This window comes from Planococcus citri, chromosome 3 (genome assembly GCF_950023065.1).
Source record: "Planococcus citri chromosome 3, ihPlaCitr1.1, whole genome shotgun sequence".
Taxonomy (NCBI): Eukaryota; Metazoa; Arthropoda; class Insecta; order Hemiptera; family Pseudococcidae; genus Planococcus; species Planococcus citri.
Genome location: NC_088679.1, coordinates 46,722,857 through 46,794,945, shown reverse-complemented (window position 1 = coordinate 46,794,945; position 72,089 = coordinate 46,722,857). Strand labels below are relative to the sequence as shown.

The window sequence follows — 72,089 nt, the reverse complement described above, 5'->3', positions numbered from 1 at the left end:
ACCAAAGATGATATCGCAGTAAAAAAAAAACGTTTACGATACTATGTATTAAAATCCATCGATACTTAATGAATATTAGTCTATGTGAGCTGGCTGTACAGCAAATTCCCACCAGATTATGGGTTAGCATTGGGTTCTTTGAATCCGCAGATCGGCAGATGAAAAATTTGCGAAAGATAAAACATTTGCTAATTGAATCTTGGTCATTCTACAGTACATACGAATATGCCAACTTGACAAAAATACATGATTTTCGATTTTATTTATTTTTATTTTGCACATTTCTTTTTTTTAACAAAATCTAAAAGTTTAGCAATAGAGTCAAAAAAAAGAAACACTTTCAATTGGCCCCTAAATCCCTTCAGGTGGAATAAGGTAGGTGGTATAGGGTAGGTGGTCTTCACTCATTTTATCAAAAATTGAAAATCAAAATGAGGGTCAATCGATATTAAGGCAAAAGTTGTGTAATTTTTCAAAAAATCAGTCGTTCTGGAGAAATGGGGATGACCTAGGGAGTTGAAATATTTCATGATGAGCACCAATTTATCACGCGCATGCCAATATTAAAAGTTTATAATTTCAGCTCATAAATTTTATTAAGTAGGTATGTACTAGGTATAGGTACACATAATAGCCCAACAAGTATTATGTTTCCTATTTAATTGGACATGAGCTTTATTGCCTTTACTAAGTAGGTACTTTCAACAAATAATCGCCAGATGGCGCTAGTAACTAAACTGAGAACTAAACGAAATAGTAAAATGCATCAAGCTTTAGGTACCTATATTGTATAATTATTTACTTAATAAAGTTATGTTCATGCGTATAAATAAAATCGAATTGAACTTATTGAGGTAGGTAAAGGTATGCAATACCAGACTTTTTTGATAGTTAAGTACAAAGTCATACCTATAGATTCTTACATTTATTTTCGAGTACCTAACCTAACGCAATGCAATTATATCCATTGCAACGACTCATCATAATCTTCGCTAATAATGACTGAATTCGATAGTGAAGGTTTTTTTTGCTACGTTTCTTAAATTGATCTTACAGTAAAAGATAGAAATGAGAGTGAAACGATAACGGTAGAAAAATCATACTTTTTGGACATGTTATTTGTACCGCTAATGGATCACATAATAAAGTACTACATACGAATACCGGCGCGTGATTGTATGCTTTCATACATCACCGCCTAAATTTATAACAACCATAACACCATGGAACTTCAAGTACCCATAAACATGTTGACATGCGTACTAAATTAAATAATCATATTCGATGATTCTCCCACGTGGTTGTCTTTGTTAAGCAGTTTACTATGAATGGAGTGATAAATAGTAAAATGTTATTAGCATTCTGAGCCTGATTTCAAGTCTGCGTTACGATCTAAATTTTATAGAGTGTTAGATTGAAGTTCGAGTTATAGATTAATACCTACTTGTGTAGGTAAGTTGGAATTTTGAATCGGGCTTTTAATTGGTTTGATTTTCGGACAGGCTCGAGATTCTTTTAATGGGTGTTTTGAAAGACGCATCTCATATGAAAAAATATTTTCATCACACGTGTGCTAAAAAAGAGTTGGGTATTACAGTTTAGGGAGTCAAGTTCAGTGTCAATGCACAATGAAAAAAAGCTTGGAACCCTTTACATATATGTACAACCAGACATCAAAGGTGAAGAATTGTCTCAATTCTTAATATGTAGTTGTGATGTAATACTTATACATATATTTTATAAGGCCTACATTCTTATTGTTATTACTCAAGGTGAAAATGCTGAAAAAATTCAATTTATAGTTGATCACGAATTTTTAAAAGTGGGATCTCAATAAGCTATCCGAGCGTCCCAAGGTCAAAATTTAGTAAGAATGAGGATATGGGTGATTTTGGAAATGTAGGTAAATCGTAAATTAGCCAGTTTTGTTGTTTGGAAGTAGGTATACTGACAAGGGAGGTACGTCGAGTGCCTATACCTATATATATATACGTCCCAACTCGCACAATTTTTTTGGACCATAAAAAGCTATAAGCTAGGTCAAAAAAGCTAGTGCAAAAATGAGGGGGCTAGTGTCTATTAAGACATGATCCAATTTTGACAAAAATTAGTTAGGCACATCACTGGATAGAGCATTACCAGCCGCATCGACTGGTGTAAACAGAATTTTAAAAAAATAATTTCTTCAGTGTGAGACGGGCCTTCAAAAAATAGGGTCTGGTGGCAAAAATGACATGTTCCATATTTCAAGCAGGCTGTTCGTAGTGATTGAGGTTGCCTTGTGTAAAAGTGACCTCCCTTCACGTTTTCACTTTTTCAGATGATAACCGATTGTTTTAAATCGCGTTTCATTTTTTAGAAAAAAAAAAAAAAAAAAATAATTTTTTCAAAATTTTTTCGCTGGAAATGGGAAGGGGGAATGATTCCTTTTGACCCCCCCCCTTGGCTACACATCCAATTTTCAACGTCATCAGACCATAAAATGAGGGGAAAAAATTTTCTGGTGGCTAAACCAACATGTTCCAAATTAAAAGTGGTCCCATTTGCCCCCTGGGGGTGGAATTTCAAATTTTTTTTCATGAACCTTCATTAAATACCTAGATCTACAATACTAGCCAAAAAAAACCGGAATTTTGGGATATGTTTTTTGGGAATCAGTTTTTTGCGTTTCCTGAAAAAAGATGGTTTGGGATCATGTCGTAATAGACACTAGCCTCCTCAAATATACGTAATACATCACAAGACAAAACTCCAGGATTTCAGCCAAAAATGAGAAAAAAATCAAAATTTACCAAATTGATCCTTGAAACCTGAAATTTGAGGTGTACAATTTTCGACTCTCGCTAAAACGATTGGAAACGGGTTCGAACACTTTTTAGCGGTTCTGGAGCCTCCAGTAGATTTTTGAAACCTGAACTGAAATATCCTCTAAATTTTATCAAATGAAGTTGGAAAGCAAAAATTCACTGTGCATCCGAATTTAAACGCACTAGCTGTTATTGTAATAAGTAGGTACCACCATCTTGACGATTTGTACACAAATTTTCATGAATATTTTCAGCCGATTCAAAATTCACAATTTTCTTCAGCGAATTGTTTACCTATTTATTTATTTTTTTGTTTTTCATCGTGAAAAGCTGAAAATTTATTTTTTTTACGAATTTTCAAATTCTTAAATCTGTTTGTGTACATGGCCTGTTTTGAGGTATACTTACTAAAAATAGCCTCTCGTAAATTTTTTGAATTTCTTAGTTTCAAAAAAAAAAGTTTTAAAATACTATGGATTTAAGCAGACGGAAAAGAATTTTGAAAGTTTGTGTGACACTTTTTGCAAAACTGGAAACTTGAAAAATTCACTGGAAGCCCCAGAACAACTCCAAATCACCTACTATCGGGCAAATAAGGAGGACAAAAATGTTGTGAACCGATTTTCAGCTTTCCACTTCAACTTAATCAAATTCTATTCTGTTATGAGCCAAGTTAGAATTTTCAACAATTTTCCAAAAATTTAAAAATGAAATTCAAACGTCTAAAATATGCCCCGAAGTTGTATTTTTAAGGATGCTCTTTCGGTTTTTCTTCATACGGTCGCTCCAATGATGAATCACAGAATCATAATGATTAATGTCTCGTCGTTGGTGGTTAAATTGATGAACTTGTTCTATTAGTAGGTAGCTAAAGTGATTGTAGTCACCGTATCAATTCATTTTTTTTTTACACTTTACTTTTTCACCTCTTCGTCTGCCTTCCCGTTTACATAGATTAATTTTCGAGTAATTTCTTTGCCATTTAATTTTACATTTTTAATTCAATGTGGTTTTTTTTGGTACTCTTAAAATCAAGATCTTTTGATTTGATCAAGCAAAACTGATGAAATTTGTATGCGATTCATTCAAAGAATGGGCCCTCTTTGACTTTGGAGGGGAGGGGTATTCGAAAAAAAAAGTTGTGGAAGGTCTTGAAACACTGTGGAAAATATCCAACATAACCACCACTTTTCCAATGGGGTTTCAAATTTACAAACTTAGAAATTGAAAACCAAAAAACATTTTTTCAACAATTTTTATTGTGATATATAGGTACCTATTTGATTATCATTATATCCGCTCGGAAGAATGAAAACCATTCTTGAATTTTTTTCTCCTCTCCAGGAGTTTTGCATGACTTACAAAAATGATGCGATTTTGGACCTAATAATGACCCTTAAACTGATGAGACCTAAGAAGAACAATTCCATTCTTCGAACGCTTCTAGAAGGTCACGTAATTCCAAACTTGTGTAAAAAAGCAGTTTTCATACTTTCAACTTTCAAGTGGATAATACCTAATACGTAAGATTTTTTTAAATAAAAAATTTCAGTGTACTCGAATCTTAAAATTTGAGACCCCATTAGAAAAGTGATTGTACAAGTTGAAAACCCAACATTTTCCCCACAGTCTTTTGAGGTCCCCCATAGTTTTTTTTTTTCAAGTTCCTCTTCCAATTTTCCAAAAAAAAGTATAAGTCAAAGACGGCCCACCCTATTCCACTCTTTAAACCCTCCTTGTACTTACATATGATGTCCAGGCACTTACCCATAGCATAAGCCTAATCTAGTTCACACTATAAATCTCTTAAAACTGAAAGTACTTCTGTAAAATATTCCCAGCTCGCTCACTTACACTTGTAATTTGCATTTCGCAAAATCCCAAATAGGTACATGCAATGTCTCGTGTAAAATCGGAAACACTTCCTCCATTTTGCAAAATTAGAGCAACGAAAATACTCAAACATTAACATACAATTGTATTGGAACGCATCACTCCTAGACGGCCGGAAAGTAAGTGAAACGTTGAAACCGTTCATAAGTAATTAAAAGTTAAATAGTGTCGAATGTCGATCGCAAATACACTACCTATCTTTTTTTTTCATCAATGTGCTCTATAGGCTTATTCATTAATCGAATGGTTTGTGGTTTAAATGCTTGCCAGTTGCCACCGGTGTTTCTTATCATTTCCTTCCCCGATTTGTACAATCCAGTTCAATGCTACACTTCACACCACGCACGCTCCTCGACGATGCGTTCGTGAATTCAATCTGTTTACGACTCTTTCCAGATGTTGACTTGTACTGGAAAAAAGTGATATCATTTTCCTTTCAGCAGTTCGCATTGTGATTAACAACTAGTTTTCTAACCTTGATTTTTGATTTGTGTGCGATGTTTACTCGATTTTATTTAAATGTTGAATTCGTATTGAAGTGTTATTTGTTAATTTTATTATGGTGATATGTTGATCGATCAGTGATTCGAAGATATTTTGCAGTTGGTTGCATTTATCCACTTGTTACGATGAAGATCTGAAATGATGCAAATTGTCCAAAATCCTGTCATCATGAATCGTCCAAGTTCCAAAAACGCAGTCGAGCAAATACGCAATTGTAAAAATTGGGATACTGATCCCATATTTATGCTAGGTACGTTATCATTATTATTACCTATGATTTTTATAGCTTTTTAACATTATTTTTTGGATATTGGAGATGGTCAAGTTTTCGCGATTTCTGGCATGATGTAGGAATCGCCCTTAAAATATTTTCCACCCTGAAATAAGAAATGATAGGTGAAAGATGAGATACATTTACCTATGTACTTTGTATTTCTAATCAATTCCATCTAATGAAAGCAGGAAGCTTAGAAATTATTACATTTTGTGAATCATTTTTTGTTAAAACTGCACAGACAAATGAGTAATTTCAATATTTTAGATATTTTTTTTCGCCCATAAATTCCCTTCTTTATTTATCATCAAATCAAATAGAGAACTAAGCATTTACAACGAAACGTACCTACCTATAATACATATGTATTGTTTATTCCGAAGTAGGTTCCGGATGCCTACCCATTTTGAACATACCTTCGTAACCCAAACAAAACCATTGATTTTAAGCCGCTCCAAAAAAGCAACATTACTATAAAATTCGTTTCGAAAATATTTATTAAGATAGTTCACGGATCATGGAAAACTTGATTTTACAAAAGTTGATACACGAGTACCTTACCTACCAAAGACTTACCTTCTAGATGACATTTTTATCGTTCAAACTCTGCTCTCTAAAGGTTTTTAAACAGAGTATTGAAGCGTTTCGTTGGATGTTTATCTGATTTTTATGTGTTTTTTTTATATCTGTACATCTATCTCTCTTGCTAGATAACTGGTAATCACCTAGAACATTTAAACTCGCTTCCTGTACTGTTTGATTATCAATATAATGGAACTTGAACGAGGGAAAATTTGTCACCTAGTGCGCTTGGACAATACGGAATACGACGAAATACATAATTACCTATTTTGAATTTTGAATCCGTTTGAAGCCGTATTTTTTCTACGCCATTTTACTGTTACACCTTATTCTAAAATGTTATCAGAATCGCGGATATTGTATATTTCAATAGGTGCGCTAATAAGCATGAATAAACGTGTTGGAGTGTACCACTTTTGCGCCACTTTCTTTTGCGAAATTTCGTAGGAGAATTTTAAAATGTTTCGTATTAACAAAACGAAGTGCTTATATTATTCAAGTGCATACTTAGCTGGAGATGTAAACAAAATGACGAATGGGTTTTGAGTAATTTTCGCTACGTGTGGGCACCTTTTTTTAAAAACCGAATACAATGTGGGTATAACTACCAGCTGAGATGTGGATGGTGGATGGGGCTGAAAAAGAAAACCTAAAGAGCGTACCTAAATGAAAAGTGGTTTGTAAAAAATAAAGAAGAAAATCCCACAAAAAACTATAAGTTGGTATCCGATGTTTTTAATGTTCAGCAGCTGCCATGTCAGATATGGGCATGATTTTGAAAAAAGAATGTGTTGTAGCAATTTTATCAGTTTTTGAAATGCAGACAGACTACGTTTGACTCATTTGAGGTTCGAAACTTTTCACTAGTGACGTCATCACTACACCGACATTACATCAAGTCCAAATCCTCACGTGGGATCCTGGATTTGAAATTCTTTCAAGATCTTAAAAGTACTACGTGACCAGAAAATTAAGAAATCAGCTATTAGATGACCTAATTAAATCCGATCATGAAGCTCAAATACAAATTCGAAATTTATGAAATGAAAACGTGTGAACTGACTTGAAAAAGTTAATTTCATATTAAGACTTTTTCCATTGTTTCAAAATTTCAATTTTTTTTTCATGGCGTTTAAATACTTTTCCCCGATGTTCGAACTGTTGCTACTTCAAAAATATATAAAAAATGGGGCCAAAGTCTCCGCTTTGAGGAAAATTTTAAATCATGAATATGTTTTTTGCTTCATGTCAAGATTTAAGGTACCTAATTGTAATTTTTTTCAAGTTTTTCTGACAAGATCTCGAGAAATCATCTGAATTTTTTCCAAGTTCTTAAAAGCCAGACATAAGGTTGAAAACTCTTACATTTGAAAGTTTTTACGTCTGGTACAATTTTAAGAATTTCTCGTAAGATCCCAAATTTTTTATAAGTTCCTAGAAGTTGGACAAAATTTAAGAAGTTTCAAATGGGATTTTTCATGATATAACATCAAAAATTGATGAGAGTTTTTCCAAGTTTTTTTAATTTTCAAAAAAGTCCACCGATTTTCTTCCCAAGTTTTCAAAAACTTGCGACATAATGTCGGGAAGTGATCTTACTTAATTGATTTTAAAAATTATTATAATATTACGCGTATGTATGTATTAACTTGGTAGCAATCGTTGAACCATCAACGAATTATAAAATCAAAATTCATTCATTCAGAAAACAATAATCGTGTCACAGATGAAATCCGTATAAGCAAATAGGGTTTGGAATTTTATGTTGTTGAACATGGAATGTTGAATGTTTGCTATGTGTATATGGTTTTTAAAAATAGTTACCCTAGTACCAAATTGAAAACCGATTGAACGAGGACAGGGGCTTATAAATGTAATAAAACAACCTGGTGAATGAAAAAGAAGACAAATATTTTATCACATAAGATTTAAAAATTACCCACTCAAATGAGAATATTTTTTTCCAAGTACCTATACTTGTATTTCATGAATTTTACATTTTAGGTTTCATTTTGTAGCTTGAAAGTCCCACTTTCATAACTATAAAACCCTGGCGCGGAAGTGACTTTAGGAGACTTTAACTGCTCTTTTTTCTATCGCGAGGTTAGTGGAGATCGACTATTCTACCTATACTTAATTACTTACTTACAAGTAAGTAATAAAAATATTGATTAGTAGGTAAACCTATTTTTTTTAACGGAATCATTCGCGTAACTTTTTATTTTATTTTTGCTAATTTTGAAAATGGATTAATCAGCTTTCTCTATCTCAGAATCCTAAAGAAAACTGATCATCGTTTTAAAAAAATTATTGAATAGAAACTTTTTATCGATCAATTTACATGTGAAGCATGTGTTTCCAAAATGCACTAAGTCCAAAAAAATATTGATAAGAAATTCATGGTACTTACCTAGTACAATTTGGAAACGTAGAAATGGCCCAAATTGGCTGATTTTTTGATATGGTGTAGCCAAGACCCTTGGGCACAACGTATCAAAAAATCAGCCATTTTGGGCCGCAACTTTATGTTAGATGGCCTTGCAACCTCAGAATCTTTGAAAATGGACTTGGTGCGTTTTGGAAATACATGCTTCAATTGTGAATCGTGAAAACCATCGGTCAAATATCAAGATCTTTATGATATTGACACCAAGAAAAGGCAATATGTAATTTGTCGAATCTAAATCATGAAGTGAAAAATTGGTACGAAAGGAAGAAAAAAACAAAATTCAGATTTTTCTCTACCCTTCCCGCAACCCTCACAAGGTTCAACTCCAACCTACTTCGATAACATTGCGATCTTCAGGTGCATGAATATTGAATATGCAGTTCTGAAAAAAGTTCACATGTAGTACCTACTACCTACTCGTACATACTTGAAGTGGAGACTTTGTTTCAAAACATTTAAACTGTCAAAATTTCCAAAATTCAAGATCTTAGAAATTTTCCAAGTTTTCCACGTACCTAAGTGAAAATTATTGTGTGCATTGTAATTTCTCATCAAAAAAAAAATCAAAAAATCCCATCAGGTACCTACCTAAAACATTGTTAGCGGTCCTGTACGATTGTTTTCTTATTTTTTCTGCGTTTTACACCCCACTTTCAGTATTGTGAGTACCTAATTAACATAATATTTCTGAACGTCCAAACCAAAAAAATTATATTGTTATTGAAAAAATTAATCAACTGTGGTGGAAAATATGAACGATAATGGACCAAATAATAATAATCATAATGTACGTAGGTACCTACCCCAATTTATCAGTAGAATATGCGCTCTTGTCGGAACTTAGGAAATGCAAAATTGATCTTTAAGCTGAAAAATTGAGTTGTAGGTTTAACTATGATTTTACGAGTTGATCTGCTTGTTTGACTTTCCAAGCATTGAAAAATATTACTAAGCCTTACTCAGATTGATTAGAAAAGCTAAGATTTTCAAAATGATCTTGAATTTTTTTAAAATTTTAAGCACGTAAATGGACAGAAAATACTTTTGAGTGTTAATTAGAACGCAGTTCTCAGGTTTTTAAATATAATAAATCATAACGCTGTGTAAATAGAAATACCTATCTACACAAAGGTCTATAAGTACACCTACTTCGTATCAAATTATCATTCTCTCTACATACCTGTCATTAGCATTTATTTAGCAGCTATTTTTCATTTTTTTCTTATAACACTCGATTCACAATATGCCAAGTGTGAGGTCGTTCATTACTTACTGTGGGAATCCATTGTTTTAATATTTCGCGATAGCGACGAAAACGCGACGCAACGTCATAAGACTAGGTATAGGCATTAGATAAAGCGGGTAATTGTAATTTGGATGACTTTAAATTCGGAAAATGTAAGCTGTTTCGTTCTATTTGCTACCAAGTAGCCAGTTGATTGGTTACACTTTCTTAGAGTGGATCGCAGATCTATTTAATGCAATTATAAAGTTTAATTAGTACCAAGTGAATATGTCGGATATATATGAGTATTAGTCACACCATGAGTGCTCTTTTCCGATTTAATGTATTTTACCTGTTCTACTCGACGTACTTCATTTGCCATTCGAAATGGTAGCTTAATGCGCTAATATGGATCTTGAGCCACGATACATACAGTATACCTTACGCACACGAAACCAGCCATGATCGATTTTTAAATGTTGCATACTCTTATAGTTTCACGTATAGGTAGGCAAAAGTGAAACACTATAGGTATAGCTTCAGCGCAAAGAAAGCGAAAGAGACCAGTTGAAAATAAAACCTAGAGTAGAATGTGCGAAAGTAAATAATAATGGGTAGGTTTAGGTAGGTAAGTAACTTTTTCATTTTGCGTGAGACCTATAGGTCTGTGTTGTAGGTGAGAAGTGAGAATGAATGAATGAATATTTGATAAAATTGTTCGAATCTGCGGTTAAAAATATTGCGCCGATTTCCAGTAAAATGAATTCTGAAATTTGTGACTGAAAGAACGTGACAATTACTAATTATTAAAGATGATTGTTGTGGTTTAAGTTTGTATATAATACTTTCATATTCTGTTGTCTTTGTTGTATCGAGAAAAGATGCTCAAATCGTCATTGAATTGTTGCAAAACTTTGTATGAGAGGTACCTCCTACCTATTCTTAATTTCGGATCTTTCATTGGATTATAAAAGCAATTTTTTTCCTTTTTGCAAAATTAGGTAAGGCAAAGAGGCTTGGCAAAGGAAACATATTGCAACAAAAGAAACAGAACAATTATCCAACGGTCTTCGTATCACATTTGAAACACCAAAATCCAGTAATTAAACTTGCCCTTTAATGTAAAAATTGAAAATAAAATAACCATCGTCAGTGGTCATCTTCAACGAATTTATTTATACATGTAGGTATGTACTTACCTACTTACGAGAGGAAATTTTTTGAAACTCAATTACGGATTCAGTCTTTTTTAATCAATCAACGTGAATTACCGCTTTAATGTACGAGATGTTTTATCATTATGATATAATTATTTTTGGATGTTGCTTCTCACTCATATCTTTTACTAAACAGATTCGAATTTTTGTGTGGTTCCAATTCTCATATTTTCCATCCCAAAGTTGGATTTTATACCTTCTACTACTACGTATGATTCAATTGTAATGAAGTTAATTATCTGAAAAAAAAATTCCACTTGGTACCTACTTGATTTGAACAAGCATCAAAAACAGGCCTCAATCAGCGGAGTTATTATACTTACGGTTCTAATGGATCATCTAAAATGAAAGAATGAATCCGGTATGAGATCTTTCGACCCTAAAATTACAACTTGACTGAAATCAAAACTCATTAAGACATTACATTACCTATTACATGACTAGCGCCTTTATTTCCTTTCAAGTTTCTTTTCTTGTAATCACCCGATTAGCGCTGATGGCAAATTATTTTGCCATTGCCAAAAAGTGTACTAATGGCAAAAAAATGGTTAGCGTATGGCAAAGCTCCAGCCAATGAGCGTGCAGCATTACAGCTTTGCCATTATGGCAAAAGGTTGGTCTTTGACATTGAATGGCAAAATAATGGCAGTTTTTTGGCATTATTATTTTTACCATTTGGTGGCAGTTTTTTGGCGATTATATTTCAGAACTTAATTTTCAAAAATTAAAATGAGGGGGTTGGAAGGTGCAATTCTGATTTTTGATTTGCAATCTGGCATATATACACTTTGAAGTATTTTTTCAGCTCAACTCTTCCTACGAAAAATCCCTGAACTATTTACCTACCTAACGGGGATTCGAACCTGGGTCTCTGTGATTCCTAACCAGATGCCCTAACCACTACACTATGCCTACACTATTATGGTATGTGCGTTAAAAGAATATATTTGTTTGTCATCGCGTTGTAATGTTTTAAATTTTCATTATGGTACTACTGGGTGAACTAAGTGATATGCCCTGCCCTCAAATTTTTGAAATTTTGATGAAACATTGTTGGGTACCTTTAAAAACAATGTCGGACCCAAAAAAATTTCCCTCGCCCCATCCCCTTGTCCACAATGGCAAAAAAATGATTTTTTTAAAGAAAAAATCATTCTTTCAACAAGTTTTTATCAAAGAATTTTGAATTCATTGGGAAGGGAAGAGATTGCCCAAAAATTGAATTTTTTTGTGAAAATGCTTCACTATGGCGTATTTATTCCATGCAACCTTTCCGATCAAGACGTAAATAGCGCTACAATGAAGCATTTTTCACAAAAAATTCAATTTTTGGGCAACCTCCTTCCTCAATGTGGCCCTTAGGAAAATCAACTGCAAATCTAACTTCATATTCGTATTCAGCGGGTTCGATTCATGTGATAACCATACCCATATTGTTAATCTACTTTCGCCCAAAATTGGGGGAGGGGCCAGAGGGGGTGTCTATTGGCTCAAATTGAGGTATTCAAGAAGTTGTTTGATATTCTTCTACTTTTAGAGGCCTTCACGCAAAATTTCAAAGCTACATCACATCACTGGCAGTACATTTCGCTTTTTTTGAAGGTGTCATGACACACAAAACACATTTTTGAGTGTTTTTCAAGTTCTTAAAAATTACCCACTTGGAGAAAAAATTTGAAAAAAATTTCAATTTCAAATTTACATGTAGGTAGTACCTAGACCTACTCATGCACGTATATTCTTGGAAGAAAAAAATTTTGTGTGCTTGAATTAAGTTTGGAGATGTGGCGGTTTAAAATTTTTTTTGTCAATATCTCTCCCCTGCGAGGTCAAAAATTGTTGAAAAAATTCCTGTGGCTAGACTCATGTCTTCTCTGGATATTTTAGGTGAATTCAAAATTTTTTGTTCAAAACTCATTCAAGTATATGATTTTTTTTCTGAAAAAATCGTTTTTTTTTGCCACGGTTTTGTCAATGTTGGCAAATTTTTGTCAAAACTAGCATAAACAGAGTGTCATCTGTTCTGCAACGATTTTCAAAAGTGCCATTGTTGGCAATTTTGTCATGTTTTCCATTTTAATCCAAGTTTTACCACTCTTCTGCCAATAATGTCAAAATATTGGCAAAAGCTAGGCAAAAGTATTGGCAAAATTATTCCATTTTCATTTTGCCAACCATTTGCCAAAAAAGTGACAAATGGCAATTTTAGAATTGCCATTGCGCTAATCGGGCATCTCCGAATAGGTACACCCACAAATCGATTAGATACTAATCATAAGTTGAACAACGACGCGTTCATCGAGTTTATCATCATTATCACACTCGAATCAAAGGCTAGACAAACTATCGGAGCGCAACTGTACCTATACCTTACCTACCTCACCTACACCTAGTCACCTATAGGTACTAGGGACCACAATAAAAATTCTTTGACAAAATTAACAACACCAGAAGTGTCTCGAATGAAAGCAAATGTTACCGAAAAAAAATCCTAAAGGTTAAGGTATTCATGACGTCGCAATTAACCTGAATTAAAATATTAAAATCGTGCTCGTGCACAAAGTCTTTATAAACAAAACGAAATGGTTTTCGAAATCATCGCACCGTGCCGCGTGAAACGAGAATGTACCTACTAGGAATAATTTACTTTTTTCACACATTTTTTTTTTTCACTCGACAGATACTTAGAATGAACTCAACCTCCGGGTCCGTTTTGCTTTATTGGTTTTATTTGATTAGGTGAAATGGAAACCTCGAAGTAATTATCGGTCGAGTTGCCAATGCGATCGTTATTTAATTAGAAATGCGACTAAAAGCAACCTTTTCCTATGACGTCATTTAAAAAGTGACTGACAACTTCATCTGTGCCAAAAATGTCAACAGGAATATGGTAATGGATTATGCAGTTAAAAATTTACCAAGTGATCATTCAGTTAGGTATGGACATCCGTAATCTTCAAATTAAAAAATAGGTACCTAAGTATATACATATAAATGTGAGGTAGGTAGTTAATCTTAACTGCACCTCTATCAACAAAGATTAGTCTGTTACAAGCATAACCTACCCACGTGGTGATTACGCAGAAGCCCCTTTTCATGAAGTTTTTCTATGCTTCATAAGCATAAACATGATAAACAATGTCAGACTTTTGTCATTTAAATGAACCTATCAGAATTTTACCCCAAAAATGACCATCTAGTGTATGTATTTCTAAACTAAGAAATTCTCTGAGAGATTTCAGATTTCCACGAAACCAAGCTGGAATATTGAAATCGGGAGCTTAAGTTCATTTTTAGACTTTTTGGGAATTTTTGAAACAATAAAAAAAATTAGTTGCACTAAAGAGAATTTTCAAGTTTTTCATAGTTTTGTTGTTTACTCTATTTTAATCTTCTTGGCTTAAAAACAACCACTTATGGGCCATTCTGGAGCTTCGAGCTGGTTTTTAAATAAGATATTTAAGATTCTGCGTTGACCTAGCCTAAAATCTAATCAATCGCTATCAAAATCCAAGACCACCATTAGGGTTCTACTCAGTGGTTAAAAATTTGCAAATAATTGTTTTTGGGTAAATTAGTGTTTTGAAAAAATTTGCTTCTCAAAAATTAATCATTAATTAGGTACCTAGTTATGCCAAAACATTGAAAATTGAAACTGGGGGAATACTGAATATTTTGGAACATGGTGGTACCAGTTTTTTAAAATCATTTTTAACAATTTCAAAAACTAGAAAAAAGTTTGATGAGATTTTGGCTATTTTTCTCGATTTAAAAAAAAATAGATAGGCGATTGTGATAGAAAAAATTGGTGCTACTGTCCTCAAAATATTGCCTTAGTTTCAAAAATGATATCTTTTGATGTTATGGCAAAAAAAAAAATGCATCTCATCCACAGCAACAATTTTTTCGAAGTGACTTTTAACGCATAAAAAGGACTTCGCTGGGTTTGGTTAAAATCTTTCTACTTTTTTTGTGATGCACCCCAATTAGTTTTTCAAAACTCACAATTTTAAAAAAATTGTGGAAATTAATTTGTAGCTACGCATTTTGCGAATCGTCTTTTTACTCATACTTTATAAGTTTTTTGAAATTATGAAGTCCTTGTTTGGTAAGTATGAGAAAGCCAATAACGGTATTTCCGCATCGAGAAAACGAGTTTCGAAAATACTCATTCTTATTGTTGAAAAAGACGATTCGTGCGTTGGAAATGCCTACGTACAATGGGTAGAATTTGACGCCATTTCAATTATTTAAAAAAAGTCAACTTAGAAAATGCTTTTTTGGTTACTCATATGTATTTGAAAGAGCCTCGAAGCGAAGGAAAATCACCCCTTCGATATCCGGGAACAATCGAAGAGGGTGAAATTAAAAAATATTCCACGAAATAAAACATACCTACGTAAACTGAGAAGTGTCAAAGTCAAACATGGTACTTCTATGATTGAATTTGTGTAATTTTTTGCTCGATCATCGTGAAAATTAATCGAAACCCTATTTAATACCTCGGTACGCTTATCAGAGGCAATTTCACATTTGTATAGAGATGATTTTCTTTAATTTCATCTTCGTCGGGGAAAAGTCTGTCCAGCTAATTTTATTAAGCTTAATTTTCCAATTTTTTTTTTGAGCCAGTCATGATGCAAGCTAGAGAGAACTAAGGTAAATTAAATTAATCGGGTATGCATCAGTTTATAAACTCGTTTTTTGGAAACTGAATATAATTAACTAAGTACATTACGTTTAGGCCTCATAATAAGTAACTGATAAAAGAGTACCTAGTTACCTAGCAAAGATACAGTCGTGTAGTTTCGTATTTAGTAATTTCGCTCATTTCACGTAGTTAAACAAGCGTGTAATACCCGTCGTAATAATGTTACATCCAAGTGGCAAATAGTAAAAACTTATCGTGTTCAAATCGGTTCTTCTAAAGGTTGAGTATCATTGTTTTTGGCAGAACGCATGTATACCTACCTACCTTTACCTGTCTATGTACCTATGTATATACTACATATAACATCAAGAGACGAATAACATTGATGGATAAAAATCTCTGCGTGTGCGATAAATATACGTATCACTCTTTATCCGGCGGCGAAAGTGTCCACTTTTGTCATTCGCTCCTAATGCATTATATGTACTATTATAGGCGTTGAAAGTTGAGATAATCTTTTTTTCTTCAAATCGCAGGGAGCACCAGCATACACTTTGTTACGGCTATTATGAATGGGTGGGTGCTCTATTATACGACCTGCTTCATGTACCAAATTGCATTACCGATCAATGGAAGAATCATACAAGTGTATTCTGTTTTAATTTGAATATTACCTCTTTGTTGTAAGGAAACGTCTCGAATACGCGGATGAATTTTATTTGTGTTTTCTTCCTACCTTACGGTGATTCTATTTTTTTCCTTCTTCTTAGCAAGTAAAGTAGGTATATCTAAAGACTATGATTTATAAGTTTCATGGCCGAGTGGTCATTCTTTCTTGGGTGGCCAACGTTAGCATTAGCAACCTGTGATTTGGTGTGATAATTTTTATATACCTAGTCGAGAAGACTATAACGAGACGATTAGGTGATATTTTCCATTTCTTGACTTACCTACCGACAATCTAATATGTACGATTTCTGAAATATACTGTCTGAAAGAAGGTGTAATCAAATTCGTTAATGGTAGAAAATTTAAAATTATCCCGAGGAAATTCTTCCCGAAGTAGTTAATGGTAGAAAATTTAAAATTATTCCGAGGAAATTCTTCCCGAAGTAAAATTATTTTTCCAAAAAATTTATATGAAAAAAAACGACTGGGGAAGCGATGTTGTTGGCAACCCAACCCTTGAAGGATGGTGAGGAGGGAGTGAAGAAATGGGTACTGAATTATGTTTATGGCGTTTTTGAAAATTTATTGATCTCAAAATAAATACCCACTGAACTAAATATGTAGATACCTATACTGAGCTCTCCAGAAGAGATGGATTTTGACACCTATAGGTAGGTATGTATGCGTGTTACAATTTTTTTTTGTTTCAGAATTTTAAAACACCTTGCCCCTTAAAAAAGTCGTATTTTCAATTTTGAGGTCAAATATGTAGTTTCCTGAAAGAGAATCGACGTCGGGAAAATTTTGGATTTTAGCACACATGTTGCCTTTTTCATACCTAATTTTAGGCTCCAATCTCATTTCATCTCCTCTCCTCTGAGAGCTAATTTTAATTTTGAGGCCAAACCAATTTCAGAATCAGGATCACCTTTTTTGAGAACATCAATGAAATATTTTTTCACTTTTGTTATCTTATTGAAGGCTCTTGAATGGCTCAGGGCTCAGAAGTGGTTGTATTCGATGTGGAAAGGGTTTTTAGGGCCTGAAGAAGGGGCTCAAATTCAAGAATTGGAAGAAAAGTTCTAGGAAGTAATGAAGTGTGTGGGAGCTAATTCCACCAGTCTTATATTTTGCGGTACCTAAAACGTTTTTCACCGAAAAAGTACACATTTTTTAACAACTCTGTGAATTTTTTGAAAAAAATGTTTGTTTGGTTTTGGGTGGCTTAATTTTGAAGTACTCGTTCCACCAAAATAATGAAGATTGTAGGCGGGCTATATATGTTTATTTCAACAATTTTCTCATTTTCATAAAAGAATTGAAAAAAAGGACCATAACTAATTGAACTCTCCGAACGCAAGGTGAAAATATTATTAAAGATCGGAGTACAAAAAAGACAAGCAAATGAAATATTTTTGAAATAGTCGATTATGTTCCCATCAGAGGTGTTTCAAGAGAGAAACACCGAAGAGTAGAATTCAAAAACATCAACAGATATATTCGAACCTATTCGAACTAGTGACTTTAATTTAGTGGGAATCAACACATCATATTACCTTTCACCAATTTTTCGATTTTTTTCAAAATTGGGAAGGCTGTATAGAAGGAGCTTTGAGGGGTTGTCTGGCAAAAAATAAGTGAATATTTGAACTCAGCGTCTGTAAAAACATCAAAATGACGCGTAACACACCATTTTCATTTTTTTGATGGTTATTGTAACCATATTCAAGGGCACTAGTCGGGGCTCAAAAGAGTCGAATAAAAAAAATACGCCAATATCCAAACTAAACGCCTTCCTTCAAATCAATAACGATTGATATGTATGTTACTTAATTTCTGAAATTTTGTTGAATTTTGATCAAAATTGGTGCCCTTTTGTGCTTTAAAAGATGTTAAGATTCCATATCGAGAATTATATTATTGCAAACAAAATAAATGTCATGTCTGCTGTAATTTTTCCAAATTTTTAGAACGCAGCTAGTCTTCAATTTTTGTACCAATAGTGAAAAGTTGAGCTTTCAAACTTTAATGCTGGGTTTTTAAATAGGTACCTAGGTACTTCCCTATCCATTCTCTTTAAGAATACATAAACAAATGTCTTCCCAGGTCAACCAGTCTTGAGATACGTGTCAGCTTTCAAAATTCGACACTGATAGTAGTTATTTTAGTGGACTAACGAAGGAGCTGCGTAAAAAAATTGAGCGAAATCGGAGGCGGAGGCCCAAATTTCATTTTTTGTTCCTCAATTTAAAAATTGGTCTATTTTGTCTCGAAATCCATTCGATGTTCAAGTGCTGAACAAAACTTAATTGCAGCTTGCTTTATTTGATAAATGTTGTGGTTGGTTACAATAATTTTGTTACCTAAGTAAGTATATGTACCTATATATAAGCATTTTTTGGAAATGGACCTCCCCCTCCCCCTTTAGGTGGGTAGCCGTATCATACTTGACGAAAGCATTTCAAACGAAAGTACGAGTACATAAGTACCAGTAAAAGAGATTTCATAAATTCATACCGGCATAAAACACGATTTTTTAAATACGATAAAAATTATGCAAAGAGCAGACGCGTCGTTGCGTAGGTCAATGACGTACCTATAGTTAGCGACACGGTCAATAATCGTTGCTTAAGAGAAAGACCAAAAATAAAGAGATTCAAAAAACATTTGACTTTTACTCGGCTGTGAAATGGATTAGGTCTAGGATAAGATAAGTGGCACGTAGACGAGAACGTTTAGACGAAAATTAACGCTGTATGGGATTCAAAAGAGCGTGTGAACTTCGAACCACTGGTTATTTTTCAATCTATACGGATAGTTATGTGAAATAACAAAGCGTATAAGTACAAAAACTGTTTTTTTCGGTTTTATAAAAGTTTTTACGATGATAAACGTTGTATTACGAACGTGAAGGAACTCGTTTCATCAAACCACATGCTGCAGAGCGTGGTTCGTCTATATCAATTCGATTATGTCGATTATTGTAATTGTCGAAAGAAAGTAATTCGAAATTTAGATGAAGCGTGAACATTGCTACTCCTGTTCTTTCGATTCGAGTGCCAAGTGCATACGAAATAACTTCAACAATAGGCGTACAACGAAATGTGTACAAATAAATGAATCGGTTCCCTCGCGTACATTGGTGACATTTTTATTGGCAAAATCGAAAGTTAAACTATCTTGCGAATTTATTAAAGTGTACCGCAAAATATATCTATACGTGCATCCTGTGTGATTAAGTACCCACGGATGGCTTATGCTATACCTACACGGATCATGCACCATGCACACCTGTATAATAATCTCCCACAAGCGAACCAACTCTTCAGACAAGCTCATTCTCGTGTTACTCTCAGCTTCTCGCTGCAGCATCGAACATAGGTACTCTCTGACCTTACAGACTGTTGTCTCGAGAAAAAAAGCGTTTGTTTTTAAACTTAAACTTTATAAGAGGTTATTATTCAAATCGGATGTTTGCGCTAACGCTCGTGTGTTTGTAGAATTCCCAAGTGCTGGTTAGTGGTTACTCTACATAAGGTGCACTGTTTTTTAGCTGACCCACGAATAGGTTTGTCATAAATGGCGTCTACTGTACAATGATTATAGTATTTATTCTGTCCTCGTTGTCCTAGTTGGGGCAAGTTATTCTTAAAACCAACGAAATGCGATAAAATGACTTGTACAATCCAATTCAATGATGCATTTCACTGGACCGGTGACGGTGATTTTGTGTCTAAAGGTGCTCAGTGCTCGGTATAACATGCTTAATCTTTTGTTTGCGCAAAAATATCTAGGAATGAAAATCAGGCCATCATCCGACAAAAATGGAATCTAAATTCAAAATTTAATAAAAAACATCTGAAATTCGGTGAGTTCTATTTTTTTGCAGACTCAAAAGATCTGCTTTTCCTTCAAGCATGAAAAATTCTTCGTTGAACTTTACCCAGATAATTCGGACAGAAACTGAAACTAGCGTTAATATGCGATCATTGGGGCTGCTAATTCATCATGCAGATTCTGACAAAAGAACCTTTCAGTCACTCAATCATCAATTTCGCGTTTTTTTTTTTACCAGAGGCTGGAGACCCCAAAGCAGCTTACAAAAAAACAATTCAGCTGCAAATTGAAGAATTGAGGGTTCTGCTCATCTACTGGGGTTCATAATATTGTACACCTACTCTAAAAATAACACAAAAACTAATAAGGCTTTAATACGAAATGCCAAAAAAAGAGATTATGGGTTTGAGAATTTTTCATTTCAATTTTTTTCTGATTATCATCGCGTTTGTGAGGCTTACTTTCGATGAAAATGAGCAGAGATGCATTTTTTGAAAATTCAAGACTCTCAAAATGCATTTGATTTTTACCATTACAATGTCCTACGGAAAAAAAAACAATAAATTAATTTTTGTATAGTGGTGGAAAATCCTGCTACTAATGAAAATCAAGTTTGTTCAGTTATAAAATTATTTCACTCTATAATTATTTGTTATTTACTGCATATTGTGTATTTCCCAGTACTGCAATGAGCATGCTTGAAGTTCCTGTAACTTGCGAATGTCGTTGACCAATCAACTTGTTGTGTAACTTGTTTTACATACTTGGTGATTTGAAGGCAGACTTTTTATAGAAACTGGAAAATATGTATCATTGTAACATCAAATAAAATAAAACAAGTGGGTATTTTATTAGAAATTTTCGTGGATTTCTGTTACATTATAGTAGTGAAGTAAAGCAATAAATTCCTACATGAAGGGTACCAAAATCCATTTTTTCCAATTTTGAAATTTTACTTTTTAACCATCTTCTTTCCTGTTCATTTATACACCGTATGATGTTTTATGGTTATCATGCTGTATAATTGTTAGGAAGTTTTTTTTTGTTTGTAATACCTAATAAAAAGCTGCCAGCGAGTACTTGCCTCTAAAAAGCAGCTGAGGGAAAATTTTGATTATTGGAGCTTCAGATTTGAGAGAAGAGGTGTTAAAATTAAGATGAAAAAGTGTTGGATTTTTCTAAAAAACATTTCAATCATTATTTTCTAACGCATCAGTGCGTTACAGTATTTTTTAATCATAATTGCCAATTTCCAAAAACCGAAAAAATTGATGAATTTTGACCATTTTTCTCGATTTTTTGAACCTTAAAATAAGCGATTTCCAAATTTTCAACTTTTCTAAAAGTGGTCTTGGATTTTTATGGCCATTGGCCATGGGATTAGGTCGAAAAGTAACTTTTGGGACTAGGCCATTTTTTTCAAAATAGGCTGGGGAGGGGTTAGAGCGAGAAAACCTCGATTTTTTCGAATATGATGATGAAGATCTCTGCCGAATTCGGAGAAAATCCTCCGACATTTTTTTTCCGAACCATCCCTAAGAGAGGTGTTTTTCAAGAACAAAATTGTTGGAATTTTCTAGCCTTTTGAATTCTTGAAATAAGTTCAACTCATTTTATCAGACTGCTTGCAAAGGTAATTTTTCAAGAGAAGGTGCATTGCATAACCCAACGAGGGCGTTGGCTAGTGATTGGAATCACAAAACGATGCCAAAGGGGAAAATAATTTGTACTCGTCTATTTCATCATCGAATTTCAGTTCTTATTCTTAAAAATGGATTTTAATAAAGAAGAGAACAACTTTAATTTAACCCTTCTGTTTTTCTTGAAAACTTTGTTAAATTGATTAGATTGGGTTCAGTTTTTGAATTAAGATTCAAGTACAAGTATTGCTCTGTATTCATTTTTGGAATACATAATTTACAATCTGAATTTAATGATGAAAAGACCATTCTCAATTTAATTTTTCAGTCCCAAGTTTCAAGAAGGTATTGCCAGATAGTTTTACTCCTTCATAAACATGTAATAAAACAATACAGCTTGCCTGTAAATAATGTTGCCTAACGATTTAGTTGATGGGCATTAGAGGATCTTTCGAATGAAGCGGTGGTGTTGGTTGCATAATCAATGATGTTTCATTATAGATGTCGATTTTTACCAGTTTTAAGAAGTACCTACCTATCTGATTTTTATGTTTTTTGTTTCATTCCGGTCTCTTTTACCCGGGTCAATTTGAAAAGCGGTAATTTGGTGCTGTACATTAAATTAAGACCACCAGTGTGTATTTTACGTTGGAAGATATTATCCATTTTTCAACTGCATATCACACCTCTCATGATCTGTAAACTTAAAATGTAGTTATCAGGTTAAAAATCTCGTTTTTTTTAAACTGAAAGTACGAGTTTTCTAAGTGTTTCCACATTGTCATGAGTACCAAATGTTTTAGCTTCCCCTGTTTTCACTTGATCCAGCACTTGGCGGTTTAAATAGGTAACTGTATTTTTTGAGCATTTATATAGGTGCTCGCTCATCAGAGTACACTTACTTAACAATCTGGGATAAGATTACCTGCAGTGTTTTTCAAAATCATATCAAGGAAAAATTGGTCTAAATTTCAGTTCTCAGAGCATATGGATACATACATAGGTAGTATGACGAGATGTATTTGATTTTTTTCCCAATAAATATCAAAAAAAAAAAAAAAGTCAACGAACCAATACGTCTGCATCAAATCGTGTTTACTTTTATTATTATGAGCTTAAAGTCAACAATGTAGTACATTGCATTACCTTTAACAGCAACTTCACATCCAGTAGGTAATGAATGTCTGTGTATTGTAAAATAATAATCGCAAGCTTTTAGTGCAAAACCCAAGTGTTGTGCTCGTACTGCGTCATCAAAGCAGCGTAAAAACACAAGTACGCATAGAGCGCGAGCGCGTTACTAAAACAGAGCCCGAACCGGTTCGATGTTACCATGTCCCCTACTCACCAGTCAGTGCGGCAGCAATGATTACCTTCACCTTAACCGCGGCTAGCATTCCGTATATTAGTAGGTCAAAATGGATTATTAATGATCTTGATACACGTAGTATACTCAACTGCGCTCAAGGTACATTCACACCACTGCACTGTGTACTATTTCAGATGAAAATATCTTGATGAAAAGATTCACCTGTGTGTATTCACCGCGATGCGATGTACTCGGAATTGGAATTTACTACACGTTGACACTGCGCGTATTGGTTTGGTACGCGGAATTATTCTGGGAATAACGACAGGAGTTCAAGCTTTAACTCTTGGCTATAAGTACGAGTAGGTATAGAGGTACCTACCTTATACCTTACGTCTTACGGTACGCGTACGCGGTTTTTCGCCATCGCCGTACTCGACTCATCATCCTATAATTTTGAACTTATTTTACGCGTTTAGTTCGGCTTAATAGACGATGGGTTTGAATGGACGCCATTATTATTAAAATTGCATTGTTGGATACGGAAAAGTGTGTTAGATTAGATGATTCGTTTAATTCGCGGTACCAGTTCAAAAAATTATTGCCATGAAAATACTCTCCTTACAAAAGTAGCTCGATATTCTGCGGATGAGACGGATTGACGTGCGTGATGCGTTTTATACTCGTGGCAGTGCTTATAGCTATACGAGATTTCCATCATAATATTTGTAGTTTTGTTATTTTTATTTCATTATAATATTTGTATATATATATTTATTCACGTTCGAATGTATGAATTTTTGAGAAAGTAAAATTTCTTTGTAAAATATAAATTTAATTTTGGAAGTTTTAATGATTCGTACAGAATCGCCAGAAATAGGATTAAACTTTCTGCCTCATGCTTATAGCTTTTCGCCCGTTTCATTATTGATACAGTGTACTTCGAGAATCTCGATCAACGTCGAATGAAAGTGACGAAGAAATGGAGGGAATTCCCCGTTTGAATCATCGGCTCTGAAGAATGGAGTCAAAAGTTTGCTTTCAAATGGGGCAGTGAGAGTGTGAAACAGATAGAAAAAATTAATTTTTAAAATTCTACATGCTAAAGTTTAAAGTATCACCATAACTAATTGTAAGTACGTATTAGTGGGAAGTATGAAGTTTATACTTATAAAAGCTTCGATAAAGAGGAAGCATGAAATCGATTTCCATTTGATATCACTGTGTATTTCAAATTATGGTTGTGAATGGTCAAATAGTTCTTAGATCAGCTTGAAATATTCGGCTCACTGCATTGTCCCCTTTTTCGCAAAATTCCGAATTTGATCTAAAAATAGTGACGCCTTCAACTCGAGTCTGAATTTGAAAAATTACACACGTGAGATAAGTATAAATTAATAGAATGAAATTCTGACTGAGGGACTTCCGTTACATTACAGGTGGTGATGAATGAATAAATACCTAAGCCAAGTCAAGAAAATTCGCATCAACTTTATTTTTATTCTATACAGCTATAGCTTTGAACAGTAGGTACGTCAGTGTGAATAAGAAGATTTTTTTTTTTTGAAGTACACAAACGAAATGAAAAAATTTTTTTGAGGAATTGGGAATTTTCTTCAATTTATTCAAAACTAGAAGAAATACACCAAATTTCAATAATCGTATCAACAAATCACCTTCAAAAGCTATGCATTTTTCAATTTGAAATCCATTATGAAAATTCACTTGAATTAAAGAACTAATACTTATCTAGGTATAAACATCAGAATTCAACGGAAATAAAATAATTTTAACAAGGAAAATATATTTTTAAAAAAGCATACTCCAAAACCTCATTATCAGTAAAATTCCAGTTGCTCCAACTACAATTTTACTCCACAACGTTATATTTCAAGCGTTGAGTTTTAATTTGCAAGTTTTGGTGAATTTTTAAAAATTTATTTTTGGGTCTTTTCCATGAAAAAAATAAAATTTGGCCAAATTGATGTGGAAAGCTGAAATTTGTCTTAAAACTACATATTTTGAATTTTTGAATGTAATAATTATTCAGCTTCAGCAATCAACTCTGATTAGCCATCAGAGGTGTATTTAGCGGGGGGTAGGGTGGGTATCACACCCCCCAATATTTATAAAAATTCGTATTTATCGGCAAAATTGTAAATTTGCCGACAACATTTCCGTACCAACAATAAAATTATTATTTTTAGAAATTATCAACGAGAATGAAATCAACACGTCGTCAATTCGTCGGCATCTGCAAAATTATCAGTTTGCCGACAAAATCACTGATCTATCCACAAAATTATTACATTTTTTCAAAAATTTTCGCCCTCGCTTCGCTCGGGCTAAATTGTTGTTTTTTACTTCTTAAATTATCCATATTATGCTTGGAAAATACTTCCCTATATTGGTTCAAACTTTTGAAAATGTCAAGGGTGAAAAAATTCACTTTTCACGCCAAAATTAGTACAGTTATGCGTTTTGAAATCGCAAATTTCAAAAGGCTTTTGCCCTCACTCCGCTCGGGTCAATTGTGATTTTTTCTTCAAAATTGAAATTTCAAGAAACCATTGATTAATTTTAAGAAATGTTGAGATCAGAAAAAGTGAATCCTTTCATTAAAATTGATGCTGTTCTACTTTTTGAATTACAAATTTTCCAAACCTTTTGCCTTCGCTTCGCTCGGGCCATTCAAGATCATACCTTGGGAAATTATAGAATTCAAAAATTGAATATAGGAAAATTCCAGGAATACTCGTAATACCCAAACCATTTAAAAACTGAATTTTTCATTTTTTCTGAACAGAACCACCAACTTTTCAAAATATTTGATACCACTGTGCTCTAATGAAAAATGTATAATAAAACATACAAGAATGGACGGTCGTTGTCTTGTTTTCTGAACTAATTTTCTCGAAAAATTGTTGCTCTCATGAATCATCATGAAAGCTTTTCGGAAAATTACTTAAAATTTCGATGTTTCATGCCTAAAAATCAGGGTTTGCTCTACCCCGTCACCCCTCCACCATTCCAAATAAAAATGTAAACCCCCTCCATGATTTCATCAGCACGTTAAAATTTTGATTTTTGTCGGCAAAATGACATGACACTCCCCCCCCCAACTAACATGCATTCGATCCGCCTCTGTTAGCCATTCTGTATTTCTGACAATTTTTTTTTTACCCATTCAAGTAGGTACCTCTACCTATACCTACATATAAATTTTCAAAATTGATTTTTTTCCTTCAAATCATTTGAAGCATACGTTTCCAAAACGCACTAAGTCCATTTTCAAAGATTCTGAGTTTGCAAGGCCATCTAGCACAATGTTGCGGTCAAAAATCAGCCAATTTGGGCCATTTCTACGTTTCCAAATTGTACTAAGTACCATGAATTTCTTATCAATATTTTTTGGACTTGGTGCGTTTTGGAAACGTATGCTTCACTTATATTTTAATGGTATTTTTTGAGAGCTGAGAGTATTCGAAAATCAGCTCAAACAAAAGTCCAAAACTATGTGAAATAAAATTCAAACAAACTTTCAAAATTGTTATTCAATTTGATCAAATTTTTGTTTTTTTCATGAAGAAAATTCTAAATTTGAATGTTTGAAGATTCGCCGAAAAATGGAAGAATGTGTTCAACTTTTGAAACTTTCCCTGATGGTGTGTTTTTGAATAGGTACCTGCTCTTTCAATTTTTCATCTGCTCTCAATCAGTCCAAAAAACATGTCTACCAAAATTTTATCCATCGACTATCACGTGTTGAATAATTTTTATGGAAAAATTCACTACTTGTGGAGCTCTTAGATGCTGTTTTTAATACGTACTTGATTGTATATTAACTATAGACTAGGCAATCCTTTTGAAGAAAAAAATCTTGCTATTGAACAAGATATAAATTCTCGAAGAAAAAAAAAATCAATAATTTTTTTTGCATTTGGAATCTCTCGAATTCCATAATTTTGGATAAAGATGAATTTACTAGTTCGAAAAACACGAGAAATAGGTCATACGTAGCCTATACGAGTACATGTATATACGAGTGTTTTTTCGTGCGTGGTAACCTCCTACGACTGATATAACCTAGGTTAATCCTATAACAATTATAGGTAAGGTAAGTACTATGTTCTTTGGCTGTTTTTTCTGCTCAGTCGCACTTTTCCCCTTCTTTCTTTTTCGTGTAATCTTACCAAATACGCGAGTATTAATACGTACAAAGTTACTCATAATGACGGCACTTCATGACCTAATCTACTTCCTCTCTTTCTATGAAATTCTGCGTTCAACGCTCGCATATTTTAAACATTACGTTTATATTTATACGGTAATTTCGTTGGTTGGTTTGATATTTACACACGTTTAATTGTAATTAGGCGGCTCGGACGCGCGCCGAAGTCGGTTTTTCTGCTGGCGAAAAAAACGTAAAAGTATTTCCACTCTATAACTGTCCGTCGATTTACGCGGTTTTGGTCAGAAATATGCGCCGAACGCCGATGTCAATTAAGTAAGATATTCAGCGTTGGTAGCCGAACGGAAGCGAATGTTTATGAATGAAAAACTCGATTCACAAACGTCTGTAAAATTTTGAATTGAAAAATTTTCATGTGGAAGAAAACGCCGATGATTTTGGATTGTTGTGAACTTTTGATTCTATGACAGCAATACATAATAGCGCCCATCTGTTCCGATAACGGTACCCCGAACTAACATTAACCCGACCAGTCTTACTCGCGTATAATCATGCTCGACATTGCATTAGCTATATACGTTTTTCTACGGTATGACTGCCTATTATTACATTAGCCACACGCAGACGTCAAATTATATTTCATCAGGCATCGGGGTAACGTGCAATTTAGTCCACTTCTTGAATTACACATAGGTAACGTTGAACGTAGACTACAGGTACCTATCTACCTATAGATTTAAGTTCAGATGATGCACCTCTTGCAACCAAACAATCCAACATGATTCTTTGTCAGATTTTCCTTTCCTTTCTTATGTAAATTATTAAGCTAATTTGTGTTATCTTATATGTTACTCTTGTTGTTGCTGCTGCTGGTGCTGTTGTTGTTGCAGTGTTTGTGATGTTAAAAACAATATAATGTCGCATCGTTTACATTTTTGTTCCGTCCTCTTAACCTTAGAAACTCGTGGGTACCGTCGTCGTCGAATTCAAAGTAACTTTTAACGCGAGTTTTTTTGACATATCCTCGCACATATTTATACCTATAGTGTTTTCACTGTTTTGATGAGATGTTATATATGGTACCTACATATTACATTAAAAACTTGTCAGATTAAGTTTTAATCCGCTGTTTGAGAAGTAAAAATCGAGAATAATATTCAATTTTGAAATTTTATTTCAACTGACTTGTGCACTCTCGTTGATCGAGATGTTTAGAAAAACATTTCTTGAAGCTAATTTTTCAAATATCAACACCAAATTGTTCCAATCTTTAGACGGAATAAAAGATTTGTTGGAAGAATCACAAAAAAAATAGACCCTGAAATCAGTCGATGAAAATTGAAAAATCAAAAGTTTCATAATTGTATTCGAAGAAACCTTTCTAAAAGTAGACAGTAAGAAGTACGTAGCAATGAGGAAGAGTTTTTACATTTTTTTAACATTGAAAAATCTTGGGTCACATCCTCAGTTCTCATAATTTGACCTGTAGTTGAAATTTGACGTGAAATTTTTGACTGGGAAGAAGGGGAGGGATTAAATGTGACCGCCAGGATAAACTTTTCTTCTTTTTTCTACTCTTTTTCTAGCCCATAATGGATATTGGATGTATCCCAACTGACGTAAAAATTTTTGAACCAGACGGAGGAGAATCGATAAGAGACCTCAAAATACACATCAGCCAAAATTTTAGGTGCTGAAATTCATTTTTCGATTTTTGGAAATTTTTTTTAAAACAGCGCCAAAAATGGGAGAAAATAAAAATTTCACCAAATTGACCTAGAAAGCTAAAATTTGATTTTATCCCTATTTTCAACCTCCCGATTCCACTAGTGATGGTTTCAAACCGTTCTAGGGCCTCCTGCTCATTTTCGAATTCTTCAGTTTTAAAAAAAAACGCTGTAAGTAGGGTTAAAGTGAAATTTTGCATCTTAAAGTTCGGATTCACCATTTTTGTGACTCATTTAATTGATTTCGGCTCATATCAACTCGATAGGTTGAAAAATTGTTATAAACCAAATTTCAGCTTTTGAGTTCAATTTGGTGAAATTTTGTTTTTTCCTCATTTTTGGCCCAAGTTTGAATTTTCGAAAATCGAAAAATGAATTTCAGTACCTAAAATTTTGGCTGGTAGTGATGGTGGTGTATTTTGGGGTCCTCTATTGTTTGCCTTCTGATTAGTTAAAAATTTTTTGTGACGGTTGGGATACTTTCCTTCTTGAAAAGGAAAGAAAGACCTTCTTCAGCCTTTTACTTTGATTTTCAATTTCATATCAAAATCAACTTTGAACTAGAGAACTGAAATAGTCAACTCTTCTCTTCAATTATTGCGTCTTCTGGTTGTTTCGACTCTTTAAGTACTTACCTGCTCTCTGTTTCCTGTTCTTATCTTAGACTTAAAAAAAGTGTATTCAGTTTAGAGATGCAAAAAATGTATCTAGTAATTTTCAAACGTAAACTCAAAGCTTACATGTATAGCTTCTACTCCCAACTGAGTAACTTTATCGAAAAGCTTGTAGGTACAATATGATTGAAGTTAATTTCCAAAGTGATTGGTATTAAAACAATGATTAGTAGGTATCGTAGATCGCATCAGAAAGAGAATGGATTTTCTAACCGCGGTGTCGCGCCGGCGTCATACCAGTAATAATACGTATTATCATTATGTTGATTAGTGTATTTGTAAAAATTCTTTCTACTTAGTCCTTTTTTGTCAGATTATCGCAAGCTCGTGTACCGGAAGTGAAAATTTATCATCTACTTTAAGGTTTAATGGTAGGTAGGTATACCTAATGATAATACAAATGAGTATTACAGAAAAAGGAATATTTTCACTAATAGGTATTGGGTATAGGTACATACGTATTCTTATTGACTAAACTTGAGTTATCAGAGAGGATACGTCAACCTCTCTTCTAAACGAAATTATCAACTACTGATATGCATTATTTTCATTACCTACGAGTATATCTACGCATCATTTTTTTTTTCAAAATCCAGTTTTTTTTTGAAATTCAGTATGATAATTATGTAGAATTGTTTTAAAAAAATTGAAGGTTGTAAATTGATGTTCAAGTTTTTTATCAAATTTTTTTTCAGAATTACTAAAATGATGTTTAACTGACTAAGGTAAAGTACCAGTTGTGGATAGGGGTCCCGGTTGTGGATAATCGTTCCTATGGGCTAAAAAAAAAAATTATCGCTCGTATCTTTTTCTGTAACATTTAATCATTTCCTTGCATTCATGACAACATGAAAATTCACCCATGAAGTCTATGTACAAAAGCATTGAAGTTTCAAAATGATAAAAATGCAGATTTTAAAATTTTTTAGAAGGAAAATTTCAATGCTGGAGAAAAGCGAGTCAAATATGTAATTTTTCATAACTGCGGAAGTTTTTGGATAGTAATAAGATGAAATAACCACCTCTGCATATTTTTGAGAATTTTTGATTTCATTTAGTACTATTTAGAGCAGTCTTTGTCCGCAACCGGGCCAGGGGGCCCGGTTAGCGGATAATTGGAAGTTTTTAAGATTCTCTACTAAGAAATGAAATATTCTTGATTTTTTTTTTCATCCCAAGTATTATGTAGTTCAACAGTTACACTACACAACAAAATCAAAAAAATTTGAAAAAAGTTGAAATTTGGGCTTCTCAGAGCATGTTGAAAAAAGTATAACCACAACTGGTACTTTACCTTATACTTACATATAATGAATAAAACTTGAAATCACAAAATGATGAAACAAATCTTTGAATTTGAAAATAAATAGAAGGTAGGTAGTTATAGCCCACCCAAATGCTCGATCATTTTATATGTAGTTGCCTTTGTAACAACGTATTTTATCAACAGCTTAAAAAATGGGTTCATTTTTTTCATAAATTTCAAAAAAACAAAAAACTCGAACGTTATAGATTTTTGGCACTCAACGGTCAAATTGTTGGACAAAAAATACATTTCATTCAAATTTTAATTATTTATTATGCTTTGATCAATATAATATTTTTAAATCATGTTTTTTCATCTTTTAATCGTACACCCAAAATAATTTCATTTACAAATTTTTTTAAAGTTTCTTTTTGAAAAATCGTAACTTATTTTTACTTAATATTATTCTCAATCATTTTCTTGGTTCCAAAAAAATAAAAAATAAGTTTAATTCAAATCTACATTAGGATCGACGAAATAAAAGCAAAACCATGACGTCATGAACATTCAAGAGAATTGTTGAAATGACGATGGTATTCGACTAACGCGACGTCATAGGTCAGAGACTTGAACGCTGGTATAGGAAGAGTAGATAATTCGTCCTGGATTTGGTTAGTGTCGTCGTCTCGTCCGCAGTCAATTCTGTAGTGGCCGCGTTTAGTGATAAAGTCTCGTGATCAGTGTCGTGTTGTGCGCGATCGTATTTTTTTATTTTTCGCGAATCGTTCTAACAATATAGCCTTCGGAATATCGCGTTTCGGTGAGTAAACTTGATATTTTTTTTGAAAAATTGACTCAGTCTGAGGTTTTTGCTAAATTATTTCTTTGAAAACATTTTATATGATACTTTGACGATGTAATCCATGTAACTTATCAAATTGAGAACACAATAGGTGATATATATAATTATATGGCTCATACGATCGAGGGTCTGGAAAAGATCTAGATGTTGAAATATTGAAGTTTTAGGTGAAATTCATGCTCATATATTCCCAAAAACTTTCAAATTTTTGATATAAACCCAACTCAGTTTATCACGTGTGCTGCTTTTAAACTTAATTCCTTGATACACACGGAGAATGATTCAATTACTTATCTAGCATTCATAAAATCAATACGAGTATACGTAAACACTGATCTGTGGTCGTAATTTAACTCTACTAGAGTGTAGTTTTAAACAGTGAACTGAGAAAGTTGGTTTCCTGCTTAGATGGGTGACATTTTGTTGTTGAGATACAATTTGAACTATGTACTTGAAAATGTACAGATCATTTTGGCCTTCGAAATTGATATAAATCCTAAAATTTGATGCTACCTTCTTGAAACTTTGAATTTAAATTCTCAGATATTTGAGCACCCCTCCCTCCCCCTCTTTTACAATAAGTCACCATACCGAAAATTGTAAAAAGAATAGTATTACCTACAAAATGGGAAATTTTTGCAAAATCATTTCATGATCTTTTTCTTGAGTTCAATAATTCATCTCTTTTTGAGTTGAAAATTAAATTAAAAAAACATTACCTATTTTCTTTATGGATAAAAGGCTGTAAACATTTATACAGCATTTAATTAATCAGAAAGAAAAGACCCATTTTGAAACTTAACGTTCCTCAATAATTCCCCCCCCCCCTCCGAACAGATATGGAATTTTGCTGGAATTGTTCACACTCCCTCGATCATCTCTGGATCAAAATTTTTGGTGTTGGTTCTTGAACTTTTTCCCTGATAAAATACCCAGATAAAAACAATCAAATGATCATCGTTTTTCTGTGCCGTGTGGGCAAATATTTCCTGGTAATTAAGTTTAAAAGATATACCTACCTTCCAGATGTTTGATATTCCCATAAAATGATTATGTCATTCTGATTTTTATAATTATTGTAAGGATACTTTTTCCATTAAATGCCAGTATTGAACTTTGAGGAAGGGAGCAGTCATTACAAAATAGGTAGCCGGTATTCCAAGTTTCATTGATTTTTTCACTTGATCGAGGTTCATAATAATTATCTATTTATATAGTAATATGTATGTACCTCGACTTACCTACCTATAAATTTGCAAAACATTCATCAGGCGGGATATGGTGCAAAACGATGAGCCCATTCATACGTTGACCGTGCAATTCAATTGTGTCAAATCATAGGTAACCAGAAACCATACAGGTATACGACATATGGGATTCTACGTATGTGAAGTTACCGTAACCTATTCGGAAACGATTCCTCCATGGTTAATTATTGTTCTAAAATCAATACCGTTATTTCCTTTAGAAAAGCTTGCCAGTTAAAGCATAACGTCAATATGTAGATAGATACCATCTTTTCATCCATATTACTTAAGAATAAAAAGTGAAAATATAATTATATCAAAAATTACTTATTTCTGTATCGACGACATTTCCTCCTTTATTCTTACCCTACAATTATTCGTCGGTATGGTCGTTGGCGACATATCCTTTAATATTGCAGCGGACAATTTATGCAATTGAAATTGCATGTCGAAGGGATGAATTTACATACGTGCAATATCAGGTAAATTGTGTACCTACATCCGTACCGAAACACTGATATCTTCGAAATATATAGGTAGGTACTCTTGGATATAGGTACCTGTATAATTTTACGCTCGGGTTTTTTTCCTTTCTTCTTCTTCCTCGTCGTATTGGAATCAGAATCAAATGTTACGTTTTGCCCTACTATACGTGTATGGATAGTTACCAGAAAACCAAAACAGTCGTCGTGTTTGTGGCCATCAAATTATAGTCGAGCGTATGTAGAATATATAGAGATGGGATTTCAGAACCTGGGAGATTTTTAACGGTATATCATAATAAATATCACGATATGTTTGGGAACGACTTTAATCTCTATCAAGGTCGCCTAGCTGACCCAGTTGGTCAATTATAACTTATATGCAGGAATGCCGGGTCGATGAGCATGAGTCTTGGTGACGCCAAATCATGACACCTATTTTTTTTTCGGCTGAAAATAAATTCGAGTAAATGACCGTCGGTTTTGTAATACTACCTAAATCAAACAAATCATCGAATGTTTTACTTCGTTTTGTTTCTTTTTTGCCTTTTTTCTCATTTATTTATTCGAGCACTAATGTTTTTTTATTTGATGGTTACGTTTGGTATTTTTTTTTTTCAAACACGTTCAATTACTTGCTGTTATAATAGGTGGTAACTGGTGTAAACTGTTTTCTGTCTCTGTAGCATTATTGGTCTGTTTTGATGATAGGTACCAAGTTATAGGCGAGTCTTGTTGTTGACAAAATACTTAATACTAAATGACAGCAATTGTAGTGAGAGAATATAATAGATGCTACGTGTACCTAATAAAAGACGATCGATATTGAATTATTGACCAATGCGAGTTCAAGTGCTCTTCGTCATATTGGAAGCTAAGAAAGTCATTCCTCTTGATATTTTTGTGTTGACAAATTTTTATCTACGAAAAACATGGTTTTTGAACTGACCGGGGGGAGGGGGAGGGGGAGAAGAATTACGAGGAAACAAACAAAAAATAAGAGAAAGAAATTGGACCATTTTTGATAGAAGGTAAAGATATTTTGTGAGCATGAAGATATTTTATTGAAGTCGGTCATTTTGTGGTACCTACATATCTTGTTTGAAGGTCAGTTTTTTAAAGTGCTGTCGAAGAATTGAGAAGTTTCATAATATTTATTGTTTTTTTTTTTTTCAATTTCAAAAGGAGCCAGACTTCATACCTACAAGTTTACATAAATTTGAGTGGAAATGTCAAAAGCTGGCAATTATATATAGGTACCTACCTAATATCAAAATACAAAAAGCCCATCTAACCATTTTGTTCAAATCGTCACTTCATAACAACACATAAATCATAACGTCGGAAGATTTAGCAAAGAGAATGCCGATATCTCGTAACTAATGACGAACAATCTTTCAATAATAAAGAAAAAAAGAACCATAGATCAATCTTATGGTATTTGATTGAAATTTTATTCCGACGAACGTTACGATCGTTTAATTTTGACAAATTAACACGACCGTTGTTTTAAGTCGTTGAACCTTTTGAAAAGTGTGACAAAGTTCTCGCGTCACGAAATTGAAAAAAAACAACTACTTTTGTTTGGCTTGTATGTGGTCTTGCATATTCATATTACATACATTTGAAAGAATGCTACACGAGTGTGTATCTTACATTATAGGTATACAGTACCTATAGACACAGTTAAACCGTTATAAGAGACACAGAGAACTAGTATTTTGAACTTGGACTGTATAATATTATTCCAGCAGTCATTCCAACAGATAGTGCTACTATGTGGGCGGACGTAACTATACCTATATTGATGTTATCGCTGAATAGGTAGCTAGGGACACAGCTTTATGTGCCATTAGTGTACCCATCGCATTCTTCTATGCATTAAAATTCTGTTTGTTTGAAAAATTAGGTCGAAATTTTACAGCAGGTACTCGCGGTTAACAATTTCAATGATGTGAATCGGTGGGGATGGTTTCAAATTGCAACATATATTCGGATGTTTGGTTTGAATTCCATTATAGACACAAAAAAAGAAATATCTGGCTGAACTTCTTGAACATGCGTTGTCGATTATAGTAATATAAGAACAACTTGCAGAGTAGATATAAAATGACAAAATGAATTACATGCACCTTTCACAAACTTCTCCAGCCAGAGGTTATTTAAGGTCAAATTGAAGACGTCTAGCATCATTGTACTCGGCGACTTACTGACCTATGCGCCTATCTATGCAGTATGCGAAATATTCAGGGAGAAAAATCACACTCTACTTAAACACGTAGAGATATTGTACACAGAGGTATACGCGCATACATGTATGTAGGTATACTACAACTGAATCATCATTATTATGACCCCGGAATTCGAAATGAACTTTTTTTTCATGTTGAAGGTCTCGCAAATACATAGATGTACTCGCATATACGAGTAGAAAAAAATTAAAAAGGTAGGGTTAACATTTTTCATTACCTATTATACGAAGGAAGGACATGAATAGGATGAAACTAGGCTTCTTACTTCCCACTGTTGGTAACCTAAATTTAAAACATAGTTTAGCACTCATGATACTAAAATAACAAATTAATCTGTATGAAAAATAAGCGCACGGATAAACAAATTATTCTTTATATTTTATCCTCGCACATGGTAGATGGTTCATTGATCTTTCCGTCGAGAGCGAATATTATGTGAGAACTCTCGCATAAATGTGACAAGTCTTTCTAAGTTATCAACAACTATCTACAACGATCAAGTATCATGTTTCCAGTTTCGATAAAAGTTGTCTTAGCATTGAACTTGTAATGTACTAGATCATGGCAATACCTACCTATAGTCCAAGAGTAAGATCTCATGTACCCACGAGTGAACGTCTTATGTTTATTTACACGATTTAGGAGTATGTATAGATATGTAGGTACTAGTATTGTTGTAAATCACGTTTACGATAATATTTAAATTTTTATAAATAAAAAAATCTATCGGTTGTTTCAAAGTTTTGTTATCTGAGGATGTATAAAAGTAATAAAAACTTTTCTTGTGTGCTATCTATTTTGCTATTTTAATGATCATGTACCTATCTAACGATGCAGCTCCGAGTAATCATTATGATAGAATGATTCACGAGCGATTAGCCTTTCTTTGTTAATATTTTACCCATTAATAGGTACGTGTAAAATAGCCTAAAGATACACAAAATTTTATGTACCTACTAGTTACTTCAGGTAGCTGTATCGAAAAGATATCGAAATTTATCCATAATAGATATCAAGTCACCAAAAAGTTCAAAAATAACCTGAATCTACATAAATGTACTTGACGCGTATTTTCTATGAAAAAAAAATCAAAATTTGATCAAATTGTGTAACTTATAAACGAGGTTTTAATTTATTCTGAAGTCAGAACAGGCAGATTTTTTATTTTTTTCTTCTCCCAAAAATTACAGGAAATGAATATGGTGATTTTGTACGCGATATCAGGTTTTTATATGCATTCACAGAAACCCCCTTTCTCTAAGACTCCCTACCTCATCACCCAATGGTCGCACAAAAAACTACATAGACCAAACTACGCAAAATTGAGTCTAAAATAAATATTAACGAAGTATTTTGATCTTAAAATTAAACCCAACGAAGAAAATGCAGAAAACTCGTTGTGGGGGGGGGGGGCGGACTTTCCATGAAAAATTAACACGGAGCTGGGGGTGGTAACTCTTAGGGGTTATTCGGGGGACCACTCTCGACAACTGAATAAAATTGTATGTTTCAATTTTCGAACAGAAATACTACTTTTCCTACTTTATTCGACTAATTGAACGATTTTTTTCTGAGTTTTATTAGAGGGCTGCCCTGTGTAGAATGTTTGTTTGTTCCTTTGCTGGAAAAGTAACATCCAGTACAATTATCGTAGAATTTGTTAAATCATAATGGATTTCGGATCTATGAGGAGTTGTTGCTTACTAAAGAGGAACTACAACTCCCCTATTGACAAAATTATGCATAAAAACAGGCGTGTAGATGCGTAATGCGTGAAAGTCCAAAAAAACGCATGCAATTCAGCTAATTCAGCCTGCGAATAGCATGCGTAAAAGTAAGGGAATAGCATGCGTAAAAGTAATGTTACAGCATGTAAAATAACAGGAAAATTGAAAAAAATTTAAAAAAATTTCTGCCCTGGATGGGAATCGAACCTGGGACCTATGGTTTCCGGCTTTCCGCGTTACCTAACCCACTCGGCCACTTCGCCGCTTGTGGAGTGAAGAGTTATTTCCACATAAATGCTTCTGCGTTATGAACTTAATAAATTTTAAAATTTTTCTCAAGTCCAAAAAGTGCAAACGTTTATGGGGAAATAACTCCACTCTTTGCAAACAGCGAAGTGGCTGAGTGGGTTAGGCAACGCGGATAAATTAATACTGCGGGTCCCGGGTTCGATTCCCGCCCAGGGTAAAAAAATTTTTACAATTTTTATTTCACTTGACATCATGACATGCTATAACATTGCTTTTATGCATGATAATCGCAGGCAGAATCGCATGCTTTTTTTGAAAAAAGTCCAAATTTACGCATGCTTGTGCTATGCATAAAAGCACGCGTTTTAGCATGCTATCGCATAATTTTTGTCAATAGGGTCTATCAAAAATTAAGTGTACAGAGAAAAACAAAAAAATAGGTACTAGGGATTATTTTCTCGCCAGTGGAGACTACAGTTTGAAGATTTGGGAAACTAAAAAACTTCAAACTTCGAAATGAGACATTATTCGAGGTCATACGATTGAGAGTTATTTCTTTTGATAAAACAGAAACTTTGATTCACTTTGCAGTATGTAGGTAATTTAAAATAATTTTTCTTTTGTTTTATTTTATGGTTTGTAAAGTCAAAATATTTTTTTTATTTAGTATTATTTTTTTAATGAAAATAAAAAAAATTCGAATTTCAGTCAGCTTATTCTATACCAAGTACCAAGTCCCTCTCAAAGAGAAATGCATCCCCATAACTACTTACATATAATATTTTAACTCTTGGAGGTATTGTGTCAATGTCTAAAAATCAAAAGGTTATGCAATTGTTTCAATTAAACCTTGATAGAATCACGAATGTGCCTACCTAAGAATTGTTCTAGAATGAAAAAAAATTAATAGAATACCTAGTTACTTTTCTATGATGCTACATTTGCAAAAAAAATCCATCGAGATTAATCCGAGATGGAAAAAAATAATCAGGTGCTATTTTAATCGGGCTATTGCACTCGTTCGTTCATCCGACGACGTTGAAAGAATTAGAATCGATTAATACGACCTATATATCCTATCACAATGTCTACAGCTTCCGAGTGAACCAAAGGATACCTACCTTTAAAAAATATTAATACATAGGTGGATCGCTATGCTGATTTTCTGGTATCCGAGCAGCAACACGCGTATGATTTCATATGCTTACTAGGAAAAAAATTCCAGTTGACTCATATTGATGTGTTGAACTAGTCTAGGTCGATTTTAAGTTTAGTCTTGTCCAATCACCTTAACAGGTTTGGCGCCGGTTTTTATAACTCATGGATTCTTTTTTTTTCGATAGGACAAAAAAATCTACTCGGGTTATTCTTTTACTATAGCGTATATAGTAGCTGCAGTAAAACTGACTATATTATGGGATGTGAGCAATGCGCACGAGATGTGTCGAGTGCTGCCTGTTGAGTCTGCACCAACATTCCTTATAAAGCATGTTTTACCTTTCGAGTCGCACATACTCATGTATAAATAGAGGTACCGTAGTTGTTGTATTGAAGAAAAAAAAAGAGAAGCAAATTACGTCAAGTTTGCCGAATTAACAATAATATTGTATTGAAGATGCCGTGAGGCGTTTAGACATCTCAATACATTGTTAAAATATTCTTCAATCGAGTTCCGTCACTTGACACTTGAAAGGATTTATTATCACGGGCTAATTATGCGGCTTTGAAAGCGTCTTAAGGTTTCCGGCAAATACCTAGCAATTGTTTTCGTCTACATATGTTTTACTTTTGATGCGAATGAGGGAGATGAAACGGTATATAGAAATTTGATTAGTTTTCTAGACATTAGAATTTACCCTACTTAGAAGTAGGTACCTACCTATTTGTCGTTTCCTGTAAGAACTTAAATACAGAGTTGTAATTTCTAGATTTTGTCTTACATAATTAAGTCGTTGACTAAACGATGATTGAAATTATTATACCTACCTACCTACTTGGTTACGAGTGTGCAATTTTCACTCAACGTAACGTTATAATCATAAGCTTAAGCGTAACTGTCTCATTTGTTATATGCTTAAACATTAATCCCATAATTCTCGTTATGTTTACAGAAAGTTGTTAGAACAATGACGTATCCAAGGTGCGATTCGAAAAGGCGAGTTTTACCAGTGGTGACTTTCGTTTTGATCTCGTACTTGTTTGGTAGTGAATTAGTGTGTGCGCGTCCTCAGGATAATTTCTCGTCCAAATCGCCGGACAACGATACAAAAGGTACGTACAATGATTTTCTTTTTTCGATTCTTACAAACGAACCTTTCGATGACTCAGACGCTATTTTGCACTTTATTTTTTACCTGAGCCTTAGGATCCACAGGATGGCTTCAGAAAATATTTCAGCTGCCCAAATAAAAAATTAGAGTCCTGCAATTTTTGAATTTTTCAAAATAGGTACCACTGCCGGCTTTAAAGGTTCATTGGGTGAACAACTGAACATCCTCTCAAGAGTCCAGTGGGGTTTTAAAAATTTTTATGGTAAAAAGTTTGCGCTTTTGTTTCACTGGAAGAGGTCCTATCTACTCAAAAAATTGCATTGGCCGGATCAAAAGCCCCTGAGGAGGAAGAGGGCCAGAGGAGTCTCGTTGAAAAGTTAGAAATATTCTAACTGTGTGCTTTCAGATTGATAACCCTGAATTATTTCACTTTGAATTTTTTTTTCAATTTTGGTTAAAATTAGCTATGTACTACAAGTGGATGCTCTTGTGCCCTTCAGGCGTCTTGAGGTACCATTTTGAAAATTAGTCAGTTCATTAAAAAGATAAAAAAATGCTCAAGTCTAAAAATCATCAATTTTCTCTCTCACGGTGAGAATTTTAAAAAAAATTGAAAATGATATGCTTTTGTAAAAATGAGTGCGCAATAAAAAGTCAAGGATTTTTTTTTGTAGTGGTAAATATGTACATGATAATTTATATTTTTAAGCTGATAGACAAGTTTGAAAAAAATGGTCAAAAATTTCCAAAAAATTACCCTCAAAGCTGTCTAGCATCTCTGAAAATTTGAAAAAATTCAGTTTGATACTGCCAAAGATGAAAATTTTCAACAAAAATTGCAGTTTCGCCCTTTTTTGAGACGTTGAGGTAATGGTTGTGATCTGAAATTCTATCACAAGAGTTTTTTGTGCCTACCATAAAGATCAACTACTACTAAAAAAAAAAGTGAAGAAATCTGCAGAATATTTCTAAAAGCAAAATTCCACAGAAATTTGCTTTTTGAAATTCGGTAGATGGCTCTGTTTGCAGTGCATTTGGAACAATATGCTATCGTGTACGAATAAGTGCATATGTACTTACATATGAATGATCGAATGAATGCATACATGCCCTATGCGTACATTACACGTACATCTACCTTATTTCCGCTCGTGCCTCCAAGTATAGTCTATAATTATCGCTTAATTAGCCAGTGTCAATAGACCACATATAGACCACAACACAGGTTTACTCGTAGAACCATTTATACAGCAAAAAGACGGTAATATACAAGAATTGGCAATGAACTTGAAACATATAACATCGTTCACGAAGTGTTAAAGCATATCAACAACACGTTGAATGAAATTTAAACAGAATCAGGTACCTATGCCTGCCCATACATAAACAGTAGCTCACGACTTTAAGGCTCACCTGTAGATAGGTAATTATAAATCCCACTCATTAAAAATGTTCACCTTTCAAAAAAGTATCATCTATGCATGATGAAAATTCAAAAAAACTTCGTACCAACCTTACAACAAAGTCACGGCCACAGCAGCCCAAACAATTGCATTTCATTAGTACAGTTTCTCTTTTGCATGGTTGTTTATGGCATAACGTTCGAGTAACATATGTACCTATGTACACTTGAAAAACCCGCCTCACGATAAATTACCTAAAAAAAAAATCCTAAAATTATTCTCATTTGCACGACTAAATAGATCACTCACGTAATAGGCCAAAGCATCGGAACTATACGCGCTCACCGTGATCATCTCGGAGCTCGACGTATTACTAAGAAAAAAAGTGTGAATTAATTTAAATATTAACATAATAAAAGTGCACGCAAGACTACACACAATCACGCCCGGTCATTCTACAAACCATGACCAATTATGCACGGGTACTCCATTTACGTGTGTTCGACCACAACACGAATTGAAGAAAAACCGAGAAAATCGTTTTGGCGAAAAAACACAAACACCTAATCGTTCTTTTAAAAATGTTCTATTTTTAGGAAAAAGAAAAAAACGCATTAACCTAGTTCTTGATTTGTATGTATAAAGGGTATCGATGATGGGAATTTCAAGTTATATCGAAGAATTTACATCTCGTCTACCGTATTAAATATTTAATTATCGAAAATGACCAAGTGATTGTTTAATTTTCAAACCACCGCGGAGCAGCGGTTTGAAAATGACCTCTTTCTCCGCATGTACCTGCCTTGATTGTTTAGGGCAGATGTAACGACTAATTGCTGATTGTACTGGACGATGCGAGGAAAACAATCTGAAATCAATCATTTGTAAAAAAAAAAAAAAAAAAAAAAATGTAGGTAAATAATATTATGCAGGTAAAACATACACTTCATTATAAATTGGGCATATGTCGGAACATTTTCAAAGAAATAATATGAATTTTTTGATTTCTTCATCTCAAATTTTTTATTAATCCTGCCTTGTAGAAAATTCTGATACCTTTACCAATACATTATATTTGCAAGTTATTTCAATTTTTCCTAATGAATTTTTCCGCATGTTGGCAACTAGCTGATTACAAGTTGATAGATTTCTTCATAGTCGATTGAGCACATTTTCCGTAATAGCTCAAATAGCATCCAGTTGAATTCAAATCAAGAAAAATTACCTAAGCATATTTTAGACTCTGGAAAAACTGCTTGCAACATTAAAAGATGACAATTAATAATAGATTTCGATTTCAATATTTCAGCGTTCCACAATCTTAGAACCAAAAAAAAAATAAAATTAATCAAAATCATGCGTGACGAGTACCTACTACAGTACTACATACATACATGCATCAGAAAAAAAAAAACAATTTACAAATCTTGGAAATCAACACTGATTTCTCAGTTTACATTTTTTCGACTCAGTTTGTAATTTTTTCCGTACCTATTTCAAAAAATAAAACTGTCAATTCGAATCCCTAGAAAAATGTCATTTCTCTTGTTTATAACAAAATTGTACCTTATGTGATTGTAGTTGAATATGGGGCCAGAAAGGACATTTATACTTAGGGGAATAAACTTTTATTGAATATAATTTTTAAACAAAACTAACAGCTTTAATCAGTAAGAAAATTCAACACACTACTACTTTGATGACTTGCAATTTTTTCAAATATTTAACACCAAGTTTTCTTGGAAAATGAGTGGTTTACAATATATTGTATTTGTAGAATGATTTTTAAAAATAAGCCAAGGGATTTGTAGATCGATTCAAAAAGTTTTCTACATCCTTTTGTAGATATCTCAAAGTAATTCTGAAATAGTAATTTTTGAACAGTTTTCCAGATGAAAAGTTGATTTCACTGCTTAAAAAATTGTTTTTTGAATTTTTTTGTACACAGCAAAATATCTTCTCATATCATACAGGTTCAATTTTATGTGAATACCCGATGAAAATTATCAGATAGGATCAGGTCTAATTCTGATCTGAATTGACCGCATCCGTGGAATATTCGGATCAGATCAGATTCAATTATTTTCCGCAGGATGAAGAGAGGTCATTTTTTTTAATAGTCAGGAAGGACAGAAAACGAAACTTTTAATTTTCTAAAGAAAATACTGCCTTTTGAGGATTTATCTATTCAAATTAAATCATTATTACAATCAATTTTTGGTTGTATATCTTCCTTCAATGTAACACGAAGAACGCAAGTCCCAGGTACCCATTCGCGTAATTATAGGTAGGCTATGCTATGCATGAGCTGCTCACGAAAGCAAAACTAGCTAAAGAAGTTGCCTATCGATATCGCTGAAGGCGTCTAATCAACGCAAACTGCTGTAAATTAGAGTTTACTCGCCTACTTGTAGGTGTTTGTAATAAAATCTTCTAACATGAATCTTAAATTATTTTGCTTAGGTACTTATTTTGAAAAAGTGATAGTCAAAATTCTAATCTTTGTTTTATTTTTATTTGTTTCAGAAATCGTAGCAGAAAAAGTAGAACCTATCAACAATTCTACTTTGAACGACAGGTATAAAAGTAAACTTAACCAAAGGCAACGAGAAATTATGTATTATTATTTGAAACATTTTGAGTCAAATTGTTTATCCGCGTATTCACTAGGCGACTTGAATCAGGCAACGAATAATTCTAAACTGACCCTTTTCGATGGCGTATTACAGAGAATGAATCAAAATAATAAAAAAATAACCTTCTATTTCAAAAAAATAAAAACTAAAATAAAAAACACGTCTTTAAAATCATTAACGTCGAGTGACGAACTTTGGGCTTCGTTTAAACAAATTAAATCTAAACGAGATTTCTTCTCCAATCACTTTAAATTATTAATAATCATTTTATTTTTAAAATTATTTACTATTTTTAAATCGATAAAATTACAACATTGCGCAAATTTTAAGATAAAAAACGATTTCAAGTTTAAAAATCAAAACAAAATACACGATATTTTGGGCGAATGTAAAAATTACGAAGAAATCGCATTTTACACGGAACGAATCATTGATACGAGTTTCGACTCTTTAAATTCGCTAAAACGCGATAAAAAATGTACAAATATGATTAATAATTTACAAAACGTTTACGAAAATAATCCAAAAAATTATAAAAAAACACGCGTGAAAAGAAACGCGGACAATAATACCGAATTAACGTATACGGATTTCGATAAGATGACCATCGACGAAAGGAACGAATATATCGATAATTTTTATCGAGAAAAATTGATTCATAATTTTTTAGAAAATTCGTTGCCTGATTTAAGAAACAACGCTGGCGATTTTATGATCCCCGTGCCCGTCGACGACACCCAAGATGCGGCCGAAAAAACCATCCCAAGTACCAAGTCGCCTTATTTCGTCGTCGAAAGTATGAATTCTTTCGTATTACCAAAACCAAATGTGCATACACATATTTCTAGTTCGGTCGAAATTACCACTTCGTCGCCGAGCTGGAATCTTCAAAGTACCACCGATATGTATCCAGTGTATTTAATTACCAGTAAACCCAAGCCATATAAACCCACAACCATTATAAATAGTGTTCAATCACAAGCAGTCACCGACTCCAATATCTTACTCACGAGTAATTCGTATTTGAGCAGTTCGATTAATTGGATTCCATCGAACTCTCACGAATCTCCCAATTATCAAAGTACTCTACATTCTCAAATGATAAGTTCGAGTACTTATGGGCCACCCGACTACGGGAACTGGCAGTATATCCGTCCCTACGAGCCCGGTTCCGTACCCATTTTACAAGACAAAGATCCACCTTTGCAATTCCCTTATGATGTTTCAGCCAGCCCGACACCTCCTGCTGCAAACGAGCCCTTTTTCGTTGAACCCATAGTCGTCTCATCAGTCGACCAGCTTCCAACCAATTACCCGATTCCGTTGGAAAATTCTTCTCTAGGGCATAATCCGGTGACTGTTCTGGTGGGCAGCAGGCCACCAGAAATAGTTCTCTTAGAAGACGTTACCTTTCAATCTGTGCACACTATTTACCAAGACCCCGAGCAAGAGACTCTAAACCAGGCTCCCGGAGCTGCAGTAGAAGATCCCCCTATGGCCGCCGCTGCTCCTGCCGGTGCAGCAGCCGCTCCTCCCGTAGCCGCTGCACCAGCTGGTGGAGGTGGCGGAGGAGGTGGAGGTGCTGCAGCTGCGGCCGTAGCTGGGACATTGTTATCGGCGGGTGCAGGATCAGCAGCCACTATCTTAGGAGGTGCTGCTACGGCAGCAGCAGGCGGTGCTGCCACGGCCCTCGGAGTCGGAGGTGGAAGCGCATCTGGATTCGGTCAAGAGCAAAGTTTAGGTACTGGTTTAGGTACTGCACTCGATACCACGGAATCTGATGAAGAATCTGATGACTGGTATCAAGAATTGACCGATTCTGTAATGACTATATTTTCATTTCGATTTATTAGACAGACGCTGATGGCGTTGTACTCGTTAGTGATGCCTCATATTTCGTTCATGTTGACCAGTGCATTTACCGTGATTGCGTTCTTGTTTCCATGGTTATATCCACACATCGTAGTGCCTTTAGTTAGTCTGATGTCTAGTTTTACGTCGAGGTTTTTGTAATTCGTACCATGTAGATTTAAGAGATTCGAGAATCATTCTGGATAAAAAGGGGGAAACTAACTCAAATTGTTTCCCAACTTATTTTACATATATTTTTGATGGAAAAATAATCGTTTGTTTATTTCTCTTAATTTGAGAAATACCTAGGTACCTACTCATTTTTTGTTGCCATTTTTAAATAATCAGATGCCTTAAACTTTAAAAATTTTATATATTCTCATACTGAATTTTTAATGGTGATAATGTTTCATAAACGGTCAAATTCGTCGTTTGTTTCCTTTTTAAATCTCAATAACACCATCAAGATTTTTTTCTCAACAAATATCAAGTTGCTTTTAGAGTAAAAAAATTCGTAAATTTTGAAATGAACTTTGCACATGTTCTCTGACTTGCGATAAATTAAATTTCGATTAGATTTGAACGAAATATTGGAACTTACTACGAAGTTAACTTCATCTTTATAAAAAATCCTTCGTAAAAAAAATGGCGTTGAATAAGTTGCCTACCCAGTTTGCCGTAAATACGCATTACTGCGTTTCAACATTAACGGAGGGTTTATTCTACGCATGAACTTGAACCAAACATGAACTAAAAAAAGTAATCCCATTTTAATCTTTTTTTTTTTTTTTTTTTTTTTTTGCAAAAGCCACCGATGGTCTAGTAAAATAATTGCCGTCGTTTAGGTACTTCTGTTTCAATGTTTTAGTGAGTGGCGTGGGGAGAGGGGCGTACTTTGTAACTTTCAAACATTCGTGATTCATCTCCAAATAATCTAAATTTGGAAGCTCATATATCTTGACACCCTTTGAGCTGATATTTTTAAGAGAATAAATGAGGAATTTGAAACTTGGTAATTAAAATTGTAAAATCTTGAGTCTAAACTTGAAAGGCAAAAGCTTATCTGATTGTGATAAGTACCTACTAACGTTAAATACAATTACTAGGAAACATAAAGAAATTGCAGGGAGGTTCATTTTCCTCCTATTTGTGACGCACAATTTTTCAAAATAGAATTTCAACACCTTTTGGAGCAAAAGGGTTCCCAATTTTAATCAAAATTCAAAAAAAAAAATCAAAAGTGTAGCGACATCCCATTGATTATTGTAAACTTGGAGGCACTAAATTATACTAGGATATTGGTTCATTTTTTTGATTCGAACCCTTTGAACCTCCATCATAGAGCACTTAAACATAATCGAAACGGGTACCAAAAAATTTAAAATGACATGTGACGCGTTGTTTGTCGGTTTTCAAAGGTTTGCCAAATCGAAAAAAAAGAAGAAAAATTATGAGTATATTATGATTTTTAACACGTCAATTTTCAACAATTCGAGGTCACTCATGTTCGAATACTTATTAATGTTTTGTGCTCACTATTTTCAAATAGGCGACGTATCACGATGAATGAAGAGATTCTTTTATTTGAATTTTACCCATGTGTAAAAAATGTAATTTTATATGTTTTTGTCATTTAAAAGCAGTTCAGAATTAGTAAATTTATAAAAAATTCAAAATCGTGCTTTATTGAGGGGGAGGGGGACATGAAAAAGGAATTCTGGGAGGTACTTTTCAGGCTTTGACTCGCTATTTTTAAAATACTCGTATTTGGACACACTTGATAAAAACTTTGAAAAGTGTGGCGTATAATGCACAACAATAATTTTAGTGATGTTTTTCGTAAAATGAAAAATCCCCTTTGCCCCCTTTTTGAAAATAATGAGAGACTGGAAAACACAGGAGGAGCTGAATAGCAAAAAATTAATAGATATTTGAACCCAACAACCTCGAATTAATGACAATCGACATGTCACGCCGTATTTTATTAATTTTAAAGTTCATTTTTTTAAAAAATAAAATAACCAAAAAAATACATTAGGGTCTTGGGTATTTAAGAAAATAAAGGATATTGGAACTCATCGCCCTCAAAACCCTGACAAACAACTCGGCAGTCCACATGTTATTATCAAATTTCTGTTACCAGATTTTGATCTTGGGAAAGAAATCCGTTTTTAATTCGTTAATCAATTATGATTAATTTAACGAATTCATTCATTTGTTTTGAAAAAAGTTGAAACTTTGTGCTGAAAGATGATCGAATCTCTTAGATTTAATTTGTGTACTAGCAACGTGCGAAATATGCAAGCCAAATAAATACCCATCACAAAAAATTGTGCGGTGTGATTTTAATGTAAATTCTAATGGTAACAAAAAATATTTTTCTTATGGCTAAAAAAAAGAAAAAATCCGCAAGTAATTTGGTGTTTTTTTTTAAATTTAAAAATGAAAAAAACTTCGGGCTGTATGCAGGTACTGTTCCTTCATTTCAAGGTATACGCCATCAATCAAGCAATAATAACAATGAATTTGCCGAACTGTTCCTCAACTTGTCCCTCGTATTGTTGCTTGTTACCCAATTATGCTGTTTCATTGTAGAGTACCTGCATTAATTTTTGGCTTGCATATAAAGAAGAGAGAAATAAGGTTTGAATAAGCTTAGATTGATAATACATAAAAGTGGTAAGCTCAATTTTTTCAGCCATTTATTGAACAGAGTTTGATGTTCGACTATTCGCCTTAAATGATTTGACTCACAATGTGAATATTTTTACTCTATTTATTGAATTTAATTTATTTAAATGAAAAACGATTATTTTTATTTTATAAGCGTGTGTACATATTTATTTTTTGTTGTAATTATACCATGTGATGAATGTATTTAAAAACCTAACTGTACCAAACGTAACAAAATAAAACATTTTTACGTATTACCTACCATTTTATTTTACTAGTCATTGTAACTGTGATAACCTATTATACCAAATGTGACATTTTGCAAACCATTTTACTTGCATTACGATTTTCTCAACTTCCGAATGTACTTACCAAATTCTAAAAACCTACACATTTTAATAGGTACCTACTTTTTTCATTTCGTAGTCTACCTTCTTATGCTAGTCTGCTTAGTTTTAGATGTTATTGTGCTTATACACAATTGGCTGATAGAACTCGAGTTACCATTTTATTCTTATTTTAATGAGGTATATGAAAATTGTTTTTTTTTTTAAATTGAAGTTAAATTAGGTAATTTGAAGACTTTTTTCAAAGGGGAAAAATTATTTCAAACTTGGTACCTATTTATCATCCCTCTAAATGCATCAGGACCTCTCCAACAGGTTCATTCCTTGAAAAAAAATAATGGTCGACACTTCATACAAAAATTAATTTTGGGTACACGAGGGATGATTTCTTTTATTTTCTTTTTTTATGAGTGTCACCATTGGATGGGTACTTTATAAAAACCCTTTGTATGTTATGTACCTACCTTACCTACCTACCTCATTAACACGAAACTATCTACAATTACGATTTCTTTTGGTAATTCTTAGGTATGTAAAAGTATTATATTAAATATAAGTAGTGATCTATTCATCTACTTATCTACTTATCTACAGAGGTCTAATTTAGAGCAGAGCAGTTTAATGAAATCACTTTTCAGTTCAAATTGAGTAGCCACATAATATGTAATGAAGAAAATTAGTGATCAATTTTGAACGCATTAGCAGCTATATTTGTTACAGTGATTACCATCAGATGATTTGTGGAGACGACTTTTTGAATAAAAAATAACATTGTGTATGTTCCAGGTTCATCATTTAATTGCCTAATTATCCAGAAATGATGGCATGTGAACGAACCCGCCATTATGTATACCTTAATATAGGTATCTTTAAATACGTGAACGAAGATTGGTTCACTTATTATGTAGTCTGTTGTTTGCTCACAAGAATTAATTTTTGCTTATTTGTTAAAAACGTGCATAGGCTTATACTCGTAAACATAATATATTAGTAGATTCTGCAATATAAAAACGATTACATAATTTACATGTACCCACTTATCTAATTTTTTTTTTTTTTCATTTTCAGGAATGGCCAGCCTATTGTTATTGAGCAATCGCTGAAGATAAACACGCCCGAATACAATGGAAGCTCTTCTGCAGAAGGTGCCAAAGTCGAGCAGAAATTGTACGGTGACATTAGCGTCGACAGTGGTCTAGATTTCGGCAGATCCGCGGAAGCCTCAACCAAACCTATACCAACGGTCAATACGCTAAAACCTATTTCAAAAATTGGAGTTACGCCGCTCACAGCTACAGATATGGTTGCAGCTGATGTCAGAACACCACCCAAGATAAAATCGCAAATCGTTCATTCGCAATTGCAATCACTCTTATCGCCTGGTAAAGGCGAAGCCATACCAGTAGTATTAGAAGGTAACGATGAAGCCGCATTGGAGAAAATTTCTTCAGATAATTTCAAATATACTCATAGCGATGCTACACCTTCAAGCGGTCTATCAACTTGGATCCTACTAAATTCGGATTCCGTCTCGACGCCATATTCGCATTTCAAAAAAGGACATAAACCTACCACGACTGCGACAGATGTTTTAAATACTACTAATTCTTCGGAAAGTATAACCGATTCGAAGAAAAAACCGGTAAAAACCACGTCCACCACGACGACTACCGAAAAATTAATCAAATCGAAAATCGAAGCCGTTGCCATGAAAAAACCGGATCGTAAACCGATCGCTACCATTCAAAAAGTTAATCAAACTCTGGCCAAGAAACCACTCGTTTCGAAAATCGAACCCGAAGAAATACTTTCGACAACTACAGTCGTATCATTACTCCAAGATCCGAAATTCAAGAATAAAACCCCGGTTGTGGTAGGCAAAGTACCGTCGACCAATTTCAAAGAGGTTGTGAATAATACGACGCCTATGACTTTTGTCGAATTACCCGCGGATAATGGAACTAGACTAGGAACTCCGGTGGTTACCTACCCTCATGTACCAAGTAAACAAAAACAAAATTCTTCAACGACTCGAAAACCATCTACGACTACGAAACCTTCGTTGGTGATTCTTTCGAGTAGTACCGCTTCCAAAACGAATCCACCTCAAGAAATATCTACGGTGCCTTCTTCGACTGTGATCATAACTAATTTAGAAGCCATTTCCGCTGTCACAGATGAAACACAATCTGAACCTATAACTGAAATTACCACAAAGAAATCCACAACCGGAAGTAAAAAGAAGAAGAAGAAAAATAAGAACAAGAATAAACGTCGTAGGCCCAGCAAGAAACCAGCTAAAGTCCAGAGTAAAATCTCCGAGGACGATAACAGCACGTCCAAGTTACCAGGACCAATGATAACAGGTCCAAACGGCAGTAGACCTTTATCGACCAGAATTTACAACTATCTAGCTCGAGAAGTTATGCCTAATATGGGAGTTGGTCTCGTGGGTCTCATGTTGACCGCTGGATTGGCTGGTTTACTCTTGTATCCATTTGGTGCTGCTGTCCCGGTGCGTAGAAATTACGAAAAACCTGGCCCCTCGTATAATTTGAACGACTATCCGCCTGCCGGTGAAGTGGATAATGCTCAACCGGAAGAATCAGTCTTGAGCCAAGTTCTTGCCGGCATGAGTAATACGATGAACCAATACAGTCGAGAACAGCCGGACGTGCCTTATAAAAATCACCAGAAGTACAAACCAGCGAGATTCGATAATCCCAACACTTATAATCATCATAAAGACTTGAAATACACTACCGAAACCATCATGGAAGATTCCAAATTTTCGGAGCTAGGCGACGTCGTCTCCGGTCCTCACGAAAGTGTGAAATTCACCAGCTTCGATATCAACGATTCGATAAAATATCCTTCGGATAATTCTCCTCCTAACCCTAGTTATTCTACTATCGATTTAACCACTGATCGAAACGATCTACCAGTTTACCATAAATACAGTCCATCTAACGACGCAGTAAAACATGACACTTCTGTTTATTCAACCTTAGGCGAATACGCTTCCTATAATAATCCTCATGAACCTATGCAAAACCCAGTCTATAACGGAGACGCGTACGATTACAAGAATCATAAAAATGATCAAAATTCTCAAGAATTCAAAGGCAATTCTGAACTCGAAGTAGGAACACAATCTGCAGAAAATCAAACCACTACTGCCAAACCAAAACACGAACAACCATCATTCGCCGCTCTCGAAGGTATCCCGAAAAACTATCGTACCCTGCAGACGAGTATTCGATTCGAAGACACAGCTTCGGTTCTTCCATTGAACCAAGATTTCGTTCCGAGTGATGGTATGTTCGCCGCCTCAATCGAACACGGTCCTAGAAGTATGAAATTACGTCGAAGAAAACGTGACATTTCCAGCGAAAATGAAATCGATTCGATACTAATCGAAACAACTGAAAAACCAGCTGAAACTTCTCAGCCACCAGTGCAATTCATTACCGAAACCACCACAGGTTTAACTCAAAGCACCGAAGAAACGGTAACCAGAACTACTGAAACCATAAGCCTAGATCAGAACTCAACAAGCTCGAATGATCTGAAAATCTTAAGCTCTAGTAGTACTGAAAACAACGTCGAATCGTTCGATAACAAAAACAAAACCGAACCTTTTGTAATCACACCTGAAACACCCCAAACATCGGTATCAGAAAATTCAATGTCGCACTTTGTACCTATTCCTACAATTCAGAAAGTTGAAGCTGTTCAACCTATACCTACTAATAATAACAACTGCGAAAACTGCGCAGATGTATCGAATCTCGAGGAACACCCCGCTCCTCCCCAACCATTCTCCCTTAGTAAATTATTCCGTAAAATTTTAGATTTCAAATTTAGAATCGGGTTTGAATTAATTCGAGCTACGACCGATGTAATTTCTAAATATCTGACCACTGTTCAGCAACGAATGACCGAAGCATTACGAGATCTACAAAGGAGTGCTTTTAGAATGAATGACGATAAAAAGAGTAGAACAAATGTGATAAAAAAACGTGAACGAAGACATATTATTCATGGTAGTTAGATACTGAACAATTTTTTTTAGTATTATTTTTATCGCATTAAACTCTATGTTTTTTCAATGTGACAAAGGTCTTGAAATTTTTTTCAATGATCTAAGATAGATAGTTCGATTTAAAAAAAACACTCGAGTGTGTGATTTTAAAATTATGTAGAATCATAGCTACGCATGTCTGTAATCATGTAAGTACGAATTACGATTTTTTTAAAATTTAAAATATTCACACTCCGGGCTTATGAATGAAGTAATATTATGTATATTGTAGATAGGTATTGGTCAGTGCATACTGATTTTTGAAAATTGGGATCATACATATGTTTCAAAAATAACTCGACTTTAATTCATTACCTATATACATTTCAGAACTTCGAAAGTCACATTTCTTAAATAAATTGTTTAATGTTTCATTTACGAATATTCAGCTAAGTCAGTATTATAATTTTATGTTTTTTTTTTCAATTCTGAGAATGTAACTGTAAATATGAAAATGTACATAATTTTTTGTATTAATTGTATTCTTCAATTTGTGAGAAGTAGGTATCGTACAATATATCATTGATACAGAAACTAAATATACTTAGATAGCATAAAATGAAACTTGAAAACGTATATTTGAATTTTTCTCATTATTTTATTTTGTAAAACCTTTGCGTGTTGTAAATATTTTTTTATTTTACCTTCGTATTACCTATTATTTTTGTTGTCATTCTATTCAATGATGAAATTTGCATTTAAGGCAGAATTTTTTTCTCTCAATGTTCACTTTTTACTATTTTTTATGAGACTTTTTTGTACTATTTTTTATGTTGTATTTCAACAAATAAATATATTGCATTATTTGAATGTAAATGTTTTCATTTGACTAAAAATTCATCGTCAATGATGACTGATTGGGTTGTAATGGAGAATTTGATGTGTAGGATGTCTTGGTTTCGTTTGCTTCAATAATAGTTTCTCGTGAAAAAGTGAGAAAAAAATTTTAAAATAAAAAAAAAATACCCGAAAAATAAACGTTTTGTCGAAATAAAAAATCAAGAGTCGCTGAAAATTCGCTATCTATCTGATAATAAAAAAGTCAATTTTCGAGTTGAAAACTTTTCAAAAATGGATTCTGCGTTATGATTGAGTATAATTTTTTTTAAAACTGCTTCAACAATACTTCAAGTTTTACTAGATAGGTAGCAGGTACCTTAAATGAACTAAGGTCAACTAAAGTGATATGAATAAAATTGCAAAATTCAATTCTATTTACTCAAGTCATGTAAAATTGAATAAATTTGTGCCCATTTAAAAGTGAAGAGTAGAAATAGAAATAAGTGCAGGTCCCTAAATTCAACGATATTTTCAAGAATGATAAAAAATGTGTGAAGTATATTATAGATTTGAACTACTCATAGCTGAATTTGTATCAATTTCTGATCGATCTGGAATCATGCCATTTTTTTGTTACCTTTTGGAATAGAAGACATGAAACTTTATTGCATTGAAAGAATTTGTATGAACTGTTTCATTTTTTTTTTTTATAGACATTATTTAGTGATTTTTCTCACTGTAATTTACTAAGTGTAACATTCTGTCTACTATTTCTTCATTATTGTAGCACCCTAGCACCTATTAAAATACACATTTACTCATTAAATCTCAATCAGCTGTAAAAAGTAGCAATACCTACAAATAATTGAAGTAAAAAAGAAAAAAAGAAAACGAAGATTTAAAAACTCAAAAAATATCTGATATTTATCAACAACACATTTAAATATATTTACAATTGAAAATAAATAAATATAGATACCTATACTGAAAGTTACATGTTCAAATAAGTAACGATTTTTAAAAGAAAAAAATTACATTAAAAAAAGTAATAAAAACAGGAACAGTTCATATAAAAATTGTGATAATTTATTTAAATACTGCTGAATTTGATTTCTGCAATAAGAAATAAAAAACAACGAAATAAATAGTAATCGAGTTTGAAAAAATAAAACCATAAACATTGTTTTCAAATTCTTATTTATCTACTGTGAACATTTTTCAAGCGAAAGAAATTCAGTTGCATGATTATTACTTTAAATAAAACGTCGAAGAATAATTTAATAAATTAAATTATTGCCAAAAAAAAAATCTAACTTAATTTAATAAATTATTTTTCGCAATTTGATTCGGCAATAAATAATACACAAATTTGGATGAAAAAGAGGACGATATTTTTATGCTTTAAAAATCACTTATAAAGCACAAAAGGCACTGTGAACTAAAGTCTATGGCATCAATAAAACTGAACTTCTGAAAGTATTCTTTTCTTTGATATTTCCTTAATTGGTTTATTTTGGTCTTCGGTCGTTACTATACCGCGCTTATTATATTTTCTTAAATTTAAAGTTATTATATGAGGCTCGTGCACGCTTCTTTTTCGTCGACCCAAAAGCATTGGTAATAACATAGCCATCGTAGCCGGTATCATACCAGCACCAACTGCACTTAAAACGGCGTTCCTTCTGGTGGCAGGTTTGGCAACCGCTTCTACTTTACCGGGTATACCAGTCGGTGACGAACTGTGTAAGGATGTCTAGAATAATGAAAAATTAAAGAGAATTAGTAAGAACAAAATTCTGACCAATTGAAATATGAAAATAAAGTTGAAAAGGGTACGTTTCATTAAAAATGTTTGACATACTTAATTCAAATTTGGACACAACCAGCTCAAAAAAGTATCTTGTATAAAAATGAAACATTTATATGTATCAAAATCTCAAAAACTTATAGGTACAAAAAATGTACATCAGGAGAGTATAAAATTTTAAATCCCCTACACTTGACACGTTTGGCGTAAAACCTAAAATATCCTGATCAGTCATTTGATAAGAGAGTAATTTCAATTACCTAAAACCAGTTCAACCAACTACCTTACTCCTGAAATGTTTTGTTTCTGTTTTCGAACCAAAATTGAAAACTCCTGTGCTCCTCCTTCCCGGATATTAAAATTTGATTTTGAAAAGTAAATAAGGTAATTTATTGAAAAAAAGATGAAATTTGTCATTATAATTTTTTCAAATCATTGAATGGTTGCACTTAAAATGACCAGTCAATCCTTCACCTTGAAAGTTCACTTTTGAGCTCTTTGAAGTCTTATGGCTGAAATTGAATCTCTTATCTATTTTCTTTATAAGATCAAAGAAACAGACTTTCTCCCAGTTCAATCAGTCTTGAGATATGAGCCTTCATTGCTCGGCAGTTATAGATGTTGAATGAGTTGCATACTCGGTTTGCCGTAAATAATAAGCTGTATTTACGGCAAACTGAGTATGCAATTATACTAACATAATTCAATGGTCTTCAAACCTGTTCCATAAAAACTGGAACTTGGAACTACAGACAAAATCGGCTCCTCCGATTTCACTGAAATTTAAAAATGAAGTGGTAATGCTCTAGTAATCGTTAGCAATGTAACTGTGAAGACACTGCTGAGTTTGAATATCTCTCTGAATCACCCTCGTCTTCACTGGCGACTTAAACATGATCAGAACATAAACCTTGAAAATTACAAATGACGCAGTAATTTGTTAAATCGGGGGTTGCTGACATCAAAATATATGTTTTGATGTTGTAATTAAAATTTTTTACGCATAACAATTTTTTTCAATAAAATTCTAGAAAATATCTCTCAAAGACTATTTTAGCCTAATAATTTCAACTTATTTTTCCATCATTATAATTCCACTACACACATTTCGATTTTGAAAAACAGTGCAGAATGATCGCCCTAGATAGAGCATCCCGAAGAAAGAAATTTTTAAAATGAAAATTTGAAAATCTCAAGATACAGGCTGTAAAGTTACCTCGTCGGTGTTATTAAACCTCATCATTCTGGCAAAATGGTCGCGACGTGCTTCATCTACGCTTTGATCTCCAGCTTCGACTTCAATCAAGCCATTGTGAGAAGTTACTGTTTTACCATTAGCCGATGGTAGAACAGTCAGCTTAATTGATCGTCTGGCCGAAAAAGGTCTGTACGATTTTTGTGGTTTCTCTTCTTTAGCATCGACATTATTGACTTTATCGTCTGGTTCGAGAGCTCTACTAAAACTACGTTGTCTATGAGGCACCGAGTAACCTTTTGTACTCGAAAGTAGCACCCAATGACCATCTCCTTCGGCGGATGACGAAGAAGCTGGCGCTGGTCTTTCGGAAATATGATGAGGATGTGCCGATCCTGTACCAATACCTTGGTATACGACGTGAGTAGCTGGACGATTCGAACTATCGATATAACTTATGCTTTGAGTTTGTTCGACCCATGGTTTATATCCACCTGAAAGAAAATACCAAAATCGTGCTGTAGAGAATCTCATCTTCCAAGCAAAATAAGTACAGGTAGTCTTTTCGTAATAATTGAAGAATCGTAGATACGTACCGGTTGACGATGGCCTATCGGCTGGAAAATATCCGGGTTGTCCATCGGTGATTATTTCCTGATTAGCGCTAAAACTGCCACCGCCTCCACCACCGAACGATGGTTTTTGATAATGTTGGTTCGCACTCCAAGGTCTATTATTTTGATACTGGTAGGTTGGCTTTTTATACGGACGTTCCGAATAACCACCGTAAGCCGGTTGTTGTTCAAATTGCGGTGATGAGCCCCACGGGCCGTTGTTTTGCGGTGGTAATGGCCACATTGGTTTCTGATTCGGCTCCCATTTTTGTACTTGACTAGATGACCATGCTATTGGCTCCAGAGTGACCCAACCCATTCTGTCGTCGTATGGATTTTTATTGTAATTTTGAGAATAATTAACAACATTCCAAGCTTTTGATTTATCGTGCGAATCGGTCGAGCTAGGTGACGACGATTCGATATTATTTGAACTAGCGATGCTGTAATAATTAGCTACCTTATTGGACGTTTCTTGCGCTTCGATCGTTTCTTTTTCGCCGTGATATTTTTGTAAAATTTTATTCAGTTCATCTTGCGAGTACGGTCTGAAGGTGCCCTCAGAGGATGAAGGTTCATTAGATGTGTTATTATTTACGCAATGATTTTCATTCAAGCAGTCTAGCACGTCTTGCGAATTACCGTCGGAATTTGTTAACGCTGTGTCTACCTTTTCGTGTGTGGTAAGTTCATCTGGATGAGAGCTTTGATTTTCAACGGTATAAGGAACTGAAGTGGCTATGTAATTATTCAACGATCGTTTTTCTGATAACGGTATGTAGGTATGGTTTTGTGATAGACAACGTATCGTGTATGGAAGCAGCACGCAGATAGTTGTGACTTGAAGAAGTTTTCCTCCATATGTGGCCAACATTTCTGGCCAGAAATGCAAATCATAGAAACAAAAAAGTCTTTTTTAAACTATTAATTCCCGTTGAAAACGTTTTTTCATTTTATTTCTTTCTGAACGATTCGACTGTTTCGGCACACCTAAAAAAAATAATAAAACAATTAAAAAATATGGCTTTTCAATCTGGTTCAAAATGCATAAGATGAGCTTGTAATATTTTTAGAATATTATTTAATAGGTAACAATATGCTCGCAAAGTCCGCGTAAATTGTTCAGATACAAGGAAATAAGAAGTACATAAGCATTTCTTTTTAAATAATAGGTAATCGAAAAAATGCAAAAATTTTAAATGAAAAAAGTAAAACACGAGTGTTTTTTGTGCAAAAATTACAAAATTGTAACTTGTCCAACATTTTTGTTTCGACAATCTGAAATTAATTTTCAGGGATGCCTTAAAATTTTCAATTCTAAAGATGAGCAATATTTCATAAAATAACTTTTTTGGGGGGAAAACATATCAATGTCAAATAATAGGGTATTAATTTTCTGGGAATTGTTTTATTTTAATTTTTTAAAGAGATATTTTCTGAGCTGTCGATTGTAACAACACTTGTACAAATTCTAATTTTAAGTAAGAAATCATCTCGATCAAAATTGTGTTTTGTAAAGACAACAAACTCATTTAATAATTGTTTTTTTCGACGTTCATTTATACCGTTAATTTGAAATGTAGGCAACATATTCAGCAGATGCTCTTAAGCAAGCACACCACAAGATGGTATATCCCAATCCGAATGTTGAACTAATCCAATCACCATTCATCAGAATCTCACCTACACCTAGACGCTTCTTCAAAAATAATAAAAGACTAGACTCTGTAAAGCAATTTTCAACTACTTACAGTATACCTATATTTGAAAAAGAAAATAGTGAAATATTATACGAAATTCGTGAGAAATTTGTTAATTTTACATAGAAGTTGTTGCGTGCAAATTATAATGATTTTTAACGGAATTAGAATACCTACTTACGTTTTGATTATCATTTTAATTGGGTATTTTCAAAATATTTCAAGAAATTATCATGATTATGTCAACAAGACTATAATGTTACCTGCATATTATACGTACCTATTCCTCAAAGCACTTTTTATTCAATTTTGACCCAGTTTTAAACAAACAAATAATTTTTACCTATAGTATGTCACTTTCGACATTTTTCACTTCGTTTTTAGATACCTACTTTCGTATTATTATGACAATCATAGAACATTTTGAAACAATTCATGATAAATTTCTAAATTTTTTAATATGTAATACTTCTACGCACTTAGAAGTTGAAAAAATTCATTAATTTTGAATACCTAATTTCAATGCTATTCTAATGAACCTGATTCTTTCGCTGTGTGTTTTTTTTCTTCGTATCCATAATTTAAATTTCTACCATCAACATTTTCAATCTGTTAAATATCAACTTTACCGCCTGCCTAAACACAAGGTATGTTACTTATACGACATAACGACAGTTCCAAGTTCAATGTCAAGGTCGAGCCAGAGTAACTCGACTGTGTTAATTACACCAGAAACACCGCGAGGAGAAAATGTAGGTCGATTGTTCGCGAATTATGTAATTTTTTCGAATCCATATACCAGTCTGCTAAAACGTAAAATAACGTGCCTTGGATATACGTAATTTTAAAGTGAAATAATGATGGAAAAGCTGGTAAATGAAAGGTAGGTAAAATGAAACGTATCAGCGATTACCGATTATCATAGCCTATTCGTCTCTTATGATTAAAATGACTAATTGTCTACTTGCACGAATTTATTAGCTAATTCGTATCGTTAAGTAAGGGATGAAGAAGTAATTCAGCGACCAGCAATCTAGCTTAAAATAGGTAAGAGGGGTGATAAAAAAGAAAGATATTTGCAAGATTTTTCATTAAAATGGAAATTTCTGTCACGGCAGAGCAATTTGAAATTCTTTCAAGTATTTTTCTGAGCGGTGGATTATATTACTAAGCAACCCGGTTTGGGGCAAGTTTTATGACAATTTTTTACTTGAGAGGGTCCATTATCTACCTAATTTTTACGCTTGAAAACGGCCAGAATAATTTTATGTAGTTTGTCTTGATGTACTACCTACTTAATTTCAATTAATTCTTTTCTGAAAATTGAAAGAAAGGTCATAAAAAATACCTATGTAGGTATTGTATGTACTTTTAAAAAAATGTTTTGTGAAATGATGTTTTCAGTTAATACTTCCTCTCACCTCTTAAAATTTTATTCAAGTAGGTTCCTAGTTAGGTAGTGACTAAAATTTATTAATTTTTTTCATTGAATTTCACACTGAATAAAATAGAGTGAGTGAGTATGTGTTAATTAATTTTGTTACAACGCAAAAATGTTGTAGAATTGATTTTTCATAAAAATTTGATCAAATAAAAAAAAAGTTTTGAACTTTCCTTAAAATGCAATACAAATAAATATATTAGTATAGACTTGATAGGCAATTTGTAATGCACTTATGAGTATTACAGACCAGAGTAAGTAGTTATTTCTTTTCCTTTTGTTCTACAATCTATCATTGCAATTCAACAAGTAGTTAAGTATTTAAAGATATGCAAATACTCGTAGGTACTCATATTATTATGAACAGAGAGAGAAATTTGAATAAGCCGAAAATCTAGACAGCATCACTCATTCAATGTCAAGACTAAAATCAACGAAAGTTGAAGAGTACCTATTTCACTTTTGAATAAAAGGTACGCGTTCTTCATTTCGATTCAATGTTTGCTATTTACCATACTGCAATGTTGTTTTAATTTTCGCATTTGTGTGCGATTTCACTCTTTTTATCATTTGACAGATGAGATTTTTATGTGGTAGGATTTTTAATATTTAGAAAGTTTAGGTAGGTAGGTACCTACCTAGATATAAATCATATACCTACAAAGTTTGGTGAATTAATTTCGCGACTAATTTCTGTTTTATGCGAAGAAAATGGCAATAATGGCATAGAAACTGTTCCTAGCGATATGCATTTTCTATAATTTTTCTCCAAATGAATAGCTTACCGTTCTGTTTCAACATCAATGTTGGAATGCAAACTCGTTATTTATGATAATACATACATAAACATTTCAATTTTTTTAACCATATTTTCCAAAAAAAAAAAAAAGATAGATGATACTTTATAATTTAATGCATATCAGGTGATCAAAGAAGTAAGTAGGCAGTTAGTTACTCATGCATTTTAATATTGGATCCAAGAATCGTCGAAATTTAAAAATACATAATATGCAAATGTACTTGAACTCAAGCTAGATGAACCTAATATATGTAAGAATATTTATTACCAATTTTTACTTGCGAGAATTAATTTGAATTGGATGCATTTTTTGGACTAGGACCCTGTCTATTTGCGTCACGCTAATCCAAATAAAGCTGACTTTTCGAAGCTCGAGGAAAAACTTGTAGAATTTTTGATTTGATGTCAGATTTTTAGCAAACATGGAATGAAAAAAATTTGGGTGATTCGCAATATTTTAAGTAAGAACCTATACCTAACTATATTTAGAATTTTACTATATTTTGCCTGGCTCTCGAGAATTCGGAAAAGATTGCAATCGATTTTGATATTCTGCCCAATTTGCAAAAAATTGAAGGAAAAAATGTAGATAAAAATTCTCCGACATAGGCTGAGTTACATTAGCAATAAATTATCAGATATTAAAACTGTTACAAGAACTTGAAAGAATAACAATAAATTGCCAAACCAAAACTCCGCAAAACAAATTATAGATGACTTCGCAAGATTACGAGTAGGTATGTATTAAGATTCCGTAACATTTTATTTGATTGTTTGAGAATTTGGAAAAAAACTGAAAAGTTGATAGTAAATTCTTGACATTACACGAGGCTAAGTCAGGATAATTTTTGTCAAACTTTCGGAAACTTGAAATGGTTTTGCCAAGTTCCTTTACAATATTTCATTCATTTTTTGAAAACTGGGAAAAAATTATATGTAGGTAAGTATGTGCCTAATAGGAAATTTTAAACATTAAGTACGTGATATTTTAAAAATTTCATTGTAAACTTTTGAGCAAAAAACATACACATAATTTAAAACTTTTTATTTCAAATAAAATAATTTCAAACCAATTTTTGAAAATAATAATATTTTGAAAAAGATTTAAAAATCTTTCTAGGCTATCTTCAAATTATGAACTTAATGTGTATGTGTTTTTTAAAATGTTTGTTGCAAAATTTGCAGTTTGCGAGTCAAGTGTCCCATTTTTTGACTACCTACCTTATTATTCTGTTGCTTTTCGGTACCTACGAGTATATCATTTAAATGATAGTATATATATGTAAGGTGAAAAGTTCTCATAAATTTAAACTCCTACTCTCTGAAATGTCTGAGATCAGCCTCCCTTTTCTAAAAAGGTGTGATTCATGTTTCTACCCCCTCCTTGGACAGTTAACTTTGAGTACTTTAATAGCCATTTATAAAAAATCTGTCGCAAAAATGGCAATTCGTTGATTTTAGTCATACAAAAAGAAGCGTCAATTCCGTCCAGAAACTCAATTTTGTATCCAAGTACCTCGAATTTCGACTAGGTATATAATTACGAAGAAACTTAAAATATTTCTCTTTCCTTCGCTTTCTTCTTTTTAAACGCTTCAAAAAAAAAACTGAAAAACTCCAAAGGCTTTAAGGATCTTTTGAAGTCTATTTCTGGAGACACCTCTACTCTGAAATTTCACAATTTTCTATTTTAATATATTGTGAATTTGTGACACAATAATACAAAGTCATTCATTTCCTCGTTTACTTGTCCGTTCTCCGCCTTTAAAATCCTTCCTGGAAATGAGAGTAAATAATTCCTCAAAAATGAGTCGTAGGTTCGAAGAGAGTGAAACACAAGTAGATAATTCAGGTGATTAGGTAACGTAAATAGGTAGGCAGATCTGAATGCTCGACAAAGTGGCCAATTTATGGAAAAGCATGTCGCACGAATCTACAGCCATCGTACTATGACAGATGTATACCTATACGTTTCTTAGATAGGTACTTATCGCTTACTAGGTATACGAATTGAACTAGTGCACCTTATTATTTCATTTGTTTCATGTTGAACAAAGAGTAGCGCATACTATAGCAATAAAATAACACGTAATATTTTTGTAAGCCATAAATAAATTGACATTAAACCAAATGTCCAAATTGCAGAAATAAGATGTATTTATTTGTGACTCTCATTGTTGGCACAAACGCAGGAAATTATAGGAAAGCAAGTGGAACAATAAGACGACGACATTACTATGGTTTTTCAAATTCAATATACACCTACCTAGTATAGATAGTCAGTTAGATTCAACAACCATCATACCAAACTGGACATCATCTCGCACCTAATTTTTCGAAAAACATCGTAGGCCTAATTTTACTTCGAAATACAAACGAAGTGTACCTATAAGGTGCCTAAGAGATGAAATCATCATTGTATAATTTTGACGTACGATACGAATAATATATTTTTTTCTGCAACGAAATGCGTTATTCGCCATTGAATGAGTGTTCACTGAAGCGGCATGATATCGGAATTGCTTCGCTTTTCATAGTAGGTATACTAACCGAGCAAATGAAAACAAAACAAAACAAAGCAAAAAAAACATTAAATACGCATAAAAACCTAGCCGTTTTTACACCACATCCAGGTCATGATCAGTGAAAGTGGTGAAGAAAATCATAAAAAACGCACTGTTATCACTTTTCAATTTATTTCTTGGTAGACGTTTGCAATATACGAGACCGGTGATCGAAAATTATCTCAAAGCTTTCATTGTTCGTGACAAGGTAGCGTGATGCTAGAAGTTTATCCGTCGCTTTAGGGTATCTTTGCTCAAACACATAGAGGCTAGGTTCAAGTTCAAGACTAACGGAACATTCCTATGGCAATATATTTCGGATGTATGGGTATAGGTACAGGTAGTTTTAATCTGGTTTCTTTTAGTGAAAGTGATAGAAATAGACTACCTATAAGTATATTAGCCAGAAGAAAATTGCTAATTTGAAATTTGATGATATAATAACCGTCATTGGTGTAATACTGTTAATCGAGCATGGAGTTACTTTTCTCATATTATCCGTATTATGAAATAAAAACGTGTACGAGTATAATTTTCTATTACGGCGACGCGATCAGCGTTGGTATATTTTTCCTTCAATTTGACGATCACGCACGTTTTGTTTTAAAGAGAGCTAGGTGTTTAACAACTGTTTTAGAAACAAGATAAGTAGAAGAATGCGGGTGATTAACTTACATAAACCATGAGGAAGGAAATGGTTAAAGGATTATTGAAAAAAGTTTATCATTTGGTGACAAGGTTCCCAATGAATATCGGGTGTCCCTGCAGAGAATTTTAGTAGATAAGTTGCGGTCACATTGAATGAATAATGTACCTATATGCCGATGTTCATATTATCGGAGTTTTCAGCACTAAAATGCCACGAGACATTCAAGTTCCTTGGAAATTTTATAGATATCCTGTACACCTAAGTATATTTAAAAATACTCGTGTGTAATCCTCCCGCCAATTGGGTACAAAACAAACTTTAATTTCAACCCTGATCCAATTACTAGGAGTTTCACCTGTAGAAATATGAGTTAGGTACCTAATCAATTACTTAAATTATTCGTACCTATTAAAGTACCAGGTTAGGTACTTAATGTGAATAAAACTTTTGCTCCAACATAGTCTTTTTTAGAAAAACCTCAAGATTTTAAAGTCAATCCTTGTATACCTACCCAACTTTCCACAATATGAATTTGATCTTTTCGGCCAACAATTATCTGCGGAAGGTGAAAATCCAAAATCAAAAATCCACAAATAAAATCAAGAATATTGTTCTTTTTGCGCAAACACATTATTTTCAAGAATAGTAAAACATACGAACTGTAACACACGTATGTTTCATTATTCTTTCCTTTAAAATTCATTAGTGGATGTTCACTGCGATTTGGTGATTTAAAAAGTTCCAATGCAATTTCACACAACTTGTTCTTTTTTTTCTTTTTTTTTTTTTAAGGAAGCATCACAGTGGACACATTCAGTCTGAAGATCTGAAGTAAAATTTTACAAACAGGTGAGTTCAATTCAAAAAATGTAATTTTCATTGGTTACAATATGGTTGTGTTTTTATATACGCAGGGAGTTTGTCCAAAATTTGCGTTACGCATGATCCGTGCCATGCTGACTTTTGAAAACTTGGAGAAAGTCCTTAAAAGTTCCTAATATTACGTTAGACTCAAAAACTTTGAAGAAAAATTGATCAGGTTCCAATTATTATAGTACCTGCCTATGTTGGCTGATTTTACTATTTTTCCCCCTTGACTTTCAAAAACTTGAAAAAATTTGAGATGACTTTGTAAGATTATGTCAGACCTTTAAAGCTGGTAAAAATGACCTCTCTGATATACTACAGAAATATGTACCTACATAGAAAAGTACTTATACCTGCTTAATGAGTCTGACTTTTCGAACTTAAAAAAACAATGGTATCAATCAATGAATTCCTGAAATTATCAAACTCTTAAAAATGACTTACCCACCAAATTTTCAAAAACTCAGAAAATCCTACAAAGCTTCTGAAATTATGTCAGATTGGAATGAAAATGAATAAAAACCACCCCTCCTCAAGGTCAAAAAATAAATAGAAGGAGCTGAAAAACTTTTAAACATTTCATCAATTTGTATGTAGGTACAATGGTACATCTACATACTTATCTATTCTTGCAAATCCGACTTGCATTTTTGGAACTTCTAAAATTCGTTTTTTGAATTTTTCGATCCTCTTTATTTTTTCAAGGGATGAAAAGTCCAGATTTTAAATTTTCATCATATTTGTTTGAGCAAATGTGACCACTTTTAAGACGTTGAACTTTTCAAAATTAGAAAAAAAACACACAAAAATGACCAGACCTAAATAGATTGATACGTATATGTACCTATTTAAACAAAAAAACAAAAAAATTTATCTGTATTCAGGATATTTGACTTATGTGACAATGTTACCAATATCGCCCATGTGGTTATGATCCTAAAGTGAAGTAGGAGGGAAGAGCACTGCAGCTTAATCGAGAGCCTGGTGGATTTTTTGTTTCTTGGCAATGATTTTGTACTGGTTCGAGTAAATATTATGCACAAAAATTTGATTTTATGTTTTGTTACCTACCTACCTGCGTGTTTTTCAAAAATTGTCTTTTCCCACCAATTATGGCTACTTTCACAAGATGAAATTGTAAAAAAAAAATGCCAACTGATAAGGTTATGTTCCTTTTAGGTCAATGTACTCATCCAAAAACACGAGTTTCAGATTTTTTCAGTGAGTTAAATTTTCAAGGGAAATAAAGCTTCAAATTTGTATGTAAAAACTCAACTCTCAATATACGAAAAATGTAGGTACTTGATTCAGATTTGAAAAAATCAGTCAAGCCCATTGGGTAAAAAAAATTTAGTTTCAATTTTCCATTACTTTTTTTCAAAATCGCCTCCCCCCTCCTTAACTGAAATGCAGACGTTTCTCCGTAAACAAATGACGAATGAATGTGTTATTTCTTAAAAGTGAATGCATAAAAAAAAAATTCGAATACTCAAAAAATAAGTGCATATCTGAATTTCAGTTACGAGAATTTAATTTGGTTGAGCAAAAGGGACAGTGGTGTAGCTTGATTTCCAAATGTGATGAGCTGATGAGATTGGTCCATAAGATGAAAAACTTACCGTTTTTAGAGGAAATAGGTTTCAAAAGAAACAATTACTCTCCCAGAGAGTTTGAAAAAAATTGCATATCAAACTATAGGAACATTGAATTTCTCAGTGATGAGGTATTTTTAGGTAGAAAATTATAATTTAGCTATATCTGCAGCTCTGTAGTTATTGATTTTCGCTATATCGCCGGCCGATCCTATTAGTAATTTTTCTTTGACTCGTTCCTAAATTCGTACATAAATGACCCAGGTTACAGTAGGTACCTATTTCTTAATGAAATCTCGTCATACTTGTATGCACTTGAGTAGGTGAGGTATCTAGTTAGTCGCTCACGTCAATAGCTACATCAGGAGATTCATAAATCCATAAATCCATGAAATGAAATGATCATCGGAAAAATTGATCCATAAATCTATAGTATCCGAAAAGATAACGGATTTGAGATGAAAAAAATTATGATCTGCGATCTGTCTGGAACTTACAGACATTAATAACATCTACAAAATTTGTCCTCACTTTCTATTTGGTGCATAGACAGTAATTAAAGATTTGGCAGACATAGAGTAATCAATCAGCAATATGTAACCCGTTTTTCATTAATAAGAGAAATTTTTCATTTAAGGAAGTAATATGTCGAATCGATTACCGTTAAATTTTAGATACCTACGTCAAATTACTCATACACTTTCCCAAATCACAATATTTTATGTCTGTCTTACCCGACCCGGTTTCAATACCGTTGTAATTGTATCATTTACCACTTAACCATTAACACGTGAATTATTAAAAATAAATAAATAAAATCAAATAATTATGGTGCATCGAGATTTTCCATTTCTTTTACCAGAAGTTAAAGAAGCGTACCTACTTTCAGAAAATACCAGTCAATTGAAGGAAAGTGTTACCTATGTTTTCAAAGAAAACCTACCTATATCAACATATTATAGGTAGGTACCTGTACTGTTATGTACGAGTAGATAGACTACTTCTGATTAACATGCATTTTCAAGGTGAATACTTGAGAAGTTTGCTGGTTTTCAGCGGCCATTAGCGTGATTTGAATTAGGAAAAAGTGAGATGTCTTTCAAAGGAAAATACTCAATATATTTCATCCTATCGACTTTTGAAATACATATTTCAAAAAGGTATGTAGATGAACGATCATAATACAAAAAAATGACAGTTCCAACAAAATCACGAAGTTAGTACCTAACTTTGACAAATTTTATCAAAAGTGCGTCTTATCAGCTCGATAGAAACATTGTTGTTTGTTTTTTTTTTTTTGTTTTTTTTGTAAAGGAAGTACACTACATACATATGCAGATTACCGTTATTGGACATACTAAATTCATGAATAAGTTCATTTCGACCTTGACGCATAAATTCTTCAGCCTATCTACATACATGTTGTTCACCGCATTATCACTTAGATCAATCCTCATAATAAAAACCACAGCATGAAAGTTTTTCGCAAACCATATTAACTCGTTAAAAAATTTTCAGACATAAAATCCACCGAATTTCTGCTTTTTGAAAAAACTAGGTAATACCTACACGTACAAAATCGTGCGAAATTTTCATTAAAATTTAATCATGATAAATATCAACTTGAAACATTGCAAAGAGCAGCAATTCCGGTTTTTCGTGTATTAATTAAAACAAATACTTCGCTAATCAGAAGAAATTAGCGATTGTAAAATTAACCTAAATTGTGAGTAAGGTTGTCGGAAGAGAGAAAAAAAATCGCGTGAAATTCGAAAAAAAACAACTAGCCTACCGAAGTGAATTTTCATTTGAAAAGCTCGAAGCTACCAGCATTATGGTATGATCTCAATGTCAAATTTTCTGTTCGTTTGCGTCGTTTGTTCACATAGGTATTAATACGAATATAAAGTGTGTAAATTATCTCCAGATATTGGTGTAGTTTGAAAGAGAAAAAAAGGAACATTACCTGTTGTATTCGATTAAAAGTAAAATTGCAATAAAAATGAATTAACAATGCACTTGAAATTTGTTCGAGATGTAGGTACGAATACGTATTTAAAAAGGAAAAAAAAATGGTAAAACCCGAACACATGCAATCGTAGGTATTTGATATTTACCTGAACTTGTAAGTTGAAACAATAAAATAAAACAAAACTGAAAAAGTTTGAAAGGGAAAAAAATGCGTTATATATTAAACACGATTAATTAAACAGTTCATTAATGATAACCGAATTCCCGATAAATGGTACGAAAAAGCTAATTGGATTAATTTAAATAGTTCAACGCGCGCTCGAAACAGTATCTTATAGTCGAGAAAAGATGATTCGAAGAACAACAACGCACATGGAAGCCACCGCGCAAATAAACGACAGGAGATGGACAAAACACTTTCTCACCTTGATTCGGATCGGGAACTGGAAGTTAGCAGCTTCCAGTTAAACTGCACAATTCTCCAGACAATACACAACACACTGCGGAGCCGGAGCGGTAAAAGTACCACAAACTGAAAACTTGAACGGTTTTTCCCCTATACGTATCGGTATCCGACAGAGCATAACAAACGGTAATCTGTGAGATGGGAAAGTTGTCATTGTTTTCGTGAGACTTTTTGACTAGTGTTGATATTTCTTATGTATACCTACATAAACTAACGGAACATCTTTGGACGAAAAATTTCACTTAAATTATATTTGTACATTTGACGTGTTGCGTTTTTGACGCGTTCAACATATTACCGAAGACGATATAGGTACCGATGAACTTTCTCTATCAATCACTTTGATGTTAAGACCTCTCGATTTGCAATTATATCATAGTATGACACAATAAGCCGTAATGACGGCAATTTTCGATACCTATGATACTGCTGTTCATTCACTATCAGCCGATATTTCATCTGCCATGAAAGTAATTTCGCTTTTTATTCCAACTGTGGTGATTTTGTTTCAACTTCGGGGTGATCAGAGCATTTTCTCCAGGTGAGTTTATTATTTTATTATTTCAGACTACTTAACGTAACTGTGCCCTTGTATTCTCTTATACCTTTACCTATACCTACATGGACGATGCTTTATTATGTTTTTTCCTGCTTTCGAAGATCACCATTTAACTATTTTGTGTACACCTAATTACCTATAATTACCTACCTATAGTAAACACAATCGAGTCAACTTTTTCTAAAACTTCTAGGACTACGAGTAGGTACCTATATAAAAAGATATATTTGACCTGTATGCTTATTCAATTTCTTATCTGATTGAATCGCGATTACATGTGATGATCGTCGAGTATCGGGTATGTGCACAGACAGTTTAATTTGTAAAATATAATAGAGGTCTCCAGTAGCATTTAATACCTAAAGCAAAGCTCATTTTGCAGTAGGATTGAAAGCCATCTGGAACTTTCAGCGCAATATCTCAATTTTCTTCATAAATGCATGCTTAAAATCGTAATTGATGAAGGTATGATTTAATCATTCATGTGACTATAATAAAGGATTCCCATAAGTTGCAATTGCCCATTCGCACTTTTTGAAATTTTATACTCGTACCTACCGTTTTTGAGAAGTTTTGGCACTAGGAAATATTCTATTTTTTAGTTATTAATGAGAAAATAATTTGTAAACAATTCAAACAATGGAACCACAAAATCTGATAACAATTGAAATACACTTGTCCAAAATGGAATAGAAATGCTTCTGTAAGAAATTGTATTCGTATGTACCCATTTGCACTTGTAGATAATTACATCTTTTGGGGGGGGGGGGAATCTTAACACTAAAAATTATACCTCATTTTTAAAGGGAAAATAGAATACCTACATACTCAACTTTGCTTGCAGAAAAGTGCCATTGTATAAAAGAAAAAACCTCTCTCTAAAAATCGTTTGTCACGAAACAAAATTTGTTGTTGATCTCAACTTTCAAAAATAAGAACTGAAGATTTGAGAAAACTTTTCGAAAAAACTGAAGAAACTTCTCTGATAAACTTTTTTTTTTGAAAACGAAATGATGGTTATGGGGGAAGGACTATAGTTACTTCATAGGTATAGGAGAAACCTTGTGAAAAAATAACTGTGTTCCAAAACCCCATTGAAAAATTTTTCATATTGTCAGATTAACGCTGACCTCTCCAAATCGGGTGAAACACATTTTTTTTCTTGTCTGCCGAATTCAAATCAAACAAATATTTAGTCGAAAAATATACTCTTTGCCTAATCCTAGAGTTCTAAGCCACTCTGGAGCCTCTAGCGAGCGTTACATTTTCTCCAGAAATTTAAAATTGCTCTGGAAGGGTTAAACATGGACTTTAGCACATATAACTTTGGTTGGTGCTTACTGAGCATTCTCTCGGCCGTTTTAAGGGCTGGCTATCAAATTCTTGGAATGACAGTTCTTTATAAATTCCATTAAAAAATTTTTAAATCAATCTCCCTGAAGCCTGTACAGTAATATCAAATTTCTAGAGAAAAGTATGACTTGAAAGTTGAAAGTGATTATTTTCGAGTAAGGTGGCTACGTAGATATACACCACCACATGATATCTTGAAGATAAATCAATTGAGGTATGCCTTTTTAAAAATTGAATTCATCGTGTTTTCTGAAAATTACAAATTGGTCAAAAATGTGAAAAAAATGTATAATTTTGAACAGAGCCTGCATGAGGTTCAAGGAGTGAAGCACAACAGATAAAAATGGATTGTGTACATGAGTATAGGTACAGCTTATTTTGAAAAAAACAAAATCAACAAAAAACTGTGATTTTTTTTATCAGATTCTTTTATCGTATTTTCCCGCTATGAGAAAGAAGTAAGAAATCCTCAATAACTCTAGGCAACGACAAATTTGTGTTTGGGTTGAAAATGGGCTTAATCGATACTTTAGACCCTAAAACAAAAAACAGAGTAGGGTTTTTCAATTTTAGTCAGGGGGCCCGCATAAGGATCACTTGCACCCCCCTGCCGATCCTCCGGGGCAACTTTTCTCTTAAAGAGGGGAGTCCTAAGGAACATTTCTAGCCCTTGTCCTCAAAAACAAAAGTGGCCCTACTTACAAAATGGCAGCCATTTTGATTTGCCGGTCAGCCGGAATCGCAGATTTTGCG

At 33.4% G+C, this 72,089-nt stretch overlaps 2 protein-coding genes across 3 annotated transcripts; one reads left to right on the top strand and one right to left on the bottom strand.

Moving 5' to 3' along the window:
- The first annotated feature begins 31,555 nt into the window (after nt 1–31,555).
- LOC135839235 (uncharacterized) lies at nt 31,556–53,783 on the top strand. The gene is made up of 4 exons (XM_065355166.1): nt 31,556–31,716; nt 39,827–39,986; nt 43,915–43,966; nt 49,964–53,783. Exons 2-4 carry the CDS (start codon nt 39,842–39,844, stop codon nt 52,947–52,949), a joined length of 3,183 nt encoding a protein of 1,060 aa, XP_065211238.1. The 5' UTR covers nt 31,556–31,716; nt 39,827–39,841; the 3' UTR covers nt 52,950–53,783.
- Nucleotides 53,784–54,687: 904 nt separating this feature from the next.
- LOC135840430 (uncharacterized) lies at nt 54,688–69,611 on the bottom strand. 2 transcript variants are annotated; one of them, XM_065356962.1, is made up of 4 exons: nt 69,105–69,611; nt 57,358–58,365; nt 56,783–57,255; nt 54,688–55,512 (listed from the first exon to the last, which is right to left on the bottom strand). In XM_065356962.1, exons 2-4 carry the CDS (start codon nt 58,247–58,249, stop codon nt 55,213–55,215), a joined length of 1,665 nt encoding a protein of 554 aa, XP_065213034.1. In that variant the 5' UTR covers nt 58,250–58,365; nt 69,105–69,611; the 3' UTR covers nt 54,688–55,212. The 2 variants fall into 2 exon arrangements, with proteins under 2 accessions (XP_065213034.1, XP_065213035.1); XM_065356963.1 differs by lacking the exon at nt 69,105–69,611 and adding an exon at nt 68,954–69,084.
- Nucleotides 69,612–72,089: the final 2,478 nt, after the last annotated feature.

Coding starts and splice junctions, on each gene's coding strand:
- LOC135839235 (XM_065355166.1), top strand. CDS start 39,842: ATGACGTATCCAAGGTGCGATTCGAAAAGGCGAGTTTTACCAGTGGTG. Junction 39,987..43,914: donor GCCGGACAACGATACAAAAG/GTACGTACAATG, acceptor TATTTGTTTCAG/AAATCGTAGCAGAAAAAGTA. Junction 43,967..49,963: donor AATTCTACTTTGAACGACAG/GTATAAAAGTAA, acceptor TTTCATTTTCAG/GAATGGCCAGCCTATTGTTA.
- LOC135840430 (XM_065356962.1), bottom strand. CDS start 58,249: ATGTTGGCCACATATGGAGGAAAACTTCTTCAAGTCACAACTATCTGC. Junction 57,256..57,357: donor CGATAGGCCATCGTCAACCG/GTACGTATCTAC, acceptor ATTTTCTTTCAG/GTGGATATAAACCATGGGTC. Junction 55,513..56,782: donor GGTTTAATAACACCGACGAG/GTAACTTTACAG, acceptor TCATTATTCTAG/ACATCCTTACACAGTTCGTC.